This window comes from Lactuca virosa, chromosome 5 (genome assembly GCF_052849685.1).
Source record: "Lactuca virosa cultivar CGN04683 chromosome 5, Lactuca_virosa_CGN04683_v6, whole genome shotgun sequence".
NCBI lineage: Eukaryota > Viridiplantae > Streptophyta > Magnoliopsida > Asterales > Asteraceae > Lactuca > Lactuca virosa.
Window position 1 is genome coordinate 293028363 of NC_136430.1, and position 72089 is coordinate 293100451.

At 37.2% G+C, this 72089-nt stretch overlaps 1 protein-coding gene across 2 annotated transcripts; it reads left to right on the forward strand.

The window, feature by feature from the left end:
• Positions 1-25731: 25731 nt before the first annotated feature.
• Positions 25732-40344, forward strand: LOC145114715 (phospholipase D alpha 1-like). Of its 2 annotated transcripts, none has more exons than XM_079050794.1 (3): positions 25732-26048; positions 37671-39561; positions 39635-40344. In XM_079050794.1, exons 1-3 carry the CDS (start codon positions 25968-25970, stop codon positions 40066-40068), a joined length of 2406 nt encoding a protein of 801 aa, XP_078906920.1. In that variant the 5' UTR covers positions 25732-25967; the 3' UTR covers positions 40069-40344. The 2 variants fall into 2 exon arrangements, with proteins under 2 accessions (XP_078906920.1, XP_078906921.1); XM_079050795.1 differs by having other exon boundaries at positions 25733-25862.
• The last annotated feature ends 31745 nt before the right edge of the window (positions 40345-72089 follow it).

Sequence of the window (72089 nt, forward strand, 5' to 3'; positions counted from 1 at the left end):
GAGAACGTTGGGAGGATTCATATCACCCCTAAACTGCACGACCTAATTTGTTAATAATGATAGAAGTTCTTCCTTTAACCATAATCGTCAAATCCATAAAATTCATTAAATTTTTAAACTTTTAAAACCAATCCACAAATCATCATAGTTTACAATATAGTTTTCAAAACATGTTTCATATCAGAGTTTTCCCAAAATCATAAATCAAAACACGAGGAGGTGCACGATCACGCCTTCAGCTTCCCGCGATCATCTGAGGTACCTGAAACATAACCCAAAACTGTAAGCCCAAAGCTTAGTGAGTTACCCCAAAATACCAACACACAAACAAATAACACATATACAATAACAACATACTATGGGTCCATTCAACCATCGAGTTAGAATAGCCCAGGCCCCTCAACCATCGAGTTGGAATGTCGACATACTATGGGTCCAATCAACCATCGGGTTAGAATACCCCATGCCCCTCAACCATCAGGTTGGAATGCCAACATACTATGGGTCCAATCATCCTCGGGATCGAATACTCTCGGGCCCTCAACCATCGGGTTGGTATGCCCCGGCCTGTTCGCTTACGCACAAAGCAGTGAAGCCTCACCCCACCGACCAAACATGTGCACATATAACAAATAATTGTATAACAGTCTACGGTCAGTCAAACAGATCTACAGATCACAAAGCATAGCATAATCCTATGTACCAGGATACCGATCTAACAGATCACTACAGTACAATAGCATACATAACAGGATATCAATACAATGGGTCGACATTGGTGCCTTCGAACCGCAAGTACAGTGAGGAAAACTCACCTCACAAACTGAAGAGAACTAATGACGCCCGACTCTGAATCTCAGCTCTCTAAACGATACCTATTTCCACCAAATGACCGATTCCATTAAAATCCCAAAATACCCTCAAGATCAAACTTGGTCAAAGTCAACTGGTCAAACCCACTAAGTCAATCGAACCAATTCAACAAGGCTGACCCATGTGAGTACGCGGGGCGTACTCCGGAGGTACACTTAGCGTACGTGAAGACTCGCAGAACACCACCATCGGGGTGGTTGACCGAGTGTGCGTGGCGTACTCCCATGTACACGGGGCGTACCCTCACAACCCCAAACTCCATTAAGTGCTTAATGGCTTAAGCACTCAAGCCCATACTTCGGTCCAAATGCACCCTAGAGTCATAAAGTTTCCAGCTTTACGACCTTACAAGTCCACAAAGTGCTTAACACAAGGTCTTAATACATTAAGACCTTCTACAAGATGCATGAAACAATTCTAGCAATTGGGACCTCATTTTTATGGCTTAGGACCCTTCCTAGGGTCTGGAAGGAAAGCTCAAAATGAGAATAACAATTAATGCACAAGATGGGACCTTTGGGACAAGAAAAGCAACATAAAACACTCAAAATGGGATCTAACAACCAAGACATCAAGGTATAGAGTTTATACCTTTTGGAGCTTCTTAAGAAGTCGAAGATCCCAGATCCTCAAGCTTGTTTCCGCTTCAAGGCTCCTTAATGCAACTTCTTCCTCCTTCAACATACCAAGAACACACTCTTAAGCTCAAAACAAACACTAAGAGGGCTAGGGTTTGCAAAAACGACTCAAAGGATGTGGAGACTGAAAAGGTGGGGAGAAATTAGACATAATGTTGTTTAAATACCACCCAAACCCTAAGAATTAGGGTTTCCTCCTGAAGCTAATATGCCCCGCGTACATAACTGTTCTCCCAGCGTACTAGGGCGCGCCCTAGTACGGTCAGCGTACACACATGTATGCATGGCGTACTCCTCCTGCCATATTTACGAAGTTTCCACTAGGGCTTCAAAGCATAACCTCTAAGGCTTAGGGACCAAAATGACATGGAATAGAATTATAGGGATGAATTTAGAAGTACCTGAACCGGTATGTTACAATTCTCCCCCACTTGAACTAGACTTCATCCTCGAAGTCTCCTGCGATGAACAATTCTTGATAATGCTCCCGTATCTCAGCCTCCGGCTCCCAGGTCCACTCGAAGCCCCTCTGGTGCTGCCACCGTACCTTTACCAAAGGTATTTCCTTGTTACGCAAAACGTTCACCTTCCTTTCTAGGATAGCCACCAGCCTCTCAATATAGTTCAGACACTCATCGACCTGAATCATCTAAGGAAACCACTGCATCCTTATCCAATACGCTCTTTCGCAGCTATTAAACATGGAAAGTGTTGTGAATCTGACTCATCTCCTTAGGAAGATCCAATCTGTAAAAAACCTTGCCAACCCTAGTAATCACTCGAAAAGGCCCAATATACCAGGGGCCCAACTTCTCCCTCTTCCAAAATCGTATCACACCACTCCAAGGTGAGACCATCAGTAATACCATGTCGCCGACCTGAAACTCCAACTCGGATCGGCGCATGTCGACATAGCTCTTCTTCCGACTCTGAGTGGTCTGCAGTCTCTGCCTGATCTGTTGAATCAGCTCTGTGGTCTGAAGGACCACTTCGGTCTGCCCCATAACCCTATGGCCAACCTCGCCCCAACAAACTGGGGTACAACATCTCCGCCTATACAAGAGCTTGAAGGGCAGAGCACCAATGCTGGAGTGAAATCTGTTGTTGTAGGAAAACTCCGCAAGAGGCAGGTAGGAGTCCCATCTCCTAACGAAATCGATAACACAGGCCCGCTACATATCCTCATGGGTCTGTATTGTCCGCTCACTCTGGCCTTCGGTCTGTGGATAATAACCAGTGTTGAAGTGCAACCTCATGCCTAGTTCCTCATGAAACTTCTGCCAAAAATGGGAGGTGAACCAAACATCACGGTCTAAAATAATGGAGACCGGAACCCCATGGCGAGGAACGATCTCGCGAAGATACACATCGGCCAACTTCTCAGCCGAAGAACTCTCCCGAATCACCAAAAAGTAGGCACTCTTGGTCAATCAATCCACGATGACCCAGATAGCATCAAAACCCTTTGCCGTCTTCGACAACTTGGTGATAAAATCCATCGAAATCTACTCCCATTTCCACATGGGAACCTCTAGAGGCTGCAGCTTGCCATGCGGCCTCTGATGCCTCAGCCTTGACCATCATGCAGGTCATGCATCTCTCAACATACCATGCTATCTCTCTCTTCATACATGGACACCAATAGCTCAATCTCAAATCCTAGTACAACGTGGTGGACCCCAGATGAATAGAACAATGAGACTTATGAGCCTCCTCCAACACAACCTGTCTTACTCCACCGGACATCGGAACCCAGACCCGACCACATCGGGTCAACAACCCTCGACTATCCATGAAAAATCTATCAATCTCACCCCTGATCCTCTCTTTCTTCCAATTCTCTTTCCGAACACCCTTAGCCTGAGCCTCCCTGATCAATCCCAAAAGCGGGGAATCCACTGATATCCTCATACACATCTCCCTATCCGAAGATCCAGCCGACTTGCGGCTCAAAGAATCTGCCACTACATTCGCTTTACCCGGATGGTAAAAGATCTCGCAGTCATAATCCTTGACTACGTCCAACCACCTGTGCTGCCTCATGTTCAGGTTCGGTTGATCCATAATATGCCTCGGACTCTTGTGATCTGTGTAGATAGTACAACGGACACCATAAAGAAACTGCCTCCATATCCTGAGGGCAAAAACCATTGCCCCCAACTCCAGATCATGGGTGGGATATCGCGTCTCGTGCGGCTTCAGTTGCCGCGAAGCATAAGCAATCACCCGTCCTCTCTGCATGAGGACTGCCCCCAAACCAGTGATGGATGCATCACAGAATACCACAAAGTCCTCAATTCCCTCCAGGAGGGTCAATACTGGGGCCTCGCAGAATCTCTGCCGAAAAGTCTCAAATGCCGACTGCTGCTCAGGGCTCCATCGGAAATCCACCTCCTTCCTTGTCAGACGAGTGAGGGGTACCACAATCTTGGAGAAATCCTGAATAAATCCCCGATAGTACCCTACCAAACCCAAGAAATTCCTGATATCTGAGGGAGATTTCGGAACCTCCCACTGCATCACGGCCTTGATCTTGGCCGGATCAACCAAAATCCCATCTTGGTTAACGAGGTGCCCAAGGAACTGAACCTCTCATAACCAAAACTCGCACTTCGTGAACTTAGCATACAACCGTTCTCACCTCAAAACCCCCAGAAGCTCGCGAAGATGCTCCTTATGCTGCTCTTCGGTCTTGAAATACACCAATATATCATCAATAAACACGATAACGAAACGATCGAGCATCTTCCTGCATACCTGATTCATCAAATCCATGAACACCGCAGACGCATTGGTGAGCCCAAATGGCATCACCACGAACTCGTAATGCCCATAATGAGACCGGAACACGGTCTTCTCTACGTCCTCCTCTCTCACTCTAACCTGATGATACCCATACCTCATATCTATCTTGGAGAACCAAGATGCACCCTGCAACTGATCGAAGAGGTTATAAATCCGTGGTAAGGGATAATGGTTCTTCATCGTTAACTTGTTCAACTCCCGGTAATCAATGCATATCCAGTGTGAACCATCCTTCTTCTTGACGAACAATATCGACGCTCCCCATGGATAACTGCTCGGTCTGATGAACTGCTCGTCTAGCAGCTCCTGCAAATGAGATGACAACTCCTGCATCTCAGGCAGTGCCAAGCGGTAAGACGCCTTGGCCATCGGGGCCGCACCTGGCACATGGTCAATCCTGAACTCGACCTGCCTCTCGGGAGGCACACCAGGTAACTCCTCCCGAAACATATCTACAAACTCCCTGACAACCGGGACCTCTGAAAATGAAATCTGATCCCCAACACGCGTATCCACCACATAAGCCAAGTAGCCCGCACACCCATGCCGAATATACTGACGAGCCCTGGCCGCTGAATAAAACCCTGAACCCATCCTAGTGCCATCTCCATAGATAACCAGTTCTCCCCCACTTGGGGATTTAACTACCACGCGTTGGCCCTCACAATTTATCATGGCACCAAACCGGCTCATCCAATCCATACCCACAATTACGCAAACATCCCCCATGGGAATAGGGATCAGATCGATCAAATAAGGAACCCCGAAGATCTCCAATACACATCCCCGATACACCGATGACGCAAAAACCCCGTGTTCGTTGGCGATAGAAATCCGCAACAGACACTTTAACTCCCCAATAGGCATATCAAACTCTCTACTGAACGAACGAGATACAAAGGACCGACTCGCACCCGAGTCAAAAAAACACAAGAGAAGGCAAAGACTTCACTAGGAATGTACCTAACAGAGGCACATATATAAGCATAACATAAAACATAATCAACAAGATAATAGATAGAAACATACCAGTCACAACATCTGGAGTTGCTCTGGCCTCCTCGGTAGTGAGCTGGAAAGCGCGGCCTCTAGCCCTCGGGGGATCCACCCTGCCCTGACTCCCATCAGTGATTCTCAAAGTAGCCAGCGCTGGAGCCTGCGCTCTCTTGGCTGCAAGCAAGGGACATTGGGCCTTCATATGGCCAACCTGATCACAATGATAACAAAGTCTGATGCCACGAGTTGGAGCCTGCTGCCGACAGTCCCTCGCAATGTGACCCTGCTTGCCACATTTGTGGCACCCCGAAGAAGACCGACAAGCTCCATCATGCACCTTACCACACTTCCCACAAGTGTGGCCTCTCTGACTCCCCGACCTAGAATCAGCGGTCCTAAACCGCTTCGGTACAGGCTGCGACTGCGCCGGGGCCGGATACAAACAAAGAACCATAGCGTTGGGTGGATACAAACTGTCTGATCTCCGTCTTGAGCATGCTCAAGTAACTGGTCATCTGAGCCTGCTCAGAGGTGGAAAACTCAGGACAAAACATGACCCTCTCCGTGAACATCTTGGAGATTTTCGTCACCGACTCCGTCCCCTACCTCAAATCCAGGTACTCCTGGGTCAACCTCTCACACTCCACCAACGACACATATCTAGAGTGGAACATCTCCGAGAACAGCTCCCATGACACAGTAGCTCTCTACTCATAAGAAAACGAACTAGTAGCATGTCTCCACTAATCCTTCGCTCCGGACCTCAGAAGGTTCACAGCAAACTTGACCTTCTGCTCAGTTGGGCAAGAGCAGGTGAAAAAGCATCCCTCAACATCGGACAACCATCTCATCGTTATAATCAGGTCCTAAACTCCATCAAAAGCGGGGGGCTTCAAATTGTCGAAGTCTCGATACTGAAAAACCCGACCCGTACCAACCCCTGCAGTTGCGGAGGTTGCAACAGCAGCAATTTCAACAATGGTTGTGTATCTATCATCAAAGAACCGCATCATCATGCTCTTGAGAAACCAAAAAAGCTCTGGTATCTACGCCTGGACAATAGATACAACCTCCTCATGGATAATATCTATGATACAGTTCTCTGTCACTGCTGGCCCACCCTAACTGCCAGCTCCCGATCCCGTCCCGGGTCCAACCTCAAATCGTCTCGTAGTCACCATACTGAAAATATACCAGGGAGATATCAGATAACACACATATCATCAGGGGAACCAACTCCCAACAAATCCCTAGGGGTTGTGACTTCCTTGTTATGCGTACGGGTCTTATGTTTTTAGTAGTACGGGCCCATACTACCTTCCACACCTACCCATATTTATCTCAAGGATCATCACAACAACCCTAACAATACATACTTGTAGCACTCATAAAAATTCATGAAAATTTAAACTTTTTCAATCAACCAAAAATCATAATTGTTTACATGATAGTTTTCAAAACGAGTTTAAACATCAGAGAAATCCTAAAATCAAGAAACAAAACATGCGGATGTGCACGATCACGCCTTCGCCTTCCTGCGATCATCTGAGGTACCTGAAACATAATCCAAAACTATAAGCGCAAAGCTTAGTGAGTTTTCCAAAATACCAACGCCACACAAAACCAGAATAATATCATAAACAACATGCATACAGAGCCTTCAGTCTGACTGGAATGCCCCAACGGCCTACAGTCTATCTGGTACGCTCACAGAACCTTCAGCATGACTGGTATGCCACCTCAGGCCTTCAGCCTATCTAGAACGTTCTCCGGGCCTTCGGCCTGACTGGTACACCACACTGGCCTTCAATCCATCCGTGACGCCCTGCGTCTGTTAGCCTTCAGCACGAAGCAGGACCGCCTCAACCCAACCACACATAACATGTCGACATATACATAACAAATAAACATATAACCAGTCAACAGACAAACATGCAGATCTTACAGATCACTAAGCATAGCATCATCATATCTACCAATATACAAATCTAACTAATCACAACAATACTCAATCATTAAATAATTAGGATAACTTTCGGCCCAACAAGTACAGTGAGAAATACTCACCTCACAAGTAGTGTTGAACTAATAAGATCTACCTCCGAATCTCAGCCCCCGACTCAAATGCCTACAACCACCATGTGACAAATTCCATCAAAACCCCGAAATACCCAAAATGCCCTCAAAAGTCAACTTGGTCAAAGTCAAAGTCAACGGTTAAGGTCAACAGTCCATGTTGACCCAACTCATCGAGTGCACCAACAAACTCGTCGAGTTTCTATAGTACTCAGAAGGTCGGGAAAACCCTAGCCAACTCGTTGAGTTTTCCCCAGCTTAACACATTTAGTCCTTTTATCGAATCTAAGGCTTCAAAATATAGATCTGATACCCTGGAGTTGGAAAACCACGTAAAGTTGACAACTTTACATTCATGCATGCCAATAAGAAGCTCTAGAACTCATGAAAGGCTTAATAAATGACTTAATGCATAAATGATGCCTAGAACCTAATAAAGCTTGCAACTTTAAGCCAAACGAGGCCACAAAATGGCCAGATCTAAAGTGACAACCCATAAAATACTCAACTCCTTGAAGAATTCGACAAAGAGCCAATAATCACAATAAAATTCAAGAAATAGATCTAAGAAATAAGGAAGCAAGGTGTCGACTTTATACCTCAAAAAGACTGCAACAAATGGAGAGGTTCTGGATCTATAGCCTTCCTTTCAAACTAGACACCTCAAACTTCAAGGATCCTTCAAAAGAGTACCAAAAATCAACTCTCCAAGCTCTCTACAAGCTCACACACTCAACTTTGGAAGATGATACACGAAATTAGGGTTTCTAGACAGAGGAGGTTGGTAAGGAGGCCAGCCAAGGGACTTAAGGCCTTTAAATAGGGTGAAACACCCTAAAAATTATGGTTTCTTTCTCAGCTGCCAACTCGTCGGGTTGAGGCACCTCGACTCGCCGAGTTGGTTCATTAATATCCACGGCCAAAAGTCACCTCAACACGCCGAGTTGAGGCTTCTAACTCGCCAAGTTCCCAAGGAAAAACATGTTTAAAGAATTAAATTTCATACCTGAGGATTGGGATGTTACAATACTAGCATACTACACACGAAATCCTTACGCCCTAGAGGAAGGTTACACATCTCGAGACTGGCCGGCTGACCCCACACAACTCATCCTACCACTAACCGTCACACGACCCTCCATTGGTGCCAGATAGCTATCGCATGAATACAATCACATGCTGCACAGTTTAAACAATCTTAGACTAAAAGATCCAATCCTACAACAGTTGGACTCAGACAAGAGCTGCACAGCAGGACCAAATCTCTTATCCTAAGATCATTTAAACCATGTAGCATGTGACTTAGCGTATTCACTCAATAGCTAGTTCACACGCGAAACAGTCATACAACAATCAATCAAGTACTCTACAAGAGATAAGGCATCATATATCAGGAAATTCTATCATGTAGTTCCTGAAGATCCCTATCCTATTACTAGCATGTTGTTCTAACATATCATAACATAATCTCAATTAACTGGGTGGTAATTTGGCGTTTACTTACTAGCTCCGGCTGATCGTACACATCACATCCTCCTTGATTATTTTGATAACCAATTGAAAATTGTTTTAAAAATCTTTTTCCTTAGTTTGAGACTGGATTCACACGAGTGTTCCTCCAATTCACTCAAAACAAGGCTCTCATACCAACTTGTAACATCCATAAAATTCATGAAAAAATTAAACGTTTAAAACCAATCCACAAATCATCATTGTTTACAATATAGTTTTCAAAACATATTTCATATCAGAGTTTTCCCAAAATCATAAATCAAAACACGAGGAGGTGCACGATTACGCCTTCGCCATTTTGGGATCATCTGAGCTACCAGAAACAAAACCCAAAACTGTAAAGCCCAAAGCTTAGTGAGTTCCCCCAAAGTACCAAAACACAAACAATTAACATGTATACAATAACAACATACTATGGGTCCAATCAACCATCGGGTTGGAATACCCCATGCCCCTCAACCATCGGGTTGGAATGTCAACATACTATGGGTTCAATCAACCATCGGGTGGGAATACCCCAAGCCCCTCAACCATCGGGTTGGAATGCCAACATAATATGGGTCCAATCATCCTCGGGATGGAATACACTTGGGCCTTAACCATCGGGTTGGTATGTCATGGCATGTTGGCTTATGCACAAAGCAGTGAAGCCTCAGCCACCGACCAAACATGTGCATATATAACATATAATCTGTAACATCCCAAATTTCGAGTCCAAAAATTTCATTTTAATTAACTGATTATAAAAGCATTCATTAGAAAACCACATAAATATATCATGTCTGAAAACCCAAGTCATAAGATAGCATCATGTCAGAGTACAATTCCAGAATATCTCAAGTGCGGAAAATCAATGCGAGTGTGTATGATGTGTCGCTACCGCGCCAGCTCTTTCCCCTTCGCTGAAGAGGTACCTGAAACCAAAACTGTAAACTGTAAGCACGAAGCTTAGTGAGTTCCCCCATCATACCACATACCATACAATCACATAACATACATACTGCCGGGCAATTTTGGGGTGCCCGACCTACCCGATACGGCCATTCTGGGGTGCCGACCTACCCGTGTCAAGCCATTCTGGGGTGCTGACCTACCCATGTCAAGCCATTCTGGGGTGCTGACCTACCCGTTGGTCCTAACAACCGACCCTCAGGGACTATTCCACCCCTACTGCTACTATCACATATATCATAACATAAACATACTATCAGACATATCTGGGGTGTCTGAACTACCCTTCGGTCCTAACAACCGAACTTGGGGACTATTCCCCTCCTACTACCACTATCACATATAACATATCATGCCAGCATATAAACATATCATCACATACTGTCAGACATATCTGGGGTGTCTGACCTACCCTTCGGTCCTAGCAACCGAACTCTACTACTGTCACATATAACATATCATGCCAGCATATAACGTATCAGGTAGTAGCAAAACTAGATGATATCACAAAGACAATCATCTAACATACAACTCCTACTGGTGGGCCGGCATTGTGGCCATAGACCCACCGCTACTGGAAGGTAACTCACCTCGTACGAGTAGCTGCTGATAATCTGTGCGGGAAACCTCCGTCCGCTGCTGCTCCAGAAATCCTCAGGCTACAATCCCCACAAACACTCAGTTAGAACTGATATCTACTCTTAGGGTAAAATGACCATTTTACCCCCAACCAAGTCCAAGTCAAAAGTCAACTTCTAGTTGACCGGACTCGCCGAGTTGGGCCGTCAACTCGTCGAGTCCCTTCCCTTTACTCGTCCTTATCCACGACTCTACTCGTCGAGTTTAGCGACGAATCGACGAGTTCCTCTCCGATATGAACATCGATTGATCCTTCATCCGACTCGCCGAGTCTGATGAACACTCGTCGAGTTCATCTTCAACAGATGAACAAGTCCTGACTTCGACTCGCCGAGTTGTATGAACAACTCGTCGAGTTCATCTTCATCCGTAAGAAGATTGCCTTGGACTCGCCGAGTCTGTTCTAGCACTCGTCGAGTCCCATGAACTCCAGGTCTAAAATTAATTCCAATGCATTGGGTCACTCTTTCTGTCTTGTTACAACCCCTCTAACACCCAACTGAGCCCTTTTGACCCTCAACAGATATGGGACTCAAAGCCTTGGACTCGTCGAGTCCCAAGAACGGACTCGCCGAGTCGATGACATCCACACACTAAATCCTCGATTTCTGAGGTACAACACTTGACCAAAAGGTAGATCTGGGCTCCTACAATCGTTCTAGCACGTCAAGTTACCAACTTTACGTGCATGCATGGGACTTTGAGTCCAAAAGGTCCTACAACAAGCTCTTGGGTTGCATGGAGTCTTTCTTGGGTGTAAAAGCACCCACTTTCTGCCTTGTGACCCCTTTAAGGACCTAGATCCGAAGCCTTGTCCCCAACCACGCTTGCATTCATGGTTGGCTACCTAAAATGGATTTAAAAGCCCTAAATCTCCACCAAATGGGATCTAGCAAATGAACAAGCAAGTTAGCAACTTTATACCTTCTGATGGCTGAAGATGAAGCACAAACTCGAACCCTTCTGGTCTCCTCTTGTTTCCTCAAGCCTTTCTCCTTCCTTCTTAAGACTATCAACACCAAAATCCACCAAAATGGCTTAGATTGCTTCAACAACGGCTAGGTTTTTCTATAGAGGGTTTCTGGGAGCATAAAGGGACAATGGAGGTTGTATAAGGTTGTTTAAATAGGGTGCAAACCCTCAGATTAGGGTTTTGTCCATACAGAGCCTACTCGTCGAGTCCGGGACCCGACTCGACGAGTCCATCACTTAAATCCCGCGTCTCATCCCGCTTCTACTCGGCGAGTTGGTCCTTCAACTCGCCGAGTCCAAGGCCAAAAATGCAAAAGTACTTAAATAAAATACATACCAGGAACTAGGTGCTACAAATCTCCCCCACTTATCTTAGACTTCGTCCTCGAAGTCTGCTGCTCGATCCTGGAATAGCTCTGGGTAATGCTCCATCATCTCATCCACCGGCTCCCAGGTCCATTCTGAGCCCCTCCGGTGCTGCCATTGCACCTTCACGAGCTCCACCTTTTTGTTCCTCAGATCCTTCGACTTCTGGTCGAGAATCGCTACAGGCTGCTCAATGTAATTCAGGCTGTCATCGACCTGAATATCCTCTAGTGGTACCACCGCTGAGTCGTCCACCAAACATTTCCGTAACTGGGAGACGTGAAAAGTGTTATGAATCTGACTAAGTTCGGCTGGGAGATCCAACCTATAGGTCACCTTGCCCACCCGGGCTATAACCCTGAAGGGTCCAATATACCTGGGACCCAACTTGCCCCGTTTCCTGAATCGGATGATGCCCTTCCATGGCGACACCTTCAGGAGAACCATATCCCCGACCTGAAACTCCAGGTCCGATCGGCGCTTGTCAGCATAGCTTTTCTGCCGACTCTACGCAGTCTGAAGTCTGCTCCTGACCTGCTGAATCCGTTCGGTCGTCTTGAGCACTACATCGGTGCTCCCTATGACCCTCTGGCCAACCTCGTCCCAGCATATCGGGGTCCTGCACTTCCTCCCGTACAACATCTCGAAGGGAGGTCGATCGATACTCGCATGATAGCTATTATTATACGAGAACTCCGCCAACGGAAGGTAGGTATCCCAGCTACCTTCGAAGTCTAAAACACATGCCCGCAGCATATCCTCTAGCGTCTGGATGGTCCGCTCGCTCTGACCATCCGTCTGCGGGTGAAAAGCGGTGCTAAAATGCAGACGAGTACCCAGCTCGTCATGAAACTTCTTCCAAAACCTGGAAGTAAACCGAACATCTCTGTCTGAAATCACCGACACTGGCACCCCGTGCCGCTCCACCACCTCTCTGATATAAATGTCGGCCAGCTTCTCGGCCGAGATGCTCTCCTGAATCGGAATAAAATGAGCGCTCTTGGTCAATCGATCGACGATGACCCAAATCGAATCCAGCCCTCGCGCGGTCCTGGGAAGCTTTGTGATAAAATCCATCATAATATCCTCCCATTTCCACAGCGGGATATCCAACGGCTGCATCTTACCATGTGGCCTCTGGTGCTCGGCCTTGACCTTCCTGTAGGTCAAGCACTGCTCCACGTACCATGCTACGTCCCGCTTCATGCAGGGCCACTAATAATCAGGACGAAGATCTCTATACATCTTCGTCGCTCCGGGATGGATAGAAAATCTGGAGTTGTGTGCCTCCTCCATCAGGATCTGGCGTACGCCTCCATGATAAGGGACCCACACCCTATGGTGAAGAGTCAATAACCCTCGGCTATCATAATCGAAGGAGGAAACCTGCCCCACAATCCGCTCGCTCTTCCGATGTTCCTCCTTCACGGCCTCCTGCTGGGCCTCCCGAATCTGCTCCAACAGCGGAGTCACCACTGTCATCCTCAGACAGATATCCCTGATCGGTGCTGCATTGCGGCTAAGCGCGTCGGCCACCACATTGGCCTTACCCGGGTGGTAAAGGATCTCGCAATCGTAATCCTTCACCACGTCCAACCACCGACGCTGCCTCATGTTTAGATTCGGCTGATCCATGAGGTACCTCAAGCTCTTGTGGTCCGTGTAAATCGTACAACGAACCCCATAGAGGTAATGACGCCAAATCTTGAGGGCGAACACAACAGCCCCCAGCTCCAAATCATGCGTCGGGTAGTTCGCCTCGTGAGGCTTCAGCTGCCTCGAAGCGTAAGCAATAACATGCCCTCTCTGCATCAATACTGCGCCCAAGCCCGAGATGGATGCATCACAGTACACGACGAGATCCTCCATGCCCTCTGGCAGGGCTAAGATTGGCGCCTCGCACAATCTCTGTCTCAGTGTCTCGAATGCAGCCTGCTGCTCAGGCTCCCAACGAAAGATCACGGCCTTCCTCGTTAGCCTGGTCAGGGGTAAGGCTATCTTGGAGAAATCCTAGATGAATCTCCGATAGTAGCCGGCTAATCCCAGGAAACTCCGAATCTCAGATGGAGACCTCAGAACCTCCCATCTCATCACGGCCTCCACTTTGGCCGGATCTACCGAAATCCCGTTCTGGTTGACAAGGTGCCCAAGAAACTGCACCTCGCGCAACCAGAACTCGCACTTGGAGAACTTAGCATACAAGCTCTCCCTCCTCAAAGTCTCCAGAACCTCTCGCAGATGCTCCTCATGCTACTCTCGCGTCTTGGAGTAAACCAAGATATCATCGATAAACACTATCACAGACCGGTCTAACATCGGTCTACACACGCGGTTCATGAGGTCCATGAACGCGGCAGGAGCGTTGGTGAGCCCGAAAGGCATCACCACGAACTCATAGTGGCCATAACGCGTCCGAAACGCCGTCTTCTATACATCCTCCTCTCTGACCCTCATCTGATGATACCCTGAACGCAAATCAATCTTGGAGAACCAAGATGCTCCCTGTAGTTGGTCAAAGAGGTCATCAATCCTCGGGAGTGGGTAACGGTTCTTCACCGTTATCTTATTCAGCTCCCTATAGTCTATACACATCCGATGCGACCCGTCCTTTTTCTTCACGAACAGAATCGGGGCTCCCCAGGGAGAACTACTCTGTCTAATGAATCCCTTGTCTAACAGCTCCTGCAGCTGTGTAGACAACTCCTGCATCTCGGGAGGAGCCAATCGATACGGTGCCTTGGCTATCGGAGCCGCACCAGGGACTAGGTCGATCCTGAACTCCACCTGTCGCTCCGGAGGTATCCCAGACAGCTCCTCAGGGAATACGTTCGCGAACTCTCGCACCACGGGCACATCGCCCACCGTCGCCCTACCCGCCTCTCGGGTATCCGTAACATAAGCGACATAACCTGCGCAACCCTGATGGAGGTAACGCCTAGCTCTCGCTGCTGAAAATAAAGTTGGTCCTCGTTGTGGCCTCTCGCCCTGAATCACCAGCTCTCCCCCACTTGGGGTCCTGATCCGCACCAACTGCTGCGCACAGTCAATCACTGCCCCATTGGGGCTCAGCCAATCCATGCCTATAATCACCTTGTTCCCTCTCAATGGAATAGGAACCAGGTCTACCAGATAACGCTCCTCGAACAATCTCAAAACACAATCTCGGAAGACCTCAGATGCTCGCACTGACCGGTCGTCCACAATCTCGGCCTCTAGAGGGCAATCCAACATGCCCGAAGACTCAGGAAACTTCTTGCTAAGCGCAAGAGAGACAAATGATCGGGTAGCACCCGAATCAAACCATACCTGAACTGGGATACCGTTCACATGGAACGATCCTAAACAGAGCACATACATAACATATCAAAATCACGACAGTATATCATAAAAGCATAAACAAGAGGTCATACCCGTCGCCACATCGGGTGCAGCGCGTGCCTCCTCGGTAGTCAACTGGAAGGCCCGACTCCTCACCACTGGAGCCTCTGACTTGCCCTGCCGGCCATCAGTAATCTGCAGGGTCGTTGGCGCTGGCGCCTTCACTGGCGCTGCTGTTGCTGTCAACTGGGGGCAGTTGGCCTTCTTGTGGCCCCTCTGGTTGCAGTGGAAACACAGTAACTCAGATGTCTGAATAACCGGTGTAGGGGCGGTACAATCCCTGCTGAAGTGCCCCGTCTTGCCGCACTTGTAGCAGCCCGACGATCCCAATCTACACGCCCCCTCATGTGGTCTGTCGCATTTCCTGCAGCGGTCTGGTCCTGACTGGCCTTTCGGCCTACCATCTGATCCCTTGGGCTTCTTCCCCGAATCCCCAATCGTCTGACCCTCCTCTACCTTCCTCTTTCGGACATGCTCTAGATCGATCTCCCTCTCCCTTGCCCTGGCAATCATGGACTCCAGGGTAGGGCAAGCTGAAAAACTAACATGCTCCCGAATGTCGGCTCGCAGCATGTCATGATAGCGGGTCCTCCTCATGTCCTCATCTCCCGCATACTGGGGCACTAGCAATGCTCTCTCCCGGAACTTGGCGGTGATCTCCGCCACAGTCTCCGTAGTCTGTCTCATATCTAAGAACTCCCTCGCCAACTGCTGGAGCTCCACTGCAGGTGAAAACTCCGCTCTAAACCGAGTCATAAAGTCCGGCCACGTCATAGCCTCAACCGCCGAGGCTCCCAGAGAGTCACCAATCGACTCCCACCAATCTCTGGCCCTGTCTCTCAAGCATCCTGCTGTATACCTCACCTTCGACCCCTCAGGGAAGAAGCTAGTCAACTGTGCAGATTCAATGTCTGTAATCCACCGTCTGGCCACAATGGGGTCCTTCGCCCCATGGAAATCTGGCGCACCACTGCCCCTAAAATCCTTAAAGGACAGTGTGCGCTATCCCGACTGGCTGGTCGCCATGTCGCTCCTGAACGCCCGGAGGCGATCCTCCATCAGCTCGACAATCCCTTCCTTGATCGACCCAAAGATGACCGGGGTCGTATCAAGTATGCCTCTAGTGATCTCGGACGCGATAAACTCGCATAGCCTCTCATCCACTGGTTCGGAACCTGAGCCCGAACCAGATCCCTCTCCCGAACAGCCAACTGCTGGCCTCGGACGTAGTACCACCATTCTACAATACATAATGACAATCGTCAGTGATACTGATACATCTAGAGGGACCACCTCCATCACGAGCTCCTTGGTCTTGCCTTAGCCTTTCTCGATTCAAGTACGGATCCTCTGCTTTCAGTAGTACGGGCCTATACTACCTTCCATATATATCTGTACTTTCCTCAAGAACCGCCTTGACTCTACCAAGTCACTACTACTGCTATTGATCTCTGCTACTCTCATCCTAGGCTTACCCTAGGGAAATCTCTGACACCACCCAAACCGGTACTCAGCTACTGAAGGCCTCCTTGTAATGCCAGTTAGCCATTACCTGAATACCATCACATGTAACGAGGCTCAGATAATCCTTCGAGTAAAAGAATCATCCCTACAACGGTTAGACTCAAACAAGAGCTGCGCAATAGGGTCAAATCCAATCCTCTGAGATTATTCGACCCTTATCACATGTGACTTAACGTATTCATCTAATAGTTAACTCCCATCACTCAAAGTCCCTCAAAGCACAAAGCAAGCAGCATTCAGACCAAAGGGATCGATCTCAAGCAATCCTATCCTCAGAGCAGGAAACTGTACTAGCATACAATGCTGAGCTCATACTACCAGGCATAACCTAAACAGGCTATCCTATTACTGTCTACTCAATACTAGCATGCAGTTCTCATAAGCTGAAACACATAAAGCAGGCACATAAGGCATCATTCCTAGATCCTTAGTCCTATTCTAGCATGCTGTTCTACTAAAGCTGATAAACATAACATAAACTTGTATGGGTACTTTGGGGAATACTTACTTGAGCTCGGCCGGTCGCGCACATCACACACTTCGTTCTTTTTCAAACTCTTTATCTTAACCTTTAGAAAATCATTTTCTTTTGTAAAAAAAATCCTTTAGTCCCTCGATTTGAGTCCAGACACTCCCGAAGGTGCGTCCGAATCACTCAAACCAGGGCTCTGATACCAACTTGTAACATCCCAAATTTCGAGTCCAAAAATTTCATTTTAATTAACTGATTATAAAAGCATTCATAAGAAAACCACATAAATATATCATGTCTGAAAACCCAAGTCATAAGATAGCATCATGTCAGAGTACAATCCCAGAATATCTCAAGTGTGGAAAATCAATGCGAGTGTGTATGATGTGCCACTACCGCGCCAACTCTTTCCCCTTCGCTGAAGAGGTACCTGAAACCAAAACTGTAAACTGCAAGCACGAAGCTTAGTGAGTTCCCCCATCGTACCACATACCATACAATCACATAGCATACATACTGCCGGACAATTCTGGGGTGCCCGACCTACCCGATACGGCCATTCTGGGGTGCCGACCTACCCGGTACGGCCATTCTGGGGTGCCGACCTACCCGTGTCAAGCCATTATGGGGTGCTGACCTACCCATGTGAAGCCATTCTGGGGTGCTGACCTACCCATGTCAAGCCATTCTGGGGTGCTGACCTACCCGTCGGTCCTAACAACCGACCCTCGGGGACTATTCCACCCCCTACTGCTACTATCACATATATCATAACATAAACATACTATCAAACATATCTGGGGTGTCCGAACTACCCTTCGGTCCTAACAACCGAACTTGGGGACTATTCCCCTCCTACTACCACTATCACATATAACATATCATGCCAGCATATAAACATATCATCACATACTGTCAGACATATCTGGGGTGTCTGACCTACCCTTCGGTCCTAGCAACCGAACTCTACTACTGTCACATATAACATATCATGCCAGCATATAACGTATCAGGTAGTAGCAAAACTAGATGATATCACAAAGACAATCATCTAACATACAACTCCTACTGGTGGGCCGATATTGTGGCCGTAGACCCTGCTACAATCGTTCTAGCACGTAAAGGTAGATCTGGGCTCCTACAATTGTTCTAGCACGTAAAGTTACCAACTTTACGTGCATGCATGGGACTTTGAGTCCAAATGGTCCTACAACAAGCTCTTGGGTTGCATGGAGTCTTTCTTGGGTGTAAAAGCACCCACTTTCTGCCTTGTGACCCCTTTAAGGACCTAGATCCGAAGCCTTGTCCCCAACCACGCTTGCATTCATGGTTGGCTACCTAAAATGGCTTTAAAAGCCCTAAATCTCCACCAAATGGAATCTAGCAAATGAACAAGCAAGTTAGCAACTTTATACCTTCTGATGGCTGAAGATGAAGCACAAACTCGAACCCTTCTGGTCTCCTCTTGTTTCCTCAAGCGTTTCTCCTTCCTTCTTAAGACTATCAACACCAAAATCCACCAAAATGGCTTAGATTGCTTCAACAACGGCTAGGGTTTTCTATAGAGGGTTTCTGGGAGCATAAAGGGACAATGGAGGCTGTATAAGGTTGTTTAAATAGGGTGCAAACCCTCAGATTAGGGTTTTGTCCATACAGAGCCTACTCGTCGAGTCCGGGACCCGACTCGACGAGTCCATGACTTAAATCCCACGTCTCATCCCGCTTCTACTCGGCGAGTTGGTCCTTCAACTCGCCGAGTCCAAGGCCAAAAATGCAAAAGTACTTAAATAAAATATATACCAGGAACTAGGTGCTACATAATCATATAACAGTCTACATCCAGTTAAATAGATCTATAGATGTCACAACTAGCATTTTAGGGCTAGAAATCCCTATCCATATACAACTAGCATCCTTTGTGTAACTATGTAACACTATGTGCAGTATAAGTTAATTTCAATACAATACGAAATTATACATCCATAAATCGTTTTAAGTCGAAACCTTCTTCGTGTAAACCCAAAATATAACTCAATGAGCAATGATCACTCAACTTTGAGCCTTAACCCAAACTCTCTTGGTCCAAACTCCTTATTGGACCAAAACTCTCTTATTGGGCTTCTTGGGCCAAAAGCCCTAGTGAACCATGTTATGGGCCGAGAACCTTTATTTGGACCATAGTTGGGCTGAAAACTCTTCATCAACATAGTACTGGGCCATAAACCTCCTAATGGGCCTTATTGGGCCATGAGGAATTATTTAAGACTAAATGGGCCCTATTTGGGTTGAGAACCCTTTCACTTACCCCTTTGGGCCGCAAACTCGCATGTGGGCCCTCATGGGCCGAAAAATCTTAATTGGGCCATGGTGTTCTCGGTTTCACTTCAAACCCAAGCCCAAACTTTCTTTCTTTCTCCTCTCTCCAAATCCGATATATATATATATATATATATATATATATATATATATATATATATATATATATAAAGGACAAATGAGGGGTTGACTTTTGCTTAACACCTCATAATTACATGGAGGATATCCAAGCACCTTACCCTCCATGTATCTAGGGAAGCTACTTTGCACACCATGTATCAAGATAAGTCTCTCTCTCTCACCCTTCTTCATTATCGACCGATCCTCCCTCATTCACCCTCCCATTCATTTCAAACTTCACACACACATCTTCCTTCCTCTCTAACCTTCAAGTGCTCTCTTCACTTCTTGCTCCAAAACCGTAGGTTTTGGGTGTATGCAACAAGAAATTCACTTCAAGCTTTACATCTTTGGTAAGTTACATAAGTTTCAAGTATTTAATTCCATGTTACACTAAGAACTCTTCCTTATATAACTTCATTTCGTGTTCAAGATTCTTAGAACCATCCCAACTTCGAAACTCTGCTCAAGAAAGCTATCTAGGCCGAAAACATACTCCTTCTTTCTCTTCAAAATCGATCCAACCTCAAGGTGAGCTTCATACCCCTTATTTTTCGTGATTTACTATCTTTTGGGGGAGAATACAAGCTAGTTTTGTAAAATCTTGTTATGTATGCTTGCATGTGTATGTTTGGTATAATATATGTGTTATTATGTTGTGATATTATGCTAAAAGCTCCAAAATTTCGAGATTTACCCAAACCTTGAAGTTGTTGGAATAACTTACATTATGTATCTTCTTATGTTTGGTTAAAGATGCTAAGTAAGCTTGAATATTCACAACAAAACTAAAGAAATCATAAAAGGGGCCATATTTGTCATTTTTTTTTTTATAAAAGTGGGTTTTATTGGACATTCACGGTATTTATGGGCCAAAAGTGTCATTTTCATAAAAATTGGCTTTTAATGACATTCACAGTATTATTGGGCCTAAAATGTCATTTTTGATAAAAATGAGGTTTTATTGACAATCTCGTTATTATTGGGCCTAAAATGTCATTTTTGATAAAAATGGGCTTTTATTGACAATCTCGATATTATTGGGCCTAAAATGTCATTTTGATAAAAATGGGCTTTCATTGACAATCTCGATATTAATAGGCCTAAAATGTCATTTTTGATAAAAATGGGCTTTTATTGAAAATCTCGGTATTATTGGACCTAAAATGTCATTTTTGATCAAAATGGGCTTTTATTGACAATTTCGGTATTTATGGGCCAAAAGTTTTCATTTTCATAAAAATGGGATTTTAATGACATTCACGGTATTATTGGGCCTAAAATGTCATTTTTGATAAAAATGGGATTTTATTGTCATTCACGGTTTTATTGGGCCTAAAGTCTCATTTTTGAATACTTAAGTCAAAATGGGCCTTGTATGGTTCTTTTATCCTAATTGGGCCTTATATGACATCTTTTTATGTTTATTGGGCCTTAGTGTCAATTTTATGTAAATTGGGCCTCTCGTGGACTTACCGTTAACAATCGACAATGTTGATAACAACGATGAAACAACGAACTATTCCGACATTCTCGATAAAAATGATTACAATTTTACTATTTTTGAGTTATATTAAAAAATATACACTTGTAACATTATTTTAACGCTAAAATAATGAAACACACTATTCGCGTAGAAATTTCGTTAAGGCTCTTGTGAGACGCACCTTCACCGTATCTACCTTAGTGTACACCGTAAGTCCTGTAGTTATAACCAGAGTCTCCTGGAGGGGGAGCAGAAATTTGTGTATAGATCTATACGGGGATGACACCCCACACCTGAGCTGCTCGCTACAGCTAGACAGGCCAATCTAGGGTGACAAATGTTTTCTCAGAAACGGACGCCTGAAGAAAGCCAAGATAGGCACTCCGTCATATTAGTATGGTTATAACGACTCGCATAGAGAATAACAAGACTATTATAAGTTTTACGCTGAATATACATACCACTCAGTTTTTGCAAAGTATAAACATTGTGTGATTATTTTGTACTATCCACCTCACTCCGGTCTTAGGGTTTAAGACCACATTTTCTCATGACACAGAAAATACAGGATTTTCTGGGAATCACCCTCTATACAGTTTTCAAACAAGATAAAACAAGAATACACATGCTATTATACAAGATTTGAAACAAAACTCACAAACTATTTTTACAGAAAATATCGGATTTTCTGGAGTTTTCAAACCAACGTAAAGTTTTCATATAAACATGCTTATGAACTCACCAACATTTTATATGTTGACGCTTTCAAAATAATGTATTCTCAGGAACTCATTAAGCAGGTTGACAGCTTGGGACTTTTGGGAAATTGTTGTATTTTGTTTTCACCATACACTTGTTAATTTTTGGGATGTAATTTATGAATGGATACAATGATGCAAACCATGTATGTTGTTATATTTTATGTATGGTGATGATGATTGTCTATGTTTCATTTATATACACTTGTTATGATATTACAAGATGAAGTCATTCGCCCCCAGACGTTTCCGCCGTTCCGGTTCGGGGGTGTGACAACAGATCACTAAGCATAACGTTATCCTATGTACCAGGATACTGATCTAACAGATCACTACAGTACAATAGCATACATAACAGGATATCAATCTAATGGGTCGGCATTGGTGCCTTCGACCCGTAAGTACAGTGAGGAAAACACACCTCGCAAACTGAACAAAACTGATGAGGCCCGACTCTGAATCTCAACTCTCTAAATGATACCTATTTCCACCAAATGACAGATTCCATTAAAATCCTAAAATACCCTCAAGATCAAACTTGGTCAAAGTCAATTGGTCAAACCCACTAAGTCAACCGAGTCAACCCAGCCAAGTAAACTTAATCGAGTCAACTCAACAAGGCTAACCCATGCGAGTACGCAGGGCGTACTCCGGAGGTACGCTTAGCGTAGGTGAAGCCTCGCAGAAGACCACCATCGGGGTGGTTGACCAAGTACGCCGGGTGTACTCCCATGTACGTGGGGCGTACCCTCGCAACCCCCAAACTCCATTAATTGCTTAATGGCTTAAGCACTCAAGCCCATACTTTAGATCTACGGTCAAAATGCACCCTAGAGTCATAAAGTTTCCAACTTTACGACCTTACAAGTCCACAAAGTGCTTAACACAAGGTCTTAATCCATTAAGACCTTCTACAAGATGCATGAAACAATTCTAGGAATTGGGACCTCATTTTTATGGTTTAGGACCCTTCCTAGGGTCTGGAAGGACAACTCAAAATGACAATAACAATCCATGCACAAGATGGGACCTTTGGGACAAGAAAAGCAACATAAAAAACCCAAAAATGGGATCTAACAACCAAGACATCAAGGTATAGACTTTATACCTTCTGGAGCTTCTCAAGAAGGCAAAGATCTCAGATCCACAAGCTTGCTTCCACTTCAAGGCTCCTTAATGCAACTTCTTCCTCCTTCAACACACCAAGAATACACTCTTGAGCTCAAAACACACACTAAGAGGGCTAGGGTTTGCAAAAACGACTCAAAGGATGTGGAGGCTGAAAAGGTGGGGAGAAATGAGACATAATGTTGCTTAAATACCACCCACACCCTAAAAATTAGGGTTTCCTCCTGAAGCTAGTACTCCCCGCATACATAAGTGTACGCCCAACGTACACATGACGTACTCCTCCTTCCATATTTACGAAATTGCCACTAGGGTTTCAAAGCATAACTTCTTGGACTTAGGGACCAAACTGACATGAAATAGAATTATAGGGATGAATTTAGAAGTACCTGAACATCGGGATGTTACAATAATGGTCAAAGATGACATAAAAATAAAAATACTTTTTTTATAAAAATTAAAAAACAAAAGTCCATTGTTATAAAAAGTGAATGATTGTGTATTTGTAAGTTGCATTGATAGAAGATCGCATATCCTATCTAATTCCAAATAATTACCTTTGAAATTTTCAATTGCTAATATAATTGCATACCATATATTTAATATTATATTATATAAAAACATTTATAAATATTATTTATTCAGTTTGGTTTATAGTTGTTCGGTTTTAGATGAAAACCATAACCGAACCATCTATATTCGGTTAATAAAAATTTGAAACTACACCATATCTTTTAGTAATGGTTCGGTTAAAATGATTCAGTTATATCGGTTAATTTGGTTATGATTGATTTTTCGGTTAACATGTTCACCTCTAATTATTTTGAATAAATCCATAACAAAAATAAAACCAAAGTTACAAAAAAGTATAATAAAATCTTTTAAAAACCATTTTCGTAAGAAAATCCATAACACAAGGACCAAATTGGTAGCTTTATTTATTAATTATAAAATAAAAGAGTATTAATAAAAGTGACCATTATCAGTAGAAGATTTAATTAAAATAACGATTTTTTTTGTTTTGGAAAATGACAACTTTGTCATGAAGGAGTTATTTCGGATATTTCAAATGGGTTAATGTCACATAAGTCCTTAAATTTGCAGGAAATTGTCGGTTTTACCCAAAGTTGAATTTTAGGTTTGTTAATGCCTCTAACTTGTATAAATTTTTTCATTTTTGTCATTCTAGCAGGTTTTTCGGTGACCACAGAATGTCATGTAGAGGTTTTCTGGTAACTGCTAACGTGGCTTTCCATCTCAACTTGGTAGTTGGACAAGAAAAATTATTCGCTGCAAAATTTAAGGACTTTTGTAACATTAATCCTTCAGAAATTTCAATAATTAATCTGAAATCTGATGTACTTCCTATTTGTTAATAAATCCGAAATCTATATACTTATTTGTTATGTTTATTTATATTTTCATTATTTCTGTAAAATAATGAAATGCTTTTCTTAAAACTCTAGAATTGTTCATCGGATTTCTAAACTTTTTCTTGAATTTCCAAAATAGTTTTTTATGTCCGGAATCTAGAATGCCAGTTCGAACTGTACTCTTTCGTTAGAAAAACACTTTTAATATAACATACACATAGTGCGAAATAACACATTCCGCACAATGATCATTTTCCCGAAACTAAAAAAAGTTGGTCGTTTCGGTTAAATTTTCCTGCTCCAAAATATCACTAAAATAATTATAAATAAGGTAATGATTAGGGGTGTCAACTTATGACACGACACGAAACGAAATTAGGACAAAATTTAAATTTGAATTCGTGTTCATGTCGTGTTCGTGTCAAGTATAAAAAACATGACTTCGTGTCGTGTCGCGTTCGTGTGTAAATTTCGAAACACAATTGACACGATTTAGCATGTGTTTGTCGTGTTATATATATATATATATATATATATATATATATATATATATATATATATATATATATAAACATATTAGTCGTATCTTCAATTTTAAGAGGTATAAGTTACAAAACTTTTTATATGAATCAAATATGTATAAATAGTTCTACTTGCCAAAAGTTTGAATACTTGAATTATGGAAAGTAATTAAGAAATTTATTTTGGAACAAAATGAAAATTTATAATATTAAATTCATGTATATAAATTTATTTATATTTCTTAACCTACACATCAATACTAATTAATTTACATCAATAGTAAACATGCAATATAAGTATAAGGTGTAAACATAAATATTTTATTTAAAAGTGATAATTTTTATTAGATCATAACTAATCATAAATCTAATAATTATTTCTTTGTAAAAAATCATTCGCCAAAAAAATATTTATCGTTGGCGCTTTGCGCGGGGAGACATCCAGTGTGAGTGTGTGTGTTTCTATATATATATATATATATATATATATATATATATATATATATATATATATATATATATATAAAGGTTCCGGTGTGTACCCAGCGGGTAACGGTTCCGAAAAAATAAGAACTGGAACTGAAACCGCTTAAGACGGTTCCTTTACTTTAGGAATCGAAACTGGAACCGCGTAAGGCGGTTCTAATTCGAGAACCGGCAGTTCCGATGCGGTTCCAGTTCCAAAAACGGTTCCCAGTTTCGATGCTTATCCCTAATATCTAGATATAAGAAGCTTTTATTTATATATATATATATATATATATATATATATATATATATATATATATATATATATATATATATATATATATATATATGGAGAGTGAGTGAGATATAGTTGAATGCCAAATATATGGGGCTTGTAACTTGATCTCTCACCCAATACACTTCCATAATTGCTTTCATGTTTGCTGTTTGTGAGTCTTGTTCTTCGTTGGCTTAAACTTAGCACTTGTTGGTAAATCTCTCTCTCTCTCTCTCTCTCTCTCTCTCTCTCTCTCTCTCCCCCCCCCCCCCCCCCCCCCAAGAGATTGGAAGCTAAGGTGTTTGAAGGTGGGGATAGATGGCCCAAATATTGTTACATGGAACACTTCACGCCACAATCTTTGAAGTAGACAATCTCAAGTCCAATTTGCTTGACAAGGTCTCTCTCTCTCTCTCTCTCTCTCTCTCTCTCTCTCTCTCTCTCTCTCTCTCTCTCTCATTTGGAAGTTTAATTGGTTCATGCATGTTCAAGGATATGATTTGTTGCCGCATTAATTCCACTCATTCAGGATTTGTTAATCATGTGCTGAAATCTTGATAAAACACAGTAAAGTGTTATACATAATCTTCGAAAATAATAGATGGTCAGGATTCACTAGGTTTTTGGCTTCTCTTTAACACGAAACACACCCATCTATAGTTATTCAGAACGTTGGGTTTTAATTAAGTAGTGTAATATTGAATTGGGATAGGTTTATTTATGTTGTATTTCTAATATGAATCAATTAACTCAATGGTCTCTCGTTTGGCCTATCGTTGATTAAAATATACTTATTATTTTGGTGAAATTACATAAATGGTCCTTCGGGTTTCACGAAAACCATAGTGTAGGATCTTTTAGGCGATTTTTCTCACCAGGGTTCGAGCTAAAAGATTCCACCATGGTCCTCTGATAGGTTTAATTTTCGTTCGTCAATGGCAAAAACATGCCCACGTAATACATTTGGAACCCTCCCACGTAATACATTATTATTATTATTGTCTTTTTTTTTTATATTTTATTTTTATCAATATTTTATTATTTTATTCATGAAATTATTTCATTAAAATATGTATTTTATTACTTATTATACTATAAAACATTTCAGTAATATCTTCAATTCACTACCGTTATTTTATATTATTGTAAATATATAAATCATAATAAGTAAATGATTTTTGGGATAATCTCATTTAATCATCAAACTATTTCGTATGTGCTAAAAAAGTACGAAAAGATAAACAACTACAAAAGTTATTTAACAATTTAACCAAATATTTTTTACAATTTGTCCTTTAAATTTTATCTTTATTACGACATTAATCGTTGTATTTGTTTTTTTTTTTTTACAGTTTATTTTGTTTTAACTTTTTTATGAACCTTTTTTAGTTTTTAAACAAAATGGTTTTGTTTTAGTTTTTATAACTTTACTTTTACATATTTTTTAAGAAATTTGTTTTTCTAAATTTGATTTTTACAAATTTTTCAAGTTTGATTTTTACAATATTTTAAAATCATAATAATGTAAGAAAGTGTAAAAAAACATGTTCAAATTTACAAATTACATACAAACTGAATTGAATATCTATGATTTAAAAAGTTGTTTTTGAAAGTAATAAAACGGAAAATTAAAAAAATAATAATAAGAAAATAATGTGTTTTGTTAAATGATGATGGATTTATAATATTTAGTTTTATTGTTTTTAAAGATATTTGAAACCGACTTCTTAAATAAATGCTATTTAATTTCATGTTATCATAAATTTTATTTTCTGCAACCTTTTACATTATTATGTTTTTAGTAAAAATTTATGACGATCGCATTTTAAAAAATATTGTAAAAAACGTTTTGTAAATATAAATATATTTAAAAATATGTAAAACAAAGTTGTAAAATAATTAAAAAGAGTTTTTTTAATAGATTAAGTAATAAAATATATATTCTAATGTAATAATTTTAAGTATAAACTAATATTTTTATTAATAAAAAGATAAAAGATGAATAAAAGATGAAAAAGATTAGGAATATAATGTATTATAATAGTTGAAGGGCTTCAACTGTAAATTTGGAAGTCTATATATATATATATATATATATATATATATATATATATATATATATATATATATATATATATATAAAATCACAAGACCTTAGGAATAGTAATTTTTTTGGCTTTAGGTTTTATCACAAATGTTTGGTGAATTTGATATTTTTCGTCATCAAATGAAAACTTCTACATTTTTAAGTTTTGATTAAGTTTTTTTTGCCTTTAGGTTTTTGCCACAAATTTTTAGTAGTTTTGACATTTTTCGTCCTTACAGTCAAAACTTGTATATTTTGATGTTTTTGCAACAAATTTTTAATGGCTTGGACACTTTTCAACCTTTCGGTCAAATAGGAATAGTAATTTTTTTGGCTTTAGGTTTTTGCCACAAATATTTGGTGAATTTGACATTTTTCGTCCATGAAGTGTAAACTTTTATATTTTTAAGTTTTGATTAAGTTTTTGTGCCTTTAGGTTTTTGCCACAAATCTTTAGTGGCTTTGACACTTTTCGTCCTTGCAGTCAAAGCTTTTATATTTTGATGTTTTTGCCACAAATTTTTAGTGGCATTGACACTTTTCAAATTTGAAGTCAAAACTTTTACATTTTGACATGAAAAACACAAAAAAACCTCCTTTAGACTTTTGCCACCATATTTTCCCAACTTTAGCAACTTTCACACTATGGCCATAACATTTTTGGTTTTTCTCCATCAATGTTCTTTATTTTGGTTGTACACTTTTGACATCTAATTTTAGAAGTTGTCGGCTTTCTCCCATATTGATGGCGATTTACACTTTCAACACATCTTTTAAAGTTTGCCAATTTTTAACTTCTATGACATATTCCAAAAGCGGCGGAGCCGCGTGTCATTTTCTAGTTAAAATAAAGTTGAAGGTACCACCGATGGAGAAAAGTTAAACATGTACCTGAAATTAAACTAAAGTGGAATCTTTTAGCTAAAAAAAGGTCCTCAATGAGTGGTCTCGGTGAAGGACTCGAATGGCTCGGCGAACACCGAGTCGAGGACTCGGTAGGTCGAGTTCGGTTCGACAACTCCGTGGAAAAATGCTGGTGAGAGAGAGTAAAGTGGTTCGGGTTTTTAATTTTTTTAACGCTAACTTGGTCAAAATGATCGTTTTTAAAAAAAATCAAAAAATAACATTTTTATCCTATATAAATACAAATATATACCATATTTCATCCCATTTTATTTTTTATTTTTTCACACAAACAATATAATTTTTGTGAAAAAATGGTTTCTCCTTCAAACCAAAAACTCTAAAAAAAACACCAAAAGAAAATGAGTTTTTGACAATCTTCCCGACTCCCTAATAAATTTCTAAACCCAATTCCACTAGCCTTTTCACTTGACGTGTAAAAGAAATGATGATAAAAGCAAAAAAGGAGGTTGCGAAAAAAATACATCTAGGTTTCGTTATTTTAGGGTCGTGATTTCATTATTTAAATTTCTAAGTTCGTAATTTGAAATTCTATGTTTTTTTTGTTGTGTTGTAATTTTCTTTTGAAATATAATGAAAATTTAATTTTTAAAAAATAATATGTTTGAAATATTTATTTTTTATATTAATTAATTTTAGAAAAAAAAACATGGCAAGTATGATAACTCACATCATGTAAATGACAAAATTTTGAAGGAACGTCATAAATCCTAAATGGCGTCTATATGGACAATAAGAAACTTGATACCACTCTCTCCGGTCAGAAAAAAAAAAGTACACCAAAAAGGACATACACCGCTAGTTTTAGGAAACCCCAATGATCATTTATGTAATTTTGTTTATAACTTTTAATAAAGTTAAGAATTTTATTCTCATGACTATCTTAAATATTTTAAATAGTTTTTAAGAAAAATAATACAAGATGTTTTTAGGAAAATATTAAATTATAATTTCTTGAAATCACAAGTATTTGTGTCGTTTCACTTAAAACACAAGGTTTTTTTTAATAGCATGGTCTATGTGCTTAAAGGTTATGGACTATTTTTCTTTTATTTTTTTTTCCAATTTACCTCATTTCTATCCATATTTTTTTTTGAGATGTGATTAATATTCTTCAAAATACGAAGGAACTCTATTTATTTAAATTTAATTTATCAATTTTAGTCTCTCAATTTTTTATATATATATTTTTAGTTTATGTCTATATAATAGTTATAATTTAAATGTAATATTTATTATTTATATCTTCTTATATATTAAATTATATTAGTTAATCATAAATATAAAGTTTAATATTTATGTATTAAATACATATTAAAAAATTAAAACACACTAACATATTTTATAAAAGTTTGTAATTGAATATATCTTACAAATACGATAATATATTCTAATAAAACATAAAATATTACATGACATAATGACTATATGAATTATTTTACATACTATGATAACTTAGGATGTACGTAATCTTGATGTACCAATTGACGTTACAAAAGAAGTGTCACCGGTAGTGGTCGAAACAATAATCAATAAAACAGCAAATTCTAATAATTTTTTGCTCGATATAAATGTCTTAAAGATAAATAAACTCATTTTAGTCTACGAAATGCATTAGTTGATCATATATGAGAAATTTATTCCAACGCATAAATATGTATTAGTTTTTTTCACATGTATGTGTAATATTTCTATAAAATGTATGTAAAATATTTTTTTTAAATGTGTTATAAATATAATTTTATTTATTTATTATTTTAAAAAAATAATTATGAATTGAAATTCATTATATATGAACAATTTATTTTGTTATAATTTTATGATAACATAATTTATAATATTATTGTAATATAAAAGTTAGAATATATACATTTGTTAAAAGTTAATTAGTAGAATGTTGTGTTTGATAATCTATATAAGGTACAAAAATAAAATATACTATGAATATATATTTTTAGGGTATAACGGACAATTTGATTAATACATATTAAATTTGAGAGAATTTAGAAGTCAACAATTATGAGTATTCCAGAATACAAATCAGTCACCAATAATAAACCCAAGTCCCAATCAAAACTCTGTAAACCTTTTTTACGAAGAATATGGATTTAAAGATTTGAAGAAATTCTTTGAATGTATGAAATTCTTTGAGAATTTATTACATTTTTTTAAATCATATACATTTTTTTGTAACACTTGATTTAAAAAATAATAGTTTTCAAATATACAGTTAAAACATGGTTTAAAAAGTAGTGAATAAAGGAAATTCTTTAAGAACTAATCTACATTTTGGTTAAAAATTAGAAGATATCCAACTATATGGAAAACTTTTAATCATAATTCTTTGAAAATGGTTGTTAATTGCAATAATTTGTCTGAAAGAATGTTCTTATGATTATCAAATATGTTATAAATATAACTGTAACACATTCTTGAAGAATCATAATTACTTTTTAGAGAATCATAATTCATTTTTACATAATCAACATGAATTACTAGTGTATAACTGACATTATTTAAGAATAAAACATGAATTACAAGTGTACAACTAACATGTCTCAAAGAATAAGACATAAATTACAAAAGTATATATGACATTCTTTAAGAACAATTTCACATTGTTCAAAAAATAAGAGACATTCTTTAAGAATGATACATTCTTTAAGAAAAATACATCAAAATAAAAGAAGAATGTGAATTACAAGTACAAAATCTGATTAACTACAAATCAAACCTGTGCTGTTACAAGTACAAAATCTAACAATCTATAACTTCAGTCTAAAAGAGTAAACTCAATATCAGAACAAATGGAAATCAAACTTGTGAAACGATTAAAAACGATAATAATGTTTGCGATTTGTAATCACAAAACCAATGGAAATGACGTCTATAATTCACAACAATTGTGTAAGAAATCATTGATTTTTGGCATACAAGGATAGTGATCACAGCTGATCAAGGTGTGACTAGATATTTTTTTTTTGTCAATCAAGGTGTGTGGTTGTTATTTGTAGATGTTGCAGAAGATGATGATGGCGACATTGTTGTTGATTCTTTATATCACAAACTAAACAGATAAAATCAATGAAATCATGATTAATAAATAAACATAACTAGAAAACATAATCCATAAAAGTCAATGATTCTTATTATACAAACAAATATTCAAGTCAATGACTCTTATTATGCAAGAATGTGAATATTTATATCATAAGATACAAAAAAAATTGAGAGCAAAAAGAAAAATCAAATAAGAACCATGACTATATACACAAAAACCATGGTTTGTGCACGTAGCAAAACAACCATAATCTTGGTCACAAGAGAGTGATTGTAAATCTTTCACTTTCATTAATCTATGGATTTCAATTGCCATAGTAGCGGATATAAGCAACAAACCCCGCAAAATTAAACTATAAATATTTTAAAAATCTCTCATACAACATTATATAGGACCAAATCAGGCTCCAGGATAAGATTTTAGTCTTTATGCATTGTTTTCTTGATAAATTTTGAAGGATCATGCTTCTCGCAATAAACCATGTTCATAAATTCTTTCAGAATACCGGATTGACAAGTGCAATTGGAATTTAATGTAAACAAAAATGCCCACAAAAAAGATATATCAGTGACAATATACTTATCTTGACATTTTTCACAAACAGTTGGAGTGCATTCAGATAAAAGCTCACATGTTAAATCTTGTTATCATGTTCCTTTGTTGTTATGTTACTGGTGCAGAAAAAAGCAAAAAAACACTCTAACATATTAAAGTATTGAACCCAATAAATTTGGTATAAAAATTAAATCATTTTGCATTGTGAAATTGTAAGGAACAAAGAAACTGAAATGGGTTAAAGGCTGTTTACCAGGTGGGATAACATTCTAAACAAATGTCTCTTTATTGAAAGTGATATCTTTTTTTTTCTCTCATCACCTCTCATCTTCATTAAGCATGATATATTCTTTTTTTTCTTTTCTTTTTTTCTCCTTCGCCACGCTCGAGTCGTCCCTTCTACTTCCGAATACAAATACATAATTGATGGACTTCCAAATAAAACATCTAAATAATCACTGAATCTTGATTTCTCATGAAATCGGGAGAAGAAAACACGGGAAGAAGCAAAAAATAACAATTTGAGCCAAAAGAAAAAATAAAAAATAAATAAGCGTACTTGCTACTATCTTGATCGGCGGTGACAAAAGAGAAGAAGCAGATGGTGGTGGTCAGTGTGCGAAGGGGAAGAAGCAACGACGGCCGGTGTGAGGAGGGGTAAGGAAGTAAAGCCGATGATGTTTGTTGTGGATAAAGAAGACGATGTCTTCGAGAAATAAGTAAAAAAGGGTATTTAGGCTAAAAAGATAATTGTCCCATGATTTAAGTAACATAAATACTATTTATTTTTTAATTATAAAAATATTTATATATAAAATTCCACAATTACCCTTAATATATTGATTGGTCTAAAATTAGTCATACGTTCACACAATATTTAAAATTCATATATAAACCTAACTCTCTCTCTCTCTCTTTATATATATATATATATATATATATATATATATATATATATATATATATATATATATATATATATATATATATATATATATAAAAGATCATTCTTTTCAATTTTTAATATGGTTAAAAACAAATCATTTATCATTTCTTATATTAATTTGAAATCAACACATTATCATCAACTTCCTTATAAATTAATAAACATCATTAGAGTTTTTCATTTACTAATATAAATTAAATACAATGTTGACATTGAGTATAGTCCAAATCATGTTTAAATTAATTATAACTTTACATACTAGAACTTAATAAACATAAACAAGAAAGAGTATCAAATAAAATTTTTACTTAGAAGTTAATAAATACAAAAAGTATTAAATTGATATGGTAAATTATAAATGGTTTTAACTTTAACCACAAATGATATAAATATAAATATAAATATATTGATGTTTAAATATAAATATAAATATAAATATAGGTTTGATTAAAATTGACTATGTTGTCGTTAGGTATAATATATAAAGTTTTATACTGTTTTGATAAAAAATTATATAATATTTTAAACTATATGATAAAATAAAATCAGTTAAAAATAAATATTTTAATAGCCTTTAAGCGTGCTTTATATATATATATATATATATATATATATATATATATATATATATATATATATATATATATATATATATATATATATCTTTTTTTTATAAGTGAACTTTTTAATATTCATAATTAAACTGTATTATTAGTTAAAGAACATGTTGGTTTTTTATCCATAGATAAATATATATTGTTAATAAAGCTATTGTCATTAAAAATCTAGAAACTTAAAATATACAATTAATGGATAGTTAATGGTATCAATTCCAAAGTAAAATATTTTATATAAGATGGACCATCGTGCTTTATATATCGTTCGATTAAATTTAATTTAAGTTTTAGTTGATTTTGAAAATTATCTTTATTCGAGTATTGGGTGAACAAATTGATAGTTTTTTTTCTTATTAAACTTTTAAAGCAAAATGATAATATATTACAATTTTTAAAAAGAAAAATAATATCGTGTATTTAAATTTTATCAAACAACATCACCTCTTATTTAAAATGTTAAAAATCATCAAATAATTTGTTCTCTAAAATGTGTATGTATATTATTCTAGCATTTATATAAGATGTTGTATTTTCAAATAAAGTATATGACATTAAAGTCAAATCATATATACAATGGTTACGACGAAGCTAAACTAATGATATAGTTGTGTGTGACTACAAAATCCACCAAAATATATAAAAATCTTCTAAAATTGTCGTATTCTTTCTATAAACTAAATATATCTTTTGCTTACGTGTGTAGATGAAATATAATAACAAATTCATGAGGTGGTGATCTATTTCTATATATCCACCCAAATGATTTTTTACATATGGTTAATTATGCATGAAAGTTTTTTAGATAAAAAAAAAGACATGGTCATTTTAAATGTTTATGAAGATATGATTAAGAAATTTAAAAAACATTGTTGACAAAAAAATGATTTTTTAGCTATGTTAGAATAACATACGCAACGTGCGGGTGTGTGTATATATATATATATATATATATATATATATATATATATATATATATATATATATATATAGAGGTAAGTTCAATTGAGAAAATAAAAAATGTTAAGAATGGGGGAATCGTTCTCAGCCACTCATTTATTTTTGCCGCAAAAGTCTTTGTTGTACCAGCGGAAATGTATAAGGAATACACATGTGTTTCCAACAAAACATGTTTCCTTAAACTATGTTAATCATTACCTTAATATATACAAAAACATAGTTTTTTTTGTTTTTCTTAATTTTTAAGAAGCTATTTATATCGAAAAATGATTTTAAATATACTAAAATTTATGATTTTTTATTCTCTACTAATAGACATCCATATTGATATATTTTTAAGATAAAATAAAAAAATTATTTTTTTTTATATTTTCAGCTATCGTTATTCATAAGTGAATAAAAATGCATTAGATTTTTGCTACAGTACGTTCGTTATTCACTTATGAATAAAAATATATAATTAATTTTTTTTACAGTTTAAGTATCATTTATACTACTTATTCATATATGAATAACAAATTAACTGTAACAAAAATCTGATAAATGTTTTATTCATATATGAATATAAAATATGACGACAACTAATACACGTTTTATTCATATATAAATATAATATATGATGAAAGATGATGTAAAAATATATTTTAAGTAAGAAAACTTTATTGCGTGTCATATTCATATATGAACGGTACTTAAACTATAAAAAAAGTTACGCATAAGTTTTATTCATAAGTGAATAACGAATATACTGTAATAAAAATCTGATAGATTTTTTTATTCACTTATGAATAACGAGAGCTGAAACTTTAAAAAAAATAAATTTTTTAATTTATCTTAAAACTATATCAATATGGATGTCTATTTATAGAGAATAAAAAATTATGAATTTTGATATATTTAAAATAATTTTTCGATAATAATGACTTTCTAAAAATAAAAAAAACGAAAAAAATATGTTTTTGTGTATATTAAGGTAATTATTAGCATAGTTTAAGGAAACATGTTTGGTTGGAAAACACATGTTTATCCGTTATCAATTTCCGACGGTACGCCTAAGTGTTCTCAACCTTTTTTTTTTTCTCAATTGAACCCTCCTCTATATATATATATATATATATATATATATATATATATATATATATATATATATATATATATATATATATATATATATATATATATATATATATATATATATATGGTCCATGATTCATTTTAAAGTGAGAACTCGTGAGACACTTTAAAAAAATTGAAAAAAATATATACAAATCATAAAATCGAGTATAGATCGAGTATAGAAAAAAAATTGGAATTTTTTTTTTGCATCATTAAAATTGATCAATGATTCAATTTTATTTTTTTATTTTACATCATTATGATCTATGATTCAATTTTATTGATCCAATTTTTTTTTCTCCCGGAGATAGATCTATGTTCGATTTTATAATTTGTATATTTTTTTAATTTTTTTAAAGTGTCTTCACTTTAAAATGAATCATCACCCGATCTTATCTCTCTCTCTCTCTCTCTATATATATATATATATATATATATATATATATATATATATGTATATATATATATATTACCAACTTTAATTTTGGGAAAGAATATGTATTTGAAAGTTTATATATATATATATATATATATATATATATATATATATATATATATATATATATATATATATATATATATATATATATATATATATAAACTTTCAAATATATATTCTTTCCCAAAATTAAAGTTGGTAATACAAAGGTATTCATCATTTCTTCATTTGTTGTTTCAATATGGTATCCATTTTCGCTGGTATCCTTAAATTTTGATGAGTTTCTTTGAGATTTGCGAGAAAATAATGCATCATTAATCTGAAACTTTATTCCTCCGGAAACTAATTGAGAAATATATATATATATATATATATATATATATATATATATATATATATATATATATATATATATATATATATATATATATATCTCTCTCTCTTATTTAGTATGGTGTGTGTAGTTGCAATATCCACCAGACATATATCGTCATGGTTGTCCGTTATGTGAGACATATATCTTTATGGTTGTCCATTATGTGAACGAAAAAATCCATTTTCTACAATTTGTATTTTCGTGATTGTGAATTTCTTATAGCTAATTAAAAACCATCATATAATCATATAAAAAACACATAAGTGTGTGATATTTTGCAAAAATAAATGATATAATTCAAACTAATACATCTTATTTATAAATTTATAAATTTATCTTGAGGTTATTTCATTGGTAACATCGATAAATTGCCATCTTAAGAAACAAAATTTGTTTCTATCTTTTTCCCTTTGTTCTTGGGAGATTTTTGTTAAAGCTCCATGCATGATGAGGTGTTTCTTCATGCGAAAGGTATGGGCCCATTTATTCTTGCCTCCAAAACTACAGCAAATACTTGTCATAAAATACTTGTCATAGCTCCTTTAGCTTTTCCATTTTTTTTTCAATGTCATTCATATCTCACTTATCATGTCAGTCTGGTGTTCTTTTGTGATTTTAAAATGAAATCACCATAATATTTTCCTCAACCACATCCATAAATATATCCACAACTACGACTATATCCATGGCCTCCACGACAATCGCGAACACGATCACAGTCATTAGGATTATGAGCTATCAAAAAGAGAATAAAGTTGAACCAGACCGGCTTTTTGATATTAGGATTTTGATACCAAGAAGCTCGTTTAAATGGTTCAAATTTATTGTATTACCACTCAAATATTAAAAAAAACATACAAAATCTATAAAACTATATTTTCTATCTTTTACTTATCAAATAATTAAGCAACATTTGTTTTTGTTTGTTTTTTTGCTTTTGATAGATCGTAGGTGGACTACAAAATGTGGCTGGGTTAAACAAGGATGAAGGATGCCTTTATGCAACGGTTGACCTAGAAAAAGCTCGAGTGGGCCGAACCCGGATGCTGGAACACGACTCAAACCCACGATGGTACGAGTCATTCCACATCTACTGTGGCCACATGGCTTCCAATGTCATCTTTACGGTCAAAGAAGATGACCCAATAAGCGCAACTTTAATTGGCCGTGCTTACATCCCAGTTATCAAAGTCCTTAAGGAAGATGTAATTGATGAATGGCTCGAAATTTTGGATGAGGATGGCAAAACGATCCGTGGGGATTCGAAAATCCACGTAAAGGTACAATTCTTTCCAGTCGAACGGGAATACCAATGGTCTCGAGGGATACAAAGCGTAAAATTCCCTGGGGTACCCTTCACGTACTTTCCACAAAGAAACGGATGTAGGGTTACACTTTATCAAGATGCGCACTTACCCGATAATTTTACCCCAAAAATACCATTAAGCGGAGACAAGTACTACGAACCACATCGATGTTGGGAGGACATTTTTGATGCGATTACGAATGCGAAACACTTGATTTATATAGCGGGGTGGTCCGTTTACACGGAAATCACTTTAATTAGGGATTTAAGAAGGCCGAGGCCCGACATGGATATGACACTTGGTGAATTGCTAAAGAAAAAGGCGAGTGAGGGTGTTCGGGTGTTGATGCTTGTTTGGGATGACCGAACTTCTGAAGGGCTGATTGAAAATGGGCTCATGGCAACCCACGACGAGGACACAGGGAAATACTTTAGTGACTCGGAAGTAAATTGTGTATTGTGTCCTCGTAACCCGGATGATGGACATAGTCTTGTTGAAAACATCGAGATTTCCTTGATATTCACTCATCATCAAAAGATTGTGGTTGTCGATGCTCCATTACCTAATAACCATGAGAAGAGGCGCATAGTGAGTTTTATAGGCGGAATCGATCTCTGCGATGGACGGTACGATACACCATTCCATTCCCTTTTCCGAACACTTGATTCCGCCCACCATGATGATTTCCACCAACCTAATTTCCCTAATGCATCAGTGGAGAAAGGTGGACCTCGGGAACCCTGGCATGACATCCATTGCAAGCTTGAAGGTCCAATCGCGTGGGATGTGTTATTTAATTTTGAGCAGCGGTGGCTCAAGCAAGGAGGAGAGGATTTACTGAACGATGTAAATGATCTTAGTCAAGTCATAATCCCTCCGTCGCCTGTCTTGTTACCAGATGACCAGGAGAGATGGAACGTTCAGTTGTTCCGGTCAATTGATGGTGGTGCTGCCTTTGGGTTCCCTGATAAACCCGAGGATGCAGCACGTGTTGGGTTGATAAGCGGAAAAGATAGCATTATTGACAGGAGCATTCAAGACGCGTACATCAATGCCATCCGCCGAGCAAAAAACTTCATCTACATGGAAAACCAGTACTTTCTAGGAAGCTCATTCGACTGGAACTCAAAGGACATTAAAGATGAAGACATCAACGCCTTACATCTAATCCCGAAAGAACTGTCACGTAAAATCGTGAGCAAAATCGAAGCTGGAGAGGACTTCCGGGTGTACGTAGTCCTGCCAATGTGGCCGGAGGGTGAGCCAGAGAGTGCATCGGTGCAAGCCATACTAGGCTGGCAAAGAAGAACGATGCAGTTGATGTATAGTGATATCGTGCTGGCTCTGAAAGTGAAACACATCGTGGCAAACCCCAGGGATTATTTGACATTCTTTTGCCTCGGCAACCGGGAAATCAAGAAACCTGGCGAATATATACCGCCGGAGAAGCCTGACAAGGATAGTAATTACCAGCGAGCTCAAGAAGCACGACGGTACATGATCTACGTACATGCCAAGATGATGATCGGTAAGTGATACTAATCTTCTCACTCATACTCTTTTTTCACTTTTTAATGCGAGAAATATTGGTTATTTTGCAGTTGATGACGAGTACATAATCGTCGGATCAGCGAATATCAACCAGAGATCGCTGGACGGAGCTCGAGATACTGAGATAGCAATGGGGGCGTTTCAGCCGTGTCATCTATCAAAAAGACAGCCGGCGAGGGGTCAGATTCATGGGTTTAGGATGTCGTTGTGGTACGAGCATATGGGGCTTCTTGACGACTCTTTTTCATATCCGGAGCGCTTGGATTGCATCCGAAAGGTGAACCAGATATCGGTGAAGTACTGGGATCTTTTTAGTTCTGAGACGTTCGACCATGATCTGCCGGGGCACCTACTAAGTTACCCTATCCGAGTTATGGACGAGGGAGAGGTGACGGAGCTGCCGGGGTTTGAGTACTTCCCGGACACGAATGCTAGGGTTCTGGGTACCTATGTGGGTTACTTGCCTCCGATTCTAACTACTTGAGAAAAATGGGGTATAGGACTGGGGTGTTGTTGCGAATGGTGTATAAGAAAGAGACTAAAATACCCTTTCCTGAAATGGTTCATTAAACATATAAAGTGCGACGATTGCCATGTGTCTATTCCTGTTTATGGTTTGTTTTTTCTTTGTAATTTTTACTTTTCATGTTTTAAGTTATTACGAGTGTGATGAGTTCCAATTATTGTTTTATGTAATAATATGTATGTTTGAAATTGAAATAAAACAATTAATGAATATGAGTTTGAGTTTGAGTTTAAATGTTCTTCCTTAATTATTTTTTAAAATATTCCAGTTTCTTTAAAGATTTACTAATTTTTAAAAATTAACTGTTTTTTTTAAAAAAAATTGTAGCTTTTTAAAAAAATTCACGTTTTCTAAATTTTTTTTTTAAAAAATGCATTTTTTTTAAAAAAATGCATTTTTTTAAAAAAAATAAAAAATTATTATTTTTATAAGAAAAAACAAATCAAAAAATTTAAAATATTATGTTAATTTTTAGATATTTTTAATAATATTTTCAATAACACAAAAAATTAAACATGAAATTAGATTGGTAAGATGACGATCATGTCTTTTAATGAATTAAAATTGATTTAACGCTCCACTTTTAGTTCTCAGGTTCTAATGAATGTATAAGTTCTCAACGGATCGAATCATAATGCATATATATATATATATATATATATATATATATATATATATATATATATATATATATATATAAGATAACATATGCATTACGGTTCGATTTGAGACAACAAACAATGAAGCTGAGTACGAAACATTGCTAGCAGGATTAAAATTGGCAAACAAAGTTGGAGCAAAAAGTTTGAAAGTTAGGACTGATTCGATATTGGTCACGAACCAAATAAACGGGGTATACGACACCAAGAATGAAGAAATACATGGCAGCAGTCAATGAATGATCGTATCTTTTAACACCTTGAAAATCGAGCAAGTCAAAAGAAGTGAGAACAAATGGGTAGATGCACTCAGAAAATTGGCAGCCACAACATACAACCACTTATCCGAAAAAGTGTTGGTTGAAATACTGAAAACAAGAAGTATAGACGAAAAGGAGGTAGATGCCATCGCGACAGAAGACAAGGGCTAGATGACTCATTTATACGACTACCTACTACACAACTTGTTGTCGGGTGACCAGAATGAAGCACGAAAGGTAAAAATAAAAGCTCCCCAATTCATCGTAAAGAACGAACAACTATACAAAAGAGGATACCTCATGTCATGGTTACGCTGCGTAACGGCGTTAGAGGGAGCAAACATCATGAAAGAAACACACAAAGGTGAAACAGGAGCACATGAAGGGGAAAGGGCACTAACTGGAAAGTTGCTACGCATGGGCCTCTATTGGCCAACCATGCACAAAGAGGTAGAAGAACTAACGAAAAGTTGCGTAGAATGTCAAACCTTCTTTCCAACACAACGGTTACCATCCACACCACTCACAAGTATTTTTAGCCCATGGTCGTTCCATCAGTGGGGCATCGACATTGTAGGGTCACTCCCAGTAGCTCCAAGAAGGGTCAAATTCCTAGTAGTCATTGTGGACAACTTTATAAAATGGATCGAGGCGGAGCCCGTTGCTAATATCACAGGGAGGGCCATGATTAAGTTCATGTGGAAAAATATCTTGACATGTTTCGGAACCCCTACAACCCTAATCAGCGACAACAGGTTACAGTTCACCCAAAACGCATTTCGAGGATGGTGTCAAGACAAACACATAGAGCATCGTTTTACCTCAGTGTCTCACCCACATACAAATGGACAGACATAAATATAAAACAAAACGCTAGTGAATGGGATCAAGAAGCGTTTGGGAAAAGCTAAAGGAAATTGGGTTCAGGAGATCCCTGGTGTCCTATGGTCCTATAGAACAACGCCATGCTTTAGCACAAAAGAAACGCCTTTCAACCTTGTTTTTGGCACATAAGCAGTGTTACCTATAGAAATACTCATGGGATCAATACGAACAATAAGGTTCAGCCAGGAAGCATCAGATAAATATTTGCACCACAACTTGGATGTGCTTGACGAAAAACGAGAAAGAGCCCAACTAAACCATGCATCATACAAATCTCAAGTGGAAAGCTACTACAACAAATGAATGCAAGTGCAAGACATGAAAGTTGGGGACTTGGTGCTAAGGGAAAACGAAGTCACTCATAGCGAGCCAAGGGGAAAGCTAGGCCCAACATGGGAAGGCCCATACAGGATAAAAAACACTCACCGCAATGGATCTTATGAATTGGAAACAATGGAGGGGTGACTCATACCAAGAACTTGGCACATCCAGCACTTAAGGAATTTTTTTGTGTAAAAAAAAAAGAGAAAGGAAGGAGAAGAGATGGGGCATAGCCAAAGAACGAGTAATATCGTCTTTTTTTTCTTTTTGTAATAAGTCAAGTAGTAATGAATTAAAAACCTAGGGCTGATCACCCTAGGTAATTATCTTGCTCATATCATAATTCTCTTTTCCTTTTCCCATCATTATTTTGGCTTAAAGGATTGTAACCTTTGCCAAGAAAGAGTTGCATGGTTCAAATACCCAACTCGACATAGCGGAAAGCAGTTCAACATTGCCTTGGCTTAAAGGATTGCAACCTTTGCCAAGAAAGAGTTGTATGGTTCAAATAACCAACTCAACATAGTGGCAAGCAATTTAGCCTTTCCTTGGCTCAACGAATTGCAACATTTTCCAAAAAAGAGTTGTATGGTTCATATACCCGACTCGACATAGTGGCAAGTAGTTTAGCCTTTCCTTGGCTCAAAGGATTGCAACCTTTGTCAATAAAGAGTTGCATGGTTCAAATACCCAACTCGACATAGCGACAAACAGTTCAGCGTTGCCTTGGATCAAAGGATTCCAACCTTTGCCAAGAAAGAGTTGCATGGTTCAAATACCCAACTCAACATAGCGGCAAGCTGTCCAGCCTTGCCGTGGCTCAAAGGATTGCAACATTTGCTAAGAAAAAGTTGAATGGTTCAAATACCCAACTCGACACCGCGACAAGCGATTTAGCCTTGCCTTGGCTCAAAGGATTGCAACCTTCTCTTAGAAAGAGTTGTATGGTTCAAATACCCAACTCAATGCAGCAGAAGGCAATTTAACCTTGCCTCGACTCAAAGGAATTGCAACTTTTGCCAAAGAAAGAAGTTATATGAATCAAACACAATAAGCACGCAAAAGAGTGAGCAAACAACATACATAGCAAGAAAAAATAGAAATTAATTGTTCTGGTACACGCCAAAACCAGGCAAACCTAATCCACGCAGGGCCAACAAAAAAAGCAAATATCCATTAACACCCATTACAGGGCAGCACTAAGTCTCAAAAGCAAGAAAGGTCATTCATTTACCAGCTCCTCCATTCAAACTTGTGATCTTGGCATTGCTGCTAGGACCTTCTCCTCTATGATCATCATCTGCACACAACTGGCGAAGGCCGTCAATATTAAGGGTGCCCAACTTCATCATGGAAGCATAGTTACAAGAAATAAACACGTCAATCACATCAACCATCTCCCTTGAGTGGCTAGAGGTGGAACTGGAAGCACTAGGATCAAACGTTCCAACGACCACCACCGTACGCAACGCTTCTCTGCCAGACTCCTCACCAGCAACGAAGCACATGTTATTGATGCGTCCCATACCCTGCAAAAAATCTGGAAGCTCAATAATTTAATCAATAATTCTCACCATTCCAACCTTGACCAGCAAAACTAAATCACTCCCAAGGCGAGACAACTCTGCCTCACGATCAAGTGGCAACTTCTCCTTATCCAACAGATCTCTCTCCAGACTCTCCACACGAATGTTCAAGTCCTCATTCTGCTGGAGGGTACCATAAAGCTTTGAATCTACTTGAGCACAATGCTCCTCAAGGGACATTTTCTCGCCAACCAGCAACTCCAATTGTTGGCGAGAAGACTCCACTGAGGATTCCAGAGAAGCGATGTGCTGGTGGAGACCCCTCTCATTTGCATAAAGCTTGACAGCCACACTTTTGAGATGAGGAATGCGGTGAGCCCCTGCAGTAAGGAAGAAGGTGCTTTGAGCGGAAGCAAATTCCATAAAGTTAATTGTTTGGTCGTCGGTAAAAGCTTCCATCTCGGAGATGGTCCCCTTAGGGAAGATGTGGCGCGAAAACTCAACAACGACCTCTTGTTGGGAGAGGCGAGACTCATCGGTGAGATTCCATTTGGGAATGAAGAGATTGATTGAAGGAAGATTCTTGCCTTGAAAACTGGTAATAAGGTCATTATAGTCAGATGTCTTTGAAACAACAAGAGACTTACTTCTATGGACCGGTGTTGGCTCTACTGGGCCAGTCCCAATGGAACCTTTGTTTATGATGGGCTGCTTAGGCTATAACATCCCGTTATTTTCTGTTTGTAAAGTCAACCCTAGTCAACCAAAGTCAAACTTGGGTCAACTAAAGTCTTCTTTATTGTTTTGGGTTTTATTAAGGTTAAAATAATAATCTTTGTTTGTTAAAAATCCTTAAAATCATTGTGGTTGAAATAAGAAGGGAAATGCTTAAAAACCGAGAACATTCACATCCTATTCCCTTAGGACCGCAAATCCTCTGACCGCAAACGAGGGCTGTGAACGTGCGAGCCGTGAACCTCGGACCGTAAATGCCTTCGGCCGTGAACCGAGGCCGCAAACCACAAACCGCCTTCGGCCGTGAACCCCTCGGGCCGAGAACCCTCGCATATATAAGCAATTCAGTCGAATTTTCTTCACTTTTTACACTTTCAAACACCATTCCAAGTCTTTTTCTCTCAAGTATCATCAGCCAAGAACACGAAGAACAACCTCTCTCCTCAAGAACATGCTATATTCATCCTTTCTCATCATATTCAAGTGTTAAATCACTAGTTCTTCATAAGATCTAATAGGTATCACTTCTTGATCTTGTTATCATTTCAAGAACATCATTCACTCTTCTTATACTAGGCTGAAAATCATTTGATTTCACTAGTCTTCACGAAGAACACGAAGAACACGCGAAGAACACGAAGAACAACCACCTGAAAACCTTTGAATCTTCTTAGAAACTGGTCTAGGATCATCAAGTGTTCTTCAATCATTCAAGAACATTGGGTCGTGAACCCTTCAAGCTAGGGTCGTGAACCCTTCACTCCTGGCTGTGAACACCTATCAGCTTCCATTTTAGTTTCTAACACTCCAATTTGTAAGTTATACTTACAAATTAGTCCAATTTCCAATCATTCCTATGATTATATTAGCTAATTGGATGCATATATGTTATACAAATTACATATATGCAGCTTTCAAATACATGTTAAGAATACTAATTCAGGAGTATACAATCAATCATTATTTCAGAATGATTGGGTTTTCACTTATATTATACACGTAACGTCTATATGCGTTTTATGAGTCAATTGATTCAGGTTGTTTAATTCATTTAAACAACATAGTTAAAGTCCTGACATTATAACCAGAATCTCCAGTCGGGGATCGAAACAAGTGTGTATAGATCTATATTGGGATTGACAACCCCACACTCAGACTGCTAGCTACAGCCAGGCATACACGCCTACGAGTGACAGTTGTTATCAACAGCTTTTAATGCCTTCAAAGCGTTGTTTCAATCCATCTAGTCTCAGTATGGTTATAATAACTCATTAAAAAGATATTAACAATACGGTTAGTGTATAATTAACTAAACATGAGTACATTTTCAAAGTACCAGTTTACCAAAATACAGTTTATAGTATTACATCTCAGTATTCAATAACAGCTGGTGAAGCCAGACACACTCACTTTTACAAATTATACAAAAGAGTACAAATACAGAACACTGGTTTACAAACAAAACAGTTTTATGTGATTAAAACTACTTTTCATATACAGCAGAAAATATAGGATTTTCTGGATCAGTTTACATATTCAAGAAACAGAAACATACTTTCAAACATAAATACTTATGCACTCACTCAACTTTATGTTGATACTCTCTTTTCAAATTACTTGTATTCTCAGGGAATCAGTAGACAGGTACTCCCCGAGCTTTTGAGAAGATGGAGCTATTTTTGAGTCATGTCTTCTTCTTTTGTATAACTATTTTGATGTCGATATACATTGATTGTGTTGGATTAGTGTCTAAGCCCGTAACCATATTTGGTAAATACTTGACCCGGTTGTGCATGGTCCTTTTGGGTTGCCTTCACCAAAGCAACTTGACTGGAGAAATTAAATAGAGAGAGAGGTTATTATGATTTATTAATATGTTATAAGAATAATATATTAAAAGAAAAATCATATTTGATTAATTAATATTGGTCAATAATGAATTAGGAATTAATTTTGTGATCAAGTGTAATTAATTAAACTAGAGGGGCTGAATTGTAATTATGTGATAGTTGCAAAATAGGACAATGGTTATCCTTGTTAAAGGATGGACGAATTCAAGGATAAGGATATCCTTAAAATCGTCCAAGGTCCAAGAGATAAGGGTTTTCAAGGCTTATCTTGTGGTTGCTTGGTGGGCAAGTAACTGGATAAGGATAAGGACTGAAACCCTAATCCCAACCCTATATAAAGACACCTAAGGCCTTAGGATTTCGTCCACTTGATCCCTAGAGCATCTAAGGACGATTTCTACCTCCTCCCTTCTCTCTCTATAGCCTCTCCAATTGCTTGTGGTGTTTGTGAGCCATTAGAGGCACTACACTTGTGGTGCTTGCTTTCAAGACTAAGGGTTTGAAGATTTAAGTTGTTATTGCAATATAACAACAAGAGGTATGTGATCTAACCTTATATATGAATTTCGAAAATAGCATGCTACATTAGGGTTTTATCCATGTGTTCATAATGTTGTGTATCTAATAGTGAAAACATAGATCCAAATTAGGGTTGCATGCACACATAGGATTGTTTGTACAAAACCTATCAGTGGTATCAGAGAATAGGTTAACTTGTTTTCAATTAGTATTATTCAATTGTATGAACTTGACAAATTAGGGTTTATAGCCAATAAACCCTAGGAGGCCATAGATTTCGAGATTAGGGTTTCCTAACCCTAATTTCCGAAAATCTTGAAAGGGTTTTTGAATCCTTTCCTTTTAATCAAAGATTTCGAAATCTAGGGTTTGCAAACCCTTAGATTTCGAAATTTGCCTCCTTCCCCAAGATAAGATCCTAAATTTTAGGGATTTGGATAATCCCATATCTTGTAATTATCCTTTAATAGTTAAATATGGTAATTAAAGATCATGAATTATCCCATCCCTATTTTCGAAATTTATAGAGGGATTTAAGGGATTAGGATAACTTAAATGTTTAAATGGTAATTATCCATATGATTTAGATAATCCCTTATGATTTGATAATTTAAATTAATAGTTTAATTTAAGATAATTATTAAATCAAGAGTTTTAATATTTAAAATTTTAATGGTATTAAATTTTGAAAATTTTAAATTGAAGATTAAAACCCTAGTATTTCGAAATGTTTAAAATACACCCTATACTATTATATTATTACAAGCTTAATAAATATATATGTATAATTAAAATGCTAGTCTTACCGTTAGTAGGCCTCATTCACGAAGCCGGTCTATAAGGTGGGTATAAGGTTGCTGCCTATAAAATGACGCTTAATGGGTGTACACTCACACCCACCGCTTGCTTGACTGGTGGAGGGTCGTTAGCCGAACGGGTAGGATAGGGCAACCTCACCTCCTCATTAAAAGTATAATATAAGAATACAAAGTAACTACATGTTTTTCAAAATTCCCAATCCTAGTTACTTTAGGAAAAGTGAATTGATGCAATCCCATGAAATTACACTTTGCACCCTTGCTAAGAAGTTGGTGGAGCGTGCGTGGTTTACCGGCATACAAATTGGTTCTAAGCAAAGGTGGTAAAGGGTGATTCATTGTTTATCATAATTCGGTGGAGCGTGTGTGGTTTACCGGCACATCGAATAGGTGATTGTTACAATGAAGGCACCGTGTAGATTTGCATGGTTGTTCACACCCACTTTGTGATCCTCGGTATCCCAGTCACAAACGAGAGGGGCATATCGAGATTTAAACATGCCATTGAAAAGTTCAATGAATCTCATCGAAACCTAGGAATTCTCAATACATTTAGAACTTAAGGTTATGTTTTCATAGTGGAGAATTAGTGAATCGTCATTTACTTACCTTCAAATTAATTGCATGTTGGATTACGGCATCCCTTTTCTAATGTGTGAATAATGTTGTTGGGTCCTAGCCCTAATTTTTCATGTTGGGTGATAATTAGGGATTCAAATTCTAATCTATCTTTGTCCTTTCTATTTGTAGATGTCGAATACGAACAACGCTGCTGCGAGTTCATTCACATTGATGAGCCTTTGCCAAAAGGTGACTTTCGATGGAACGAACTTTAGCGAATGGATAAGATACATTCGCACAATTGCTCGCTACGAGGACAAGGAGTATGTCCTTGATGAGAAGCTCGAGAAGATCAATCCAGAAATCGCTACTCCGGCTGAAATGACTGCTTTTGAGACTCATGAACGTGATGCAACGAAGGTTCATTGCATCATGATAGCCACAATGAACTCAGAATTCCAAAAGTCCTATGAGGACATGTATCCGTACGAAATGCACCATGACTTATTGGAGAGATACCATCAAAACGCGAGGCAGGAACGTTATGAGATCTTCACTAACATGATCTCCGCTAAGATGGGTCATGGAGAATCTCTAACCGTGCATCTGCAAAAGATGCAAAGGTATGTCGATCGTCTTCGCAAGTTGAATGTCGACTTTGGGGAAGATTTGGCTATCGACATGGTGCTTCATTCCTTACCTCCGTGTTACAACCAATTTAGGATGACCTACCACATGAACAAGGAAGAGGTCACCCTAAGTAAGCTCCAAGGTCTCCTTAGGGTTGCTGAGAGCAACCTCAAGGATAAGTCTGTTGCACCCACTCCCAATCCACCCGCTGCTCCTGTTTTGGCCATTGGGCAAGGAAGAGGAAAGAAGAGGAAGGCTTCGTCTAAGAACCATCGCAAGGTTAAGTCCCGAGATGGTGCCTCTTCTAGTGGGACCAAAGTTGATCCTGCTAAACCCTGTCCTAACCCAAAGGAGGCAGAGTGCCACCATTGCCACAAAATAGGGCATTGGAAGAGAAGCTGCCCAGAATACCTGCAAGCTATCAAGGAAGGAAAGATCAAGCCATCTTTCGCAGGTATTTATACAATTAAATCTAATGATTCATCTCATGCTATTTCTTGGGTCCTCGATACCGGGTGTGGTTACCACATTTGTTCTGAATTGCAGGGACTAAGAAGAAATAGGGATGTGGAGCATGAAAGAATAAATCTAATCATGGGGAACAGAAGATCGTCGCCTGTGACCAAGATTGGAGTATATTCTCTGGTGCTTAGGAATGGTTTATGTTTAGATTTAAATAATTGTTGCTACTCGCCAGAAATGGCAAGAAACATCATTTCGTTTCATGGTTTGTTTAGACAAGGATTTAGATTTTCTTTTAATAATGAGAATGGTTCAATTTATGCTTATCTGAATGGTGTCTTATATTTTGAAGCAATGCCATGTAATGGAATTTATGAAACTGTTATGATTGTAGATAACCTAGGAAATGATGTTTTATGCATGGATTCGTCCAATAGTATGGATAAAGCATGTTTGTGGCATTGTCGTCTTGGACATGTCAACAAGAAGCGCATAGCCCAACTCCAAAAGGATGGAGTGTTGGAGTCATTCGACCTTAGGGAAGATGACACGTGTGAGTCTTGTTTACTTGGAAAGATGACCAAGTCACCCTTCACTGGTTCTTGTGCAAGGGGTGAGGGTTTGTTGGATCTCATACATACCGATGTATGTGGACCCTTTAGATCCACCACAAAGGATGCGAACCGCTTCTATGTGACTTTCACCGATGATTATAGTAGATATGGGTATATTTACTTAATCAAGCAAAAGTCAGAAACGTTTGAAAAGTTCAAAGAATTCAAACATGAAGTGGAGAATCAATTGGGCAGGAAAATCAAGATGCTTCGATCCGATCGAGGAGGAGAGTACCTAAGTCTTGAATTCCACGATTATCTTAAAGAATGCGGAATCGTTTCGCAATTGACGCCACCTAGGACACCGCAGTTGAATGGTGTGGCAGAAAGGCGTAATCGAACCTTGTTGGACATGGTTCGTTCTATGATGAGTCGTGCTTCACTACCTATCTCTTTCTGGGGGTATGCCTTAGAGACTGCCGCCCATATCCTTAACCTAGTCCCTACGAAGAAATTTGCCAAAACACCTCACGAGATGTGGACAGGGAAAGCTCCCTCGTTGGCACATATCAAGGTTTGGGGTTGCGAGGCTTTCGTAAGACGAGATACTCACGACAAGCTCGAACCTCGTAGTGAGCGATGTATTTTCATCGGCTACCCGCAGAAATCCTTTGGATATCTCTTCTATAGACCAAGTGACAATGTTGTCTTCGTTGCAAGGAGAGGGGTTTTCCGAGAGCGAGAACTCATAAGCCAAGGAGACAGTGGGAGGCAAATCGAGCTTGAAGAGATTCAAGAGTCGAGTGATGAAGGAACCTCTACCGCTGGCACTCAACCTGAGGAGGAAACTCCGGTTGAACCAATTGACAATTCCTTACCTCTAAGACGTTCCGAAAGAGTTAGAGTTCAACCCCAGTTATATGGTTTTCATATTACTACCGAAGGGGATACGTATATTAGTGATGGTACACTAATAAATCTAGATGAACCTAAAAGCTATAAGGAAGCCATGGCAGGCCCGGAGTCTGCGAAATGGAAGGAGGCAATGGACAGCGAGATTCAATCCATGTATGATAACCAAGTTTGGAATTTGGTTGATAATGTGTCCGGACGTAAGACCGTTGGGTGCAAATGGATCTTCAAGAAGAAGACCGACGTGGATGGAAATGTACACACATATAAGGCGCGATTGGTTGCGAAGGGCTTTACTCAAACTCCCGGAGTTGACTATGATGAGACCTTCTCACCAGTTGCGAAAATAAAGTCTATTAGGGTGATGCTAGCCATTGCTGCATTTCATGATTATGAAATATGGCAGATGGATGTCAAGACCGCTTTTCTTAATGGAAAGTTGGCTGAGGATGTTTACATGGCTCAGCCAGAGGGTTTTGTCGATACGAAGCATCCGAATAGAGTGTGCAAGCTTGAGAAGTCCATTTATGGGCTTAAGCAAGCGTCTCGCAGATGGAATCTTTGTTTCGATGAGAAAGTCAAAGAGTTTGGATTTGTACGAAGCGAAGATGAATCATGTGTATATGTCAAAGCCAGTGGGAGTATAGTTAGCTTCCTCGTTTTGTATGTCGATGACATACTACTCATAGGAAACGACGTCCCGACACTGCAGGAGGTTAAGTACTGGCTCGGAAAGTGTTTCGCTATGAAGGACCTCGGAGAGGCTTCCTATATTTTGGGAATAAGGATAGTGAGAGATCGAAGTAAGAGACTAATAGGACTTAGTCAGAACACTTACTTAGATAAAGTACTAAAACGATTTAGTATGGAAAATTCGAAGAAGGGAGAATTACCGATACAAAGTAATGCCAAGTTGAGTAAGACTCAAAGTCCGAGTACAGAAGCTGAGATAGCAGAAATGAGCCGAGTTCCATACGCTTCCGCAGTTGGCTCAATCATGTATGATATGACTTGTACTCGCCCTGATGTAGCCTTTGCTTTGAGCATGGTTAGTAGATATCAAGGGAACCCTGGCAGAGCCCATTGGATTGCGGTCAAGAATATACTTAAGTACCTTCGGAGGACGAAGGAATGGTTTTTAGTCCTCGGAGGGAGTGATGACTTGAAGGTGCGAGGGTATAGTGACGCCAGTTTTCAGACCGACAGGGACAACTACCGTTCGCAGTCGGGCTGGGTCTTTACCCTGAATGGAGGAGCAGTTACTTGGAAAAGTTCCAATCAGGAAACAGTAGCTGATTCAACGTGCGAATCAGAGTACATTGCAGCAAGCGAAGCGTCAAAGGAGGCAATATGGTTGAAGAACTTCATCGGTGATCTTGGAGTTGTACCTGCCATACAGGAGCCTATGGAAATTTTCTGTGATAATGAAGGAGCGGTTGCCTTGACAAAGGAACCGAGGGATCATGGTAGATCTCGTCATATCGACAGGAAATATCACTTTATTAGACATCGAGTAGAAGAAGGACAACTCGTGGTCAAGAGGATATCATCAGAAGATAACCCAGCAGATCCGCTTACGAAGGGACTGAGCAGGGTTAAGCACTTGCAGCATGCTAGGAGTGTTGGGCTGAAGGATGATATTAGTTTAGATTAGATAGTATTAGAAACATATAATAGATAAATGTAATTAACATTTGATGATTAAATAAAGGAGTATTATTTATGAGTAATGTTACTGTCTTATGTTAATTGTTTGACTATTGTTTCACTTTGCATGTTTTGACTTCCAGAATAATTGAGTTATTAAGAATAATTGAATTATTCGAATGATCCACAATCGTTCATATGTTGGAAGTAGATATGAAAGAAGATTGTCATGAATTGGTATGTAGATTGTCTAAATGGTATTAGACATAGCAAAGGTTTGCTGCAACATTCATAAGTGCTTATGAACAAGTTTTGAGCATTGGAATAAACCTGCGCTTGCTGGAATCACTTTATGGAATGTGACAAAAGTGATCGCAAGACGATAATATCATATGGTCTTAAAACCTAGATATATGGTTTATTATTTACTAATTGGTTGTGCATTGATAATGCGAAACCGCATCAGTAAATTGATGTTATAAAACGCATTGTTGTGTATAGCTGATTAGTGGATAAGTAAATGCATATAAGTCGAAGTTTATCTGTTACTTTTATCCTAAGAGGGTAAAAGCGATATCACGGCCGCTCGATGATTTGATTTGACTTATGTGCCGGGCCCGGTCAGGACTGAATTGATGTGTTCAATTAAGTTCTATGTCAAATGAATCTGAGATCGAGAAACCAACTGCTGGACAATTAGTTCCGTAAAAATTGTCCGCACAATATCTAAACAGAGGACTGTACGATCCCTTATCTAAAGGACAGGTTACTGATGAGATCAGAGTTCGACAGCGTCTTTGAGAGCTACGATTGCTAATCGAGTTGCACGTTACATTTGTGGTTACTAGACTTATCCAAGTGGGAGACTGTTGGATTAGTGTCTAAGCCCGTAACCATATTTGGTAAATACTTGACCCGGTTGTGCATGGTCCTTTTGGGTTGCCTTCACCAAAGCAACTTGACTGGAGAAATTAAATAGAGAGAGAGGTTATTATGATTTATTAATATGTTATAAGAATAATATATTAAAAGAAAAATCATATTTGATTAATTAATATTGGTCAATAATTAATTAGGAATTAATTTTGTGATCAAGTGTAATTAATTAAACTAGAGGGGCTGAATTGTAATTATGTGATAGTTGCAAAATAGGGCAATGGTTATCCTTGTTAAAGGATGGACGAATTCAAGGATAAGGATATCCTTAAAATCGTCCAAGGTCCAAGAGATAAGGGTTTTCAAGGCTTATCTTGTGGTTGCTTGGTGGGCAAGTAACTGGATAAGGATAAGGACTGAAACCCTAATCCCAACCCTATATAAAGACCCCTAAGGCCTTAGGATTTCGTCCACTTGATCCCTAGAGCATCTAAGGACGATTTCTACCTCCTCCCTTCTCTCTCTATAGCCTCTCCAATTGCTTGTGGTGTTTGTGAGCCATTAGAGGCACTACACTTGTGGTGCTTGCTTTCAAGACTAAGGGTTTGAAGATTTAAGTTGTTATTGCAATATAACAACAAGAGGTATGTGATCTAACCTTATATATGAATTTCGAAAATAGCATGCTACATTAGGGTTTTATCCATGTGTTCATAATGTTGTGTATCTAATAGTGAAAACATAGATCCAAATTAGGGTTGCATGCACACATAGGATTGTTTGTACAAAACCTATCAGATTGAACACATGTAAAAACTTATACGTATTAATGCAATGGTTGTTTGTACTCTGATTACTATAATGCATGTGTTGTGATACTACAAATGAAGTCATCCACCCCCGGACGTTTCCGCCGTCAGGTTTGGGGGTGTGACATAGGCACCCCTGGTATCCCTTTGGATTAGTGTGTATCGTCATCAAGGATATTTATTGCCTCTTCACTAGAGGGAATCATAGTTGCAATAAAGTTGGTGGCAAGCTTGCATCGGCGACAGCGGTCGGCAATGGTTCTCCTTTTGGCCACATCAGAAAGAGTTGCAAGGCTCATAAGTCCTCTTTTCCTAGTCACGCAGGACGTCGCACCCGCCAAAATTCCTTTTTTGTTATCCTCCACACTCTCTAAACTCTCAGAAAGGACGGGAGTAGGAAGCACGACAAGGGGCGCGACATACAGGTTGCCAGGCGAAGGCATCTCGCCAGTAGGGATTGAGTGTGAAGGCACCGAGACAGCAGGAGTAGTGAACCCTTGAGCATATTTCCGACTGGGATGAGGAAGGCTGTCTCGAAGAGCTACTGGCCTAAACTACAAATCCCCTTGGAACTTCCGCCCTAGCAGATCAGGGAAAGACAACACCTGTTTCTCCCTAAAAGACAATCATCCCCTGTTTTATGTTCCTTTTCAAGAAGAATAATAAGAAGAAGATAGGGACGAAGGAAGAGAATAGGAACGAAAATGAAAATGGAAAGTTAAAAACAAAAAATATTACCTCCATTAACAACGAAAATTCAGACTGCTCTTGACGCCCCCGCCACACGATGCTCATCCCCGCACCGGCACTAATGCATTCAAGAAACTCCTCGGGAACAACGATGAAGCTCTCCAGAAGGTGAATAGTTTCTTGGTCCCGACCAAGTAGTTTGGGGGCGCTATCAGAAGTCACTTCAGTACGAATGTAGGGACCTCCAACACGAGAACTATTCACCCATAACCAATGATTTTGCCAGTTCTCCGGGCTGATCTTCTCGTCAGGAACAAGGACGTGAGCATTCTTCCGGGTGTAGAAAGTAAATTTGTCACCGACAGTAAAAAAGTGGAAGAAGTTCTTGAACACTGGGAGGCTTGGAAGAAAGTCTTGAGATTGACACATCATCTCGAAAGCAACGACCTTGTTTAAAGCATTAGGAGTAAGGTCATAAACATTGATCCCGTTCTTACGAAGCACCGCATCGAGAAAATCAGTGGTCGGAAGTCGATAGCCAACATCAAAGGTACTAACATAGACACCACCTTTCCCGGAGGAGGTTCAAGAAAGGAGGCTTCGTCCAAAGGAATAAGTATTCCGTCCTCCATCTGAAAACTGTATTTCTCCCGAAGAGTCTCAGCATACTCAGAGGTCGGGATAACACCATGGGAAGAAATCATGTTAACAGGGAGAGCCATCTTCTTTGAAAGGTAAAGAACGGAGGAAGAAGAAGAAAATTGAGTAGGAAAGAAGAAAACATATAAAGAGGAAGGCGGGTATTTATGGATAGAGATCAAGGCAAATCAAACGCCTAGAAAAAGCAGGACAGTTTTCAGAGGCAATAACTGCTCGACGAGGAAGAAATCAACACGTACGTTTATGAGTCTAGCATATGATGACTCGCTATGCCACCTCATCACTACTAGACTAGGGGGCTTGATGACGTACCCCATAGTGGTCCGTCGTAATGCGATTAAACACAATGGCATCCAGTCGTGGCAAAGCGACCATTAGCTTGAATGCATCAAGGGAGAAACAACTAGACGACACTAACTGACTAGGCCGGGACCCAGCAGAAACCAATATCGAGGCTAAATCTTGACGAGACAGACGAGAGCGTTGGCTACCCCCAACAGCCAGCATCATACATAAGAAGACTCCTTAATCTCCACATAAGGCCGTGAGCTGGCGTACGGAAGCAGGCGTCAATATGGTCGTGCACATGCCACTACCATTGATTCCCTCTTCACCAATCAGGACAGGGGACGATTCAGATAGGAACATGTTGACCAATGGAAGCCCGGTATGCCAAAAACGGTTGCTATGGCCCCCCTTCGACCAAAAAGCGCTAACTATATAAGAAACGTCGAGGATCGCTAGAGGAGATATGTTCTTTCTAGACTCTTTCACTAAGATACCACCAAAAAGCTTTAATCAGTCCGTTGGCTAGAGCGTTGGAGTGTCCTCCTGGAGAACGTCTAATGTGTTTTTCGATTGTGACTACAGGTTCCATTTGGGAGATTCCTTACCCAGCCGGTGTCACGCATGTGGAATGACATCACAACATATATATATATATATATATATATATATATATATATATATATATATATATATATATATATATATGAACCTAGCTCCCTATATGGGCTAGGTTATAATGTGGATGGAAAACTATTGAGGGGACGTGTGGACAGTGCTATTCTATGAGAATTACTAAAAGAATAGGTTGTTTAGTAATGCGAATACGTTAAACCTCACACAACTATTATCATTTTCATGCATTCTTACTAATTCTTATTCATTTTTGTTCTCACACATCGTTTTTCCATTATTTTCATTCTTACAAAATACGACTCAATAAACATTCTGACAGAATGAGAATAATAAAAAAAGGTCTATAATAACCTTATAGACGATTTAATTAGTGAGAATGCGTGATAATGAAAATAGTTATGTAAGATTGAACATATTCATATTATTAAACAACATATTTTCTTTGTCATTCTCACAGAATAACATTGTCCACACGTCCGCACAATAGATGTTAATCCACATTTGAACCTAGCTCACAATATATATATATATATATATATATATATATATATATATATATATATATATATATATATATATATATAGAAGTAGGATCAAATGAGAACATCAAAAAGGTTGAGAACGCGAGAACAAAGTATATTCATGTGTGATTCCATGTATTCATTTGTGGATAAATGATAAATTTTTACGCTTTTAATTTCAATTGAAGAGAAAAAGCATATTCATGTTGATTGTGCGCAAAAATCTATCATTTCTCCACAAATGAATACATGGAATAAAAAGTGAATATACTTGTTCTCCCGTTCTCAACCTTTTAGGTGTTCTCATTTGATCATTTCCCTATATATATATATATATATATATATATATATATATATATATATTTGTATATATATATATATATATATATATATATATATATATATATATATAGAGAGAGAGAGAGAGAGTTAGGTTCAAATGTTTCTACTATCTATTGTGTGCATGTATGATTGATTCTGGACCAATCATTTTAGTTATTTTAAGAAAGTAATTAATGCATATTAAATGCTGAAGATATAATTAATACTCATTATATATTCAGCATGTAATATGCATTAACTGCTTTATTAAAATAACTAAAATGATTGATCCACAATCAATGCTACATGCACACAATAGATATTTAGAACACAATAACCTAACCTTATATATATATATATATATATATATATATATATATATATATATATATATATATATATATATATACATATATATATATGTGTGTGTGTGTGTGTGTGTGTGTGGATTATCGAGCACTCAATGCCATCACCATTAAATATAAATTCCCCATCCTGAGGAATTGCTTGATGAATTATATGGTAGTAGGAGATTTTCGAAGCTTGATTTGAGAAGTGGCTACCATCAGATTCGGGTGTTTGAAGATGATATACACAAGACTGCATTTCGAACTCACCAGGGCCATTACGAGTTAATATGCCCTTTGGTTTCACTAATGCTCCAGCCTCATTTCAGGCTTTAATGAATGAGGTTTTCATGGATTATATGAGGAAATTTTTACTGGTTTTTTTCGATGACATCTTGATTTACAGTGACAGCCTAGATAGCCACTTGCAACACATGAGGATAGTGTTTTAAACTTTACTTTATATATATATATATATATATATATATATATATATATATATATATATATATATATATATATATATATCATTACCTATATGTTAAAGGTTTGAGCTTTGGTCCACGTCGATGAGCAGCTTCCGTCCTCCAATCTTATGTCTGATGGGCGACCTTTTTTAACGTATATGGCGGTGAGCACCTTGGCTGCCTGTCTCACCGTGGTGGTTGCCTGTGTCACAACTTCCGTCGACCAATAGGAAGGTTTCCGACAATGACTTTTAACCTATACGATGGTAAGGACCTTATTGCTTCACATTTCCTTCTTGGCGGTGGTTTTTCCTAAAGTTGCTTGCCACCTACTTGGTTTGAAACGTCCATGAAACGTGCCTCTCTGCCGATGCTAATTCCTTGTGGAGTCACCCTCTATTAAAGACCTCCAGTCGCCACCTCCTGTTGTGGTTTTCAAGGATACCGATTTCAATATATACCGACTTCATCTCATTCTTTTCATTCTCTTGGATTTTTTTCTACTTCTCTCTCTCTCTCTCTCTCTCTAAACAATGCTTTGGGTGAGTTGTTTCGACCTCAAATCGAAGCTACAAAATTAGGGCTTTTTTATTTTCTTGCTTTTTTTTTTGCTGGATTTTGGGTCAATCTTCAAACAAAGCTTGGCCGGTTTTATTTGTTTTAACAATTTGAAATAGTTGTATCGATTCCCCTCTCCTATATAACATCGATCCCCCATCCTCTGTAGAACTGTTTTTTTGGTTGAGTTTGGAAGAGGAAGGTATATACAAGTTTCTCTTATATCGGGACAGCTGACGTCGTCGTCAAGGGTAACTCAGTCGCTGGAAACTAGGAAATTTGATTTACCAACATCGTGATTGACTTAATCTTCAGATCACTACAACTGAGAAGCAGGTGGATGAGGGGATTGGTACACGCCGATGACCAACTTCCTCTTCCAATAGAGATGTTGTGGGCGGCCATTTTTAACATATGCATTCGTCAGCAAGTTTGCGTAACACCGCCTCATACAAACTAATAGATACTAGCTTCGTCTTGTAAGCTAAAACATGTCGCCGTTGCGTTCAGCCGTATTTTAATCCAATTGAAGTGAGCGACCTTTTTTTCCGTCCAATTAGCTTTTTTACTCCTTTTCTTCTCAATGTGAGTAAGGAAACTTAAAAGGTGGGTTTCATTAATTGTGGCTGACTCATGCTTATTTAGAGCCCGAGTCATCCTCTACGACTTTAGCTCTCGACACGAGATTGATAATTTAGTATTGCTTCCCTCCTCACAATAAGCGACACCTCTGTGGGTTTCTACTTCACGTCTTCTGCTTATATCTTTCACAGGGTCCAGGCAGCTGACGTCCCTCCCTCATACCTAAGAACACGATTGAACCCTAATAATTTCTAATTTGGTTGGGTTTATGTTACTCACGACTTAAGAGTGTGAATGCTTTTTCGATCTGTCATGGGTAATTGATCGGAAGATTTTGATAGTTGATTGTTCATGAGTAATTGATCGGAAGATTTTGATAGTTGATTGTTCAGAAGATCAATTTCTCAGTTATCTCCACTTTTATTTACAGTTCGGCAGCAATACCCTTAACAATGTGAGTTCCCTTTTTCTGGTTTATGTATATATTGATTAAGTTTTACTTTAATTGACGTGTTGAATTACTTGTTTTAAGTTTGTAAACTATTATGAATCTTTGTGATTATCGATCTTAGCTAGGGCTCTACCTTCGACTATCAAAATCAATAACAATGGTAGTAAGAAGAGTTGCAGAAGCCATAAAGTCCAAAGATTGACTATACTAGGTGGAGCCCGTGTTGGAAATCAGCCTTCCTTGACCCTCCTGCAAACAACCCCAGAACATACACCCTGAAAACGACTATGATATATTGCTCAAGGTTATTGGGTTTTCTCACTTCTATATTACTTTCAACAAGAAAACTGATTACACTGTTAATGAAAACTATCTAACCTATTTATAGACTACATGCTACATACAATAAAAATAACAAAATACCTAGCCCACGTACATCTTTATTGTCTCCATAAAACCTGCCATGCATATATATCTCACAATACGCGGTCAACCAAAGACTCAGTAAACCCACTACCTCTTCTTTATTTACTTATTAACCCCTGAGACTAAATCAAGCAGGACCATGATCTGTGACCCATAACTCGATCCATCTCCATGCACTTAACCCATCAAGATTACCCTAACATTCACCCCATAATCTTGATGCCTATCGAGGTCTCGGCTCTTATGATCATAATCACGAACCACAGTCTCGGTCTTAATGTGAATCTTCGGTCATTTGATTCAACATGTCGGTCTTCTTCTATTGAAATGTCGGTCTTCTTCTATTGAAATGTCGGTCTTGACAACCCTCCGGTCACGTTTGTCCTTTTCGGTCTCGAACAAATCTGTCTTGAACAAATCTTACTAGATGCCTCCCGGTCTTTTGTGGCTCCTCGGTCTTCGATCTTCTCTTGCTAGTTCTTGCTAGCATCGGTCTTTGGTGGAACTCACTTTCCAGCCATGAACTTCTTTCTTCTTTCTTTCCTTCTTTCTTTCTTCTTAATTTCTTTCTTTCTAGCAAAATTCATAGCCATTGGATTATTTACCATAACCTCCGCCTGATTTTGCAACAACCTCGACAGTCGACAACCTCCTTCATCAATACAGAAAAACTAACATGAAACACCATCTGTTTCATATTGGCCCTTTTTCTCTCATACATACCAACCATCATAGATCACACAGATATGGGTTATCTCAAATCTTCTTCCTTTCTTCAACCCACACACTTGCAGTGCACAGATTTCTCCTCTTCTGATCACACAGATCTATTTTTTTCTTCTCATGTTGACTTGCTTCTCCATACAGGTTAGCTTCACCGCACAAGTTCCTTTTCTTCTTGGTTCACCCAGAACATGGATTCAGCACACAACTTTCTTTTAACTCTCAAAACACTCAATCACACAGATTTCTTGGTTGAACTTGGCTCACACAGAACTTTGTTCGGCTCACACAGAGCTTCTACTTTCTCTGGACTCTATGGTTCACATAGAACCTATTCATGATCCCACGCTCTTCATACAAATGGATCCATAAACGCCAACCATTCACCACAGGTTTCATCAGAACCTACCTCCCTGGTTAGCTCTGATACCAATTGTTGGAAATCAGCCTTCCTTGACCCTCCTGCAAACAACCCCAGAACATACACCCTGATAACGACTCTCATATATTGCTCAAGGTTATTGGGTTTTCTCACTTCTATATTACTTTCAACAAGAAAATTGATTACACTGTTAATGAAAACTATCTAACCTATTTATAGACTACATGCTACATACAATAAAAATAACAAACTACCTAGCCCACGTATATCTTTATTGTCTCCATAAAACCTGCCATGCATATATATCTCACAATACGCGGTCAACCAAAGACTCAATAAACCCACTACCTCTTCTTTATTTACTTATTAACCCCTGAGACTAAATCAAGAAGGACCATGATCTGTGACCCATAACTCGATCCATCTCCATGCACTTAACCCATCAAGATTACCCTAACAACCCGTTCATTTATTACTATGAATTCTAATGATTAAAATGGGATTTACCGAATTATTACACACTTATCTACGATTGATGGTAGAAATTACAAGTTTTGATAAACAAGCCATTTTTTCGTTTTTTTTATTTCAATTGTATTTTGCAGCTCAATTGATGATTTTTGTGGTGATGGGTATGAAACTCATGGGGTATTTGGGCTTGAATGTTCCAGTGACTTCGTTTAGTGTTACCATTGACTGCAAAAAAACTATGATTGAAAATGATTGAATATACTAGATGCAAACATAAAGATGGAAGTAATTTTAAATTGCTAATTCTCCTATTCCCTTAAGCTTTATAGGTCCACTTTGAGGTCAAGAGCAGCTTCTGATTTTATTTTATTTTGGCTAAGATGTGAAGGTAACTTCTAAACCGTAGATGAAAATTGTGAAATTTGTTGAAATTATTTAACTATAAAAATTACAAATAAGCGGTTTCAATAGTTTTTCAATGTTCTTCAACAATTAGCTTCTTCGAGCCATGGTAAAATCTTTTGTGGTTTTGTTCTTTGGTCATGGTTATTGCCCTTTTTGAAGGTCTGGATAACTACAGACACCAAAACATCAAGAATTTTTACATTTTAAAGAATTCGTAACTGCTATGCAGGTACTTCTGCAATCAGCTAATGAAGTAACCACGTACTTACTGCGAATCGGAGGTACGCTAATCTAAATATAAAATTTATGTTTTTTTAGAGTTTATACCATCCTTGCTTACTTTTTTTTATAGTTGATCTCGAGTTTCTGGAACTTCCCCGCATCGAGTTTTTGTTAGAGTTTAAAGTCATAATACAATGGTAGGATATCATGTTACTGAATCTAAATCTAGAAATGGATAGTAAAAAAATATATGTTAAATCTTTTATTGTAAAAATGTTGATGGATTTTGATAAAAGTGGATTTTGTAGGTTTCTATTATTCACTCTTGCCCACATGGGATGAATAAATATAGTGGTAGAAAGATTGTATTCCAAATTCCCGGATATTGAAAATTCTAAATTGAAAAGTTAAGTTTGTGAGATTTCATCTTTTGCATACCACTGGTATGTTTGTAAATTGTAATGATCAAATATTATAAATGCCCTTTGGTAATGACAAAAAAATGCCAAGTCCATATGTCACATATCTCACTGTTTGTGTTATTGAGTAGAGAGATCAAGCAAGAAGTTGCTCATCAGAGGAGAGATAATCGACGATTATAGTTTTATTTCAATTGCAATTGGTAAAATAATAAAAAATGTTAGCTTACAGTAATTCACACTTTATTCCAATGATACAATCCATCTTTTTTCTTTATGCTCTAAGATGCTTTAAGTTTTTTTTTTTTTTTTTATTATTATTATTATTATTATTATCATTGCAATAGGACTTTGGTGGGGCTGTTGAGATGCTAACCAAGATGAATAATAACGTTGAGAGTAGAAAGATCATGTAAGATAAGTCTTTGAGTCATGATTCTGAACTGTGGGCATCTTCAAAATTACATGTTTGAAGTCAAGCTGGACATTCTTTGCTGGTTTTGGTGATTTCTTTTTCACTTGCATTTGATTTGCTTGCGTCTCAAAAACTTCTATGTATGTCTCTCGTGTATAAATGAAATCAAAGTTATATTAGTATTATATCAGAAATAGAATTAGGAAAACTTACTATATTTTATGTTTCAGATAAGTTATTGTAAGAAATCTAATTCTTTCTGAAAAAATTATATATTTTAGTCTAAAAAATAAAAATAAAAAATCTGTTTCTCCAATATGATGTAAATCGTATCTCTTTGTTCTGTGGAACCTCATGGGCAAACATCCAACAAAAATGCCAACACAGTGATCCCAAGTACTTTGGAAAGTTACATTGTAAAAAGATCAATTTTACTTGTTTTATGGCTGAAATCATGAAATTAGTTACTTTATGTGTATTTTCAAGTATTTTATACATTATTTAGTTCCTTTAGGATATACTTGCCAAAACCAGTAAATATACGACTTTTAACATAAAATCGCAATATTTTAATTTTGATCCAACGTACAAAAGTGCAACATACTTTATTTTTACCATGAACTAACATATTTATTTTTAACGCAAAACGACATTGTTTTACCAAAAAAGTAAATAAAAAAATTGTTCATAACTTAAATCTTTAAAATGAAAAAAAAAACAATATACTTTTTTATATACTTAAGTTACAAAAACCCAATAAGATTTATTAAAATGGATTTCACATGTATTACATATCTTACGAACCAAAAACAACCCATTTGTTAACCTAAAACAATGGCAACATATTTTTTTAATAGAAAACAACAACATATTTTTTTTAACCCAAAATACTAAAACAATGGCAGCGTACTGTTAACCTAAAAATGGCAACGTACTTTTTATAACCCAAAAGTAATAACATACTTCGGTTAGAACAAACGACAAAAATACTTTATTTAAACCCAAAACATGTGTATTTTTAACCCTGAACAATAAAAACACTTTTATTTTCAATCCAACACATCAACATACGAATTGTGATAGAACTGATCGCCGATAAAAATCAAAAAATTATATAACAAAATAGATGTAATATAGTCTCACAATAAACCATTATTGTTATAAATTCACAAACTCGATTGATAATCTGCACCAAAAGTTCCTTAAAACCTTTCTCATTAACAACATCATTAGGATCAAAGAGTTTGAGGAAATACATCCGTTATACAATTACAAACACTAACAAAATACTTTTCACTCAAAATTTATATTATAACAATAAATCATGTTTTCTCTAAAATCACTTAAAATTAGCTTACTAATCATTTCTCTAGGGCCGTGATTATCACGGCCCAAGTAAATTTACTAGTATATATATATATATATATATATATATATATATATATATATATATATATATATATATATATATATATAATAAGAGCTGGAACCATAAAAATACTATAAATATAATTTTGGCATATTTGAATCCACTTGTCGTGGTGGTTAGTTACAACTCGTTTGTATTTATATTATTATTATCATGAATATTTATATAGAAATATTTAGAGAATCATAAAAGGTCAAGTTTTGCACATGTTATATGTAAATAAACAAATAACATTGTCTTACTGTATTTAGAAACGAAAGGTTAAGGCGGCTAACATAAAGTTATGTTAGGTTTTTGTTTGAACGGAAGAAATATTATATAGAAACCAAAATTAGAAAAGTGCATACGGCAATTAAAAAAATACAGGAATTATGGGAAGGAGATGGTTTTTTATTCATTTCGTCAACCTTTTTATTGATGTGATCGTTGTTTTCTTAATGAAGAGAACGTTTCTTGCCTTAGAAATGAATTAAAACAATAATCGGACTGTCATGTGCGATAATTTTGATTTCAACATTAGAAATGATATTTGGCTGTGACTAAAAGATATTTCATGGTTGTTTGACGCGGATTCATAGGTCTATAAGTAAGAAAGAATTAATATATTAAAAACTTCATTATTAAGTCAATAAAGACTTACAAAATCTTTTTCTCTCTAAATGTAATAAATAAATAAATAAATAAAAAAAGAAACCTGTATACCAAACCAAAAAACTGAAAGAAATAAAAAAAAACCTTCAAATAAACAATCTTAAACAATCCGATTATTATATATCCAATTTAGTAAGAGTTTACATAAGTAAAAGAGTAAATTGCACGAATGGTCCCTTTGATTTAGGGTAATTCGCACGTTTGGTCCTTAACTTATTTTTTTAACTCAGAAGGTCTCTACTGTTTGTTTTTGTTACGCGTTTGGTCCCTATCTTACCTAAAAAGACTATTTTGCCATTGATTTTTTAATCTATTTAAATAAACACACCTCCAATCCCACCTCCCTCACGTTTCCTTTCTAACCCACTATTTTTATCTATTTAAATAATAGTCTTTTTAGGTAAGACATGGACCAAATGCGTAACAAAAAACAAACAGTAGAGACCAAACGCGTAACAAAAACAAACAATAAGGACATTCCGAGTTAAAAAAATAAGTTAGGGATCAAACGCGCAAATTATCCCAAACCATAGGGACCATTCGTGTAATTCACTCTGATTAAAATCCTCTCAAAGTATCTCATATATATTTAATATGTAAGAGGACAGACAAATAGATTGGTATTAATTAAGTAAAAATGCATTTTTTTCAGTCATATAAACCTCTTTATTCATATTTTCGTCATTTATAATCTAAAAGCAGTAGGGAACAATAATTACATAGTATTTTCCAATTGTAGTTCTCTCCATTTTCGGATCGATAAGCAACGAGAGGATCGTTGTGATTTACAGGTGTAAATACAAAGATCGTAATAACTTGTAAAGAAAACACGTTAAAATGGTAAAAGAGAATTAAGAGAAATCTAAAAATCTTTATGTTTAGGCATCATAACCCATTTAGTTCTTATCATTTTTTAGTCAACTAAGTTCCAAAAACCATAAATTGTATTCATTTTGACCCTTTCACCTAGTTAACATGTAATCCAACCTTCAAAAATTACACTTATAGCCTAGATTTTAAATTATATTACAAATTTGGTTAAAAAACTACACTTTCGGCCCATATTTTAAATTTTATTACGAATTTGATCCACAATTTATATTTTTGCCCTAGATTTCAAAATTTTGTTATACATTTATCCTAAAATTAGCTTTTTACATCTTTTTTTTTTCAAAATTTTGTTTTGAATACGTTTTTCCTTTATAAAATCATATTTACACAAAAAAACATATTTTCATATAAAAAACTTCTTTTTTCTTTATGACTTTTTTTAAAAACATTTTTGTATATGTATTTATAAAATTAAGTATTTATTAAGTGCATATATATATATATATATATATATATATATATATATATATATATATATATACACACACAAACATCTATTTTATAATAAATGTATTTGCATATAAACACGTTTTTTATAAAAAAAAAATATGAAAACACGTATTTTATAAAAAACAATATATATAAAAACTCGTATTTTACAAAAATATATATAAACACGTTATTATAAAAATATTATATATATATATATATATATATATATATATATATATATATATATATATATATATATATATATATATTGAAACATCCAAAAATACAGTCTAAAAATTTCATTTTAAATCATTAATAAAACCATAAATATCATTCATCATATAAAAATCAAAAGTCGGGTATCTCAAAAATATCATAAACATCTGTCAAATATATCATAGTATAAATATCCCAGGCTGAACAAATGACATGTGTTCTGCAATCATCCCGAGCTCTTCCCCTTGCTACCGGAAGTACCTGAAACCAAAACTGAAAAATGTAAGCACGAAGCTTAGTGAGTCTCCCTGAACTACCACATACCATACACATAATCACATAAGCACATAAACTGGGCCCCCGCGCCTTCCTCGGGCCCCGCCCGACATCAGATATAGTCCGGCATCAGGCCCCGCCTGGCATCGAGCCCCGCTCGCTATACAAATCTGTTTCTACCAGGCCTCGCCTGTCTCTGGGCCTCGCCCACTATACACATACAACAATAACATATAATCATGCTATTACATAAAGAATCATACACAGTACTAAATATTCTAGTCCTAAGGCCTCGCCTATCATGCACCCCACCCTTACTCTGCTAATGATGAAATATGGAACCCCGTCCATACTCAACTAGTGATGAGATATGGGCTCCCGCCCACACTCACCTCCCTACCAGGCACATACAAGTATCACAAAGACTACAAGTATAAATAAACATGCATTCCTCCATCGGGTACCACCCGACATCGAACCACAGTTCGGAAAACATACATATAAACATTCCTCGGGCCTCGCCCGACATTGGACCAAAGTCCGGAAGCATACAACATTCCTCGGGGGCTTTCCCCGGCATCAGACCGAAATCTGGAAGCATATAAACAAGCACATGCAAGAATCACGAAAACATCAAGCATACAAACATTCCTCGGGTACCGCCCGACATCGGACCTTAGTCCGGAACATACTAACATACATAAACGGGTGGGCATTGTTTCCTTCGACCCGTTCCTACAAGAAAAAACTCACCTCAAATGTTGAAGCTCACTGTAAGAAATCCTTGGCTGCAATCATGCCGACTCCCCGAGCTATCAATACCAAAATGTTACCCAATTAGTAATTAGGTTCCAAACCATGTTCCATAACCCTTACTTGGGGCGAAATGACTGTTTCATCCCTGGCCCTACAAGATTCACAACCAAGGCCCAAAACTATCCAATCCATAAAACCCATCAATGGCCCAATTTTCCAAATTGGGCCTAAACCCTTACATGAGCCTTTCCGTAAAGCCCATTTACTTTTCTGAACCAATGATTTTCCGATGACCCAAAGGTCCAAGCCCATTGGGCCCAATCAAGGCCTAACTACAGTGGGCCCACTAAGGCCCAATTCATCATCCAAGGCCCATTAGGGAAAGCCCAGCGAGGCAAGCCCATCCAGAAGTCCATTACTCTATAATCCTTAGTCCATTATGAGCCCAAACCAAAGGATAAGTCCAATACCAAGCTAGCCCACAATCAAAGAGCCCAAAACTTGCACATATGATGCTCACGTCGTGAGCACCTTATGCTCACGTCGTGAGGTTGTGACTTTAGCCCAGAAACTTCCTCGAACACGCTCTCACGTCGTGAGGCTTCATTCCTCACATCGTGAGTCCGGATCTGACCAAAAATGAGCATTAAGCTCCTAATCCATTAAGCCTTAACATGTGACAGTCTAGAGGGTCTTCCTTGACCCTAAGGATCATAAAAATCGAAGCTTTCCAGTCACATATGTCCAATACATGACTTAAACACCAACCAAGATCAAAATGAAGGAAAAACAGCCAAGACTCAAACTTGGGATCCAAAACTTGCACCAAAATCCAGATCCAAAGTTTATAGCATAGAAAATGACTCAATGGTCCATAAAGTTGCTAAATTTATGGACATCATGCATGATAATTCAAGATCCCATGCAATGAAGGTAACCATAACCTAGATCTAGCAAGATTTGAAGAGAAAGGTGGGATCTTTAGGACTTATAGAGGCTTATGAGCTCAGAAGTGTCACAAGGAGGAGCTTATCTTGCCAAAAGGAACCACCACAAGAGCTTCTTCTTCTTCTTCTTCTTCTTCTTCAAGGAAATAAAAACACCAATAACACACCAATACCACCAAAAATGGCTCAAAGGCTCAAGAGGGCCGAATCTAGGGTTTTTTAATGACTTGGGAGTGAAAGAGTCTGAGGAGAAGCAACCCTAATCATCTCATACCTTTAAATACCCGAACATTAGGGTTTTGGTGCATCAAACGCTCCTCACATCGTGAGCACTTCATGCTCATGTCGTGAGCCTTATATGAGCTTGGTCAACAAGTTAACGATCACTCACCCGAACTACTCCAACTTCAAACGACCATAACTTCTTCGTTTCAACTCCGTTTTTGACGTTCTTTATATCCACAGAAAGGTGTCTAGAAGCTCTACACATCTATCAACTTACCCTTACCTCAAAACCTTCCGAACGAAAATCCAAAATTCATAAAGAGCTCGAACTGCCACTTTACCGATATACCCCTTGGCTCCAAGGTACAACCCAAACTCCCTTATCATCTCAATTACATTGTCCGTACCTAAATGGCTCTAAATTTCTCTTTCTTCCAAAGGCCCTAAGCCTTATGCTAACCTATCTTCAGGCCACAGTTCCGAATTAGGTAAGTGATTCGGAACAGGGCGTTACACACACACACGCACACACACACACAGATATATATATATATATATATATATATATATATATATATATATATATATATACTAACGCACATACAAAAGTGTTTACAAAATGTACTATAAAAATATGTGTTAGTATATATTTTTATAATTAGGTATTATAAAAGCGTGTATACATTTTTTTTTATAAAAACATGTTTGTATATATTTTGTGAAATATATATATATATATATATATATATATATATATATATATATATATATATATATATATATATATTTATATAAGACATATATGTATACAAATGCATTTATTATAAAATAGGTTTTTGAATAATTTATTTTAAATACGTGTGCGTATACATTTTTTCATAAAAAACGAATATATATATATATATATATATATATATATATATATATATATATATATATATATATGCACTTAATAAATACCTAATTTTATAAATACGTATTTTACGTACAAAAATGATTTTAAAAAACTTATATAGAAAAAAGAAGTTTTTTATGTGAATATATATATATATATATATATATATATATATATATATATATATATATATATATATATATATATAAATGTATGAAGAATTTGTTACAAAAGTTTGAAATCTATGCCAAAAATATAAATTTTGAACAAAATTTGTAATAAAATTTAAAATTTGAGCCAAAAGTGTAATTTTTGAAAGTTGTATGACCTGGGTAAAATGGTTAATATAAATATAATTTGCGGTCTTTAAGGATTTAGTTTGTTATAACTAAAATTAAATTAAAAGTTTAAATATATAATTTGGTTATATTATTAAAATTAAAATATTATAATGGGTGAAGAATTAAGAGTAATTAGGTTTAATTCGGAGAAATAATGAGGTTTAAACCCTCAAAACCGACACACTTAATGATGTGGTAAATTCGAGCATGTGAAAGGGTTTTAGTAGTTAAAGTCTTAGGCATTATATAAAGCTCGAAAAATCTTATGAAAAACCCACTAGAATTTCAAGAAAACATTGAGAATCAAGGGAGAAATCAGTGGTAGAAGTTCTTCAAGATTTTAGGATACTTCTTGGCAATTAAGGTAATGTCTCTCTGATATTAGCTCGATTGGTTGTTTAAATAGGTTTATACAATTGTTTTACATGTCTCTCTGATATTAGCTCGATTTATCCATACCCCTCACTACTTAATACTACCCCTTAATAATTAGCTTTTAATCATTACGTTATGATGACATGTTTTTTATTAATTATGATTACTTTTAAAAATTATATATATATATATATATATATATATATATATATATATATGAATAATTAACATTTATAATTAATATTTTTTTTTAATCAAGTATTTTATAAGTAACGACCCATTTAAAATATAATCTAAATGGTTTGTATACAAACTTTTCAACATTAAATATATTTAATATATTATTCTAAAAAAGTTATTTTAAACATTGTAAACAAACATTAACTAAATAACTTGATTTCCATTTATAAATACTAAATTTGCGTCTTACATGTAGCATAACATATTTTTTTTTTACTTCAAAAAATAATAAAGATACTACAAAATAAATGAAAATTTTAATTTTGAACATAAAGTTTAGTTTCATATGATAATAATACAAAATAATTAATAGTGAACATACATTTGTGACAAAAACTAGGAAATAGGTAGTCCGACTAAGGGGACGATGGCAGTGGTTAATGGAAGACGACGCCGGTTAATGGCGACATTCCTCTCTCTTTTGTTCGGACTCTCTTCTGTTTTTCCGGTAGCTACCGGCGGCAGCTGACCGTCCATGATTGATAATTGTTGTATTTAGAGGGGTAAAGGTATTCAACCCCCTCTTTCTATTTAATATCCCCTCCCCCTATTTGATTTGATGTATATATATATATATATATATATATATATATATATATATATATATATATATATATATATATTAAAGAAAAAATTAATATATTTCAATTATAATATAAGATTTTTATGTAGGTGTAAGGTTCAAAAATAAAATATTCCATGTAAAAAATATTACTAAATTAAAATAAACAATATAAAAAGAAAAAAAGTAGAAAATAATGGAAAGTTTAATTTTGACAAATTCTAAAAGTAAAGGGTCCCTAATGCAAATTAGAAAGTTTATTTGAAAAAGAAAAAGGAATGTCAATGCAAAAAGCACGTGAATATAGAGTTTGTAGAGGGGAGGGTGGGCCGAATAATAGGACCCTATTTAGAATCGTGTAATTTTCAATGTAATACAATCACTTTTTCTTAATACTAAAGCATTACATGTATTGGATACATTTTTCAGTGTGTTAAGAGAATATGTTTTTTTATTGGTTAGAATTCTGAAAAAGTTTTATAAAATTTAAAACTAAAAAATCTGTATCAAACTTGTAATTATTAAAGGGGTACAATTATACAAAAGGGTATTCATAACGTATCCCTTTTTTTTTTTTTTTTTCCCTTTTTCTGTTTTAAAAAAATATATATACTTGGTAGAATGTAAGTGGCGGTTCTTGTATCTGAGTTTAAGCCATATTGACTATTAAACCGTGTTTTCTATTCGTAGAACCTATTAATTTTTGTATTGAAAATTGAAATTTCATAATTGGTCCCT

Excerpts from the sequence above, each read along its gene's own strand:
- LOC145114715 (XM_079050794.1), top strand. The coding sequence starts at position 25,968 with ATGGCCCAAATATTGTTACATGGAACACTTCACGCCACAATCTTTGAA. Across the intron at positions 26,049-37,670 it reads AGTCCAATTTGCTTGACAAG|ATCGTAGGTGGACTACAAAA; the intron begins GTCTCTCTCTCT and ends TGCTTTTGATAG. Across the intron at positions 39,562-39,634 it reads ACATGCCAAGATGATGATCG|TTGATGACGAGTACATAATC; the intron begins GTAAGTGATACT and ends GTTATTTTGCAG.